The following is a 70622-nucleotide window of genomic DNA, read 5'->3' as shown; positions in this document are numbered from 1 at the left end:
CAAATTTCCTATTTCTATAAGGACATCGGTTTTATTGGATTATGGTCAACCCTAAAGACCTCATTTTAACTGAAGTACCTCTTTAAAAACCCTCTTTCCAAATACAACTCTGAGGTACTGGTGGTTAGAATTTCAACACATTTTGAATAGACACAAAAACAAACTGTATCCTTCCTAGCATCTAGAATAGTGCTTGACATAGTTACAATAGGTGCTCAATAAATGTGTGTTGAATGAGAGAATGGAAAGATGAGTGGATAACCCTATAGCCCCCCTCCGGGATCTATGATATAGGAAGATTCTACAGGTTTTATATTATTTAGTCTTTTCAGAAATGTTTTTCATATTTGCTTATGAATAGGTACTAGCATGATTGTCGATAAAAAAGTTATTTCAGTGAGTTCACAGAAGTACACAGGACTTACTTTTGACCATTTTAGATTCATTCATTCATTCAAAAGTATACAACTAGGAGGGATGGTTAATTGGTCCTGGCTTCTTTCTCTGTCTTCCTTCCCTGGATTTCACCTTGGATTACGTCCTAAGTTTTGGTCCACGTCCAATACCCAGGAATCCCTGACAGATTATCTCTACATCTGCAGATTTACATTGGGTCAAGGCCTTATAAATTCCAGAAGGCCTCCACACTTACCCAGCCCTGACTTTGCATTAGAATCCTCTGGGAAGCTTTGAACATTTTCCCCACTGCCCATACCTCAACCCAGTTGGATTGAATTGGAATCTCTGGAGAAGAGGCCTGGACATCAGTATCTTGTCGGCCTCCCTACACAGTTCCATTGTACAACAAGCCCAGAAAACCTAGGAAATCCATGTTCCCCCGGAGAATAACCAGATCATATAAACTCCAGGGCTCTGCACATACCCCAGTCTCCTAAAGATGTTGTCTTCCTGCTTTGAGCATCCTTACTAAAGCACATTCTCCTACATGAAGACACACTTGTCCATCCATTCAACCAAGACTCAAGGAGTACCAATGTGGGAGCTGCTAAAAGAAAAATATAAACATGAGAAATATAAACATGGTATTTCTCATTTAAAAAGGAGAAAAGAAAGCTTATAATCTTATAGGGAAACCAGAAGTATATTTGTTGAGTATGATGCTATTTGTTCATTCATGCACTCATCAACTATTTGTTGAGTGTCTATTAGCCACCAAGCTTGAGGATGCAGAGGTGAGCAAGAGACCCAGTGTCTATCTGATGGGGTTGACAGTCTGGCAAGAAAGAAAGGTTAGACCATAGTAAGGTATGGTGATACTACGGGAGAAAAGAACAGGGTAATCTAGGGACACGGACCAAGGGATGTAACCTGATTTAGGGATGAGGGAGTACTTGCTTCAGAAAGAGATATTTAAGCTGAGCACTTGAAGATGAGAAGTCAACTAGACCAGTGAAGGCCTCATAAGAGCTGAAATCCTGTTTGCATTATTGCTCATAGTAAGGACTCAGTAAATTTTTGCTGAATGAATAAGTGAATGGATGGCCAAAAATAAAAAAATAAAATAAAATAAAAACAAACAAACCCAGGGGAAAGTTTAATGTACCTGAAGCAAGGAGTGTCAAAGGGAAAATCTCAAGGTTTACAACCAGAGGCATAGGCAGGGGCCAGATCAGGGAGTCTCATAGACTATAAAACGGAGGTGGGACTTTATCTTGGGGTCAAAGGGAAGCCACTAAAAGTTTGGCAGAACAGCAACTGGCCAGATTTGCATTTTGGGAATATCACTCCAGCTGCCAGGTGGGATTGGACGGGAGGAGGTCCAGGAGACTGTGTGATGGGGTCAGCGTGCTGGGTGGTGGTCTGCTCTCAGGAGTGGGGAGGTGAGCATTACCCAGGCAGGACAGACTGAGCTTAGTGGTTGCTTGGCAGGATTTGGGGCGAGGGAGGAAGCGAAGCTTCCTTGGGAAGCTCATAGGATGGAGACGCCGAGGCGGAGCTGCGGGACGACTGTCCAGAGAGGGGATGGTTGAAGCTCTGGGAGTGGTGAGATCACTGGGAGGACTGTGTGAAGGGGGAGGAAGAGAGACAGGGTTATTTTGCATTTTGCTACTGCCTTGGCCAGGTAGCTACTGCTCTGGTAGAGGCCTCACCACCCCTGCATCCCACGTGGGATGCTATCCAATAGTAACCTGACTTTCTGGGCTTTGGTTACCATGACTAATAGCTCCTCTATACTCAACAGCTAAACATGCATGGGGCACCCTGCACTTGGGAGCTGTGTGGCTTTGGGGAAATGGTTTAGCTTCTCTGTTTCTCTGTTGCCTAACAAAATGAGGTTGAAAGTACTTACTTCATAGTGTTGCTGTGAAGGTTGAGTGAGTTCCTGTAGGTAGGCTCTGGGAACAGCTCATGGAACATCGTAAGCACTATCTCACATCTGTTTTTTTATCACATTTTTAAAAAAAGATTTTATTTATTTAATTATGAGAGACACACAGAGAGAGGCAGAGACATAGGCAGAGGGAGAAGCAGGCCCCATGCAGGAAGCCCGATGAGGGAATTGATCCCAGGATTCCGGGATCAGGCCCTGGGCCAAAGGCAGAAATTCAACCGCTGAGCCACCCAGGCGTCCCTTTATTACTTTTACTATTGTGATTTTATCCTTTTATCCGTCTGCACAGGAGGAATCAGTAGCATCATTTTCAGGAGGAGGAAACAAAGGCTCAGGGAGGTAAAATAACCTGTCCAGGGTCCACCCTCTAAGCTCTAAGGAGCCTTGGCCATGAGAAGTGGAAATCCACGCGGGCTCCCCTAAGGGGGATATACACGGGCTGTCTCACGGAACCCAAGCTGGTGATGCAACAGGTGACTCTCAGGCAGGACGTCCCAGTTACAAACAAGAGAAACCAACTCTGGTTTTGCTAAAACTGAAGGGAATCTGCAGAAGGATGATAGGGCACACAGAGCTTGCAGCCGACCGCGGATGGGCAGGGCCCGAGGCTGTCTGGAGGGACAGAACCTGGAGGCCCAGCAGGCACTGCTTGGCAGCCACCACCTTGGTCACCGGGGTGAGTCAGTCATTTGCTTCACACAGCTCGGGACACATGTGGCAGTCCCTGGGGTAGGTGGGCGGTAGTGAGAAGGATCTGGCTCCCCGTCACATAGGTGAGCAGTTGTCCAGAATGACGGGTGCCAGTCACCCAAAGCAACTCACAGAGGTCACTCCCCAAAAGGACAGAAGGGCGTGCCTCGTGCTGGGCAGCCCAAACCACACAAACCTGCACTTTCCCTGCTCTTGACCATGAACTCACCAGGGATGGAAATGCCCTTGAGGCTGCCTCCAAGTCCCAGTCTCAACTCTCTTTATATCTCTGCTTCATTCATCTTTCTCTCATTCCCTGAAAACTGACTTTCTCTGCATCTTGGGTAGAAAATGACTATCCACAGCCTCAGGATTTCTTATTTTATTTTATCTTATTTTATCTATCTATCTATCTATTATTTATTTATTTATTTATTTATTGATTGATTGATTGATTGATTTATAGAGAGCACCTGTGAGCAGGGGAGGGGTCGAGGGAGAGGTAGAGAGAATCTCAAGCAGACTCTGCTGAGCATGGAGTCCAATGCAGGGCTTGATCCTACGACCCTGAGATCATGACCCAAGCCAAAATGAAGAGCCAGAGGCTTGATGGACTGAACCACCCAGCTGCCCCACAGCCTCAGGATTTCGTGATCGGCCCAGCCCCAGTGGGATCGAATCTCTTAGTACAGTTTCAACTTTCTAGGCAGGGAACTGATTGGTCCAGCTCAGGTCCTGGTGTTACATCCGGTCTATTCAGTTGACGCCAGGAGGTCAGAGACAACTCAAACTCACTACCAATGGGGACTAGGGTAGGGTAGCACTTTGCAGGACCAGCATGGGGTCTTCTTCTTTTAAGATTTTATTTATTTGAGACACAGAGAGAGCATAAGCAGGCGGCAGGCAGAGGGAGAGGGAGAAGCAGGCTCCCTGCTGAGCATGGAGCCCAATGTGGGGCTCGATCCCAAGACCCAGGATCATGACCGGAGCCAAAGGCAGATGCATAACCGATGAGCCACCCAGGTGTCCCCAGCACAGGGGCTTCTCGTAGACTGTGAGCCACAGTCTGTGGGGTTTGTAAGCCCCTGGTTGTACTAAACTGCCTTTCAGTAACTGTTCAATACTCAAGTTTCCAGACCAACCACTAGCTGGGTTTAGCTGGAACTAGGTGGGGTCACCCCAGTATCTACACTCTCCAGAGGCTGTCAGAAAGCTCAGCAGGACAGAGATGACAAGACACTTGTCACTGTGAGGCCAGAGGCAGAAGTGAGCCTCACCAGTTGATATTAGAGGGAGGGGGTGGGGAGGTAGTTTGTGCAGAACTGGGGACTACGTGTTGGGCAGGAAGCTGTACAAAGGAACGGAGCCCCTTTCCCTGCCTCGGGGAGCGGTGCTCCCGCACACTGCCCATTCGCTGGGACTCCGGTGCTTGGGGTCTGAGACCAAATCCAGGAGAGGAGGACAGACAGAGTCAGAGGCAAGCCTAGAACTGGGATTTTAGGGCTCAGGAGAGGATCGAGGGGCCATCACTCCATCTCCCCCATTTCACAGCTCCAGGGGTTTAGAGAGAGGAGGCCTTAGCCAATGCCCCAGTTGGTGACAGAGCAGGGACCCGCACTTCAGTCTCTGGATTCTGTGCCTGGGGCACTCCGCACTCCAAACACCATCCCGCATGTTTTATTTTTAGGACTATGCTTTATTCTGAGTTTTGCCAGGAAACCAGAAGGAGGAAGTGAGCTTCCCTCTGAATGGCTGTGGGTTTGGTGTCACCTCGGATCTCACAGTTAATCCCAAATGTGAGCTAATGGCTGTGATATTCCTTTTTCCCCTCCAATGAACTGAGAGAGTGGTCAGGCCACTTGCAACTCCTCTGCATTCTCTGGGAGCTTCCCGTGAAGCTTGTTCTGGAGTCCGGACCACTGAGGGCCAGCGTCGCTCTGGGCCTGAGATCAGAGGAAAGTCATGTGTCTGGGGAATCTGGAACGTGGGCCCAAGGAGTGAATTAATCCCGGAGAGGCTGGCCCATCCTGCCAGCCAGGGAGGACCGTGCTGGGGGACCTGCCAAGATTCTCTTGAAACCAAATGCGTCGCGGGGCTGATCCACCCCAAGGTTCTCCTGAGGATGATTTGTAAGTTTTTCTTTTCTTTTTGCATTTTTGAACTGGAATGTGAGCATTTATTCTTGAAGAGGTAATCGTTAGATTCGGAAGGCTCAACGTGCAAATCGGTAGGCGTGAAAAGGCCTCCCCGCACCCCGTGCTCCCCAGGCACCCAGCGCCGTCACGTGACAGCAGCCAGTGGTAACTGGTAATTCTTTTGCCAAGTGTTGTCGTGGGAGAAAGAACGTACCTGATGAACAAAGTTGCTGTGGGGGCGGAGAATTTTGTCAGATAACCTTAGCTGGCGTGACTTTCTCCTGAATCCTAGGTGTGCCCCGGGGAAGCTTCCAGAGCAGTCCAGAGGTGGGGGGCAGGAGGTCAGCTGTGAGGGCAGGGGTCAGATTCTGAATCTGTCTCTTGCTCCTTCTGGGATCCCAGGCAAGTGTCTCGCTGACTGATGCTGTCTGCAAACTGTGGAGGATGAAAGAACCTCCTCTGTTGGCTGCTTGGCAGGATTAGACGAGGCCACGCAGGTTCCTGGCCCATTCTCCGGCGCGAGCATTGCACAAATAATATCATCTTAATGTATCTGCTCTCAGTGACCTCTCCACCAGAACACAAAGGCCAGGGCAAACGCAAGGGCAAGGCCACGTCCATCAGAAGCACCACTGCATGCTGTCCACCGTCGGGGCTAATGTGTGTGGCACTCGCCATGCGCCAGGCATTGCACCAACCTTCCCACAGATGAATTCACTGTAGCCACCCTCGGAGGTAGTTGCCACCCCCCCATAGCGTGGATGAGGGCCGGAGGCACAGAGAGGTTGTCCCCTAGCTGGAGAACAGCAGCACGAGCATTTGATTTCTGGAAGTCTGCCTTTAGTACCTAGAGCACTCAGGGCGACCAACTACTCCTGGTTTTCCCAGGATAGTCCTGGGAAAATCCAAATGGGCAAACCAGAAGGCCCCAAGCTACGGTGAGGTGAGTGAGGCCCTTGCATCAGGCACAAAATGTAAGGGGACGCCAGCAAAACTCAGCAATCAGAAGAAAGGCTATGTGAGTGCAGTCGTGTTTGAAATGATCCAAATTAATACGAAACAAATCCCTGATGAGCAAAATGACCAAATTTATTTTTATTTATTTTTTTTTTTTATTTCTTAAAATGACCAAATTTAAATAAAGAAAAGATGAGGGCCAGTGAGAGTCCCTGCTGCTGATGTGAGAACACGTTTGGGTGGGAGAGGCTAGGCTGGACTCATGAGGGAAATGCAGGAGCAGCCTCGGGCAGGGCAGTGGAGACGGGGAGGCCAGCCTCGGTGCCCTTCTCTTTCCAGCTGGGACTCAGGCACTTGTGTCTCAGGTCCTCCTTGGCTTCGGGCGGGTGGCAGTGGGTCCCTGGGAGCCGTGGGAGCAGTGGACGCAAAGCAGAGGACTCAGTAGGTCATGCTTGTGGGAGGAGAGGCAGGAAGTGTTGTCCCCTCCAGGAGGTGACCGCGAGCAGGTGCACAGGGCAGTGTTTTCTCTCAGGGTCAGAAGACTGAGGACCAGCTCTGTCGGGAAAGGCTTCCAGAAGCCCATCGGCAGTCAAGGCTGCAGACCCAGGGCTTCCCTGGCGGCCAGGATCTGGGAAGGAGCAGCTGTTGCATAGTAGAGGAAGGAGAACTGAGCTGTAGCTGGGATGGGGGTGGGGGCGGGGGTAGGGGCCAGGGGGTAGGTGCTCTGGCAGTGACCTGACTCGACTTCCCCTCCGACCTCTCATCTCCATCTCGCCCTGCATTTGCAACCATCGCAGATGGTCGGGGGGTCGGGGGGCAGGTCTGTAACGAGGCCGCAGAGGCCAGGCCCGGCGCGGCTCTGCTCCACTTCTGGATTTCTCGAACATCCTTTCTGCAGGAAATGGGTGCATCCCCTCTTTCCGGGAAAGATGGCTCATTTGTGGCTGTTAGGCAGCAATTAAGAGATTTCGGAGTGATTTTGCTATTGATTAGAAGCCTATTTCTGTATCCACTGCATCTCTGTGGAGCTGGGATAACAGTAGGCCTCTCCCACGTGTTTTTGTAGTGGCTTTGCCACTTGGCAGAGGTCTGGGGAGCTCATTCTCAGCAAGCCAAACTCTAAATTTTCTCCTCGAACCTGTGTCCCTCCCATTCCCCCAACCCCAATAAATGGCGCTGCCATCCACCTAGCTGTTCACACTCAATTCCCGGCCGTCACCCTGGAACTCTCTATACCTTCCATCCCGTCCGTCAGCGAATCGGGTGGACTTGGCCTTGACCCATGGCAGGCTAGGATGACCAGCTGCGCAGGCTTGCCAGAGGTTCCCCACTTCAGCACCGACGGCCCCATGTCCCAGGAAGCCCCTGAAGCCCCAGGCAAACCAGGAGGGTGGGTCACCCTAACCTGCTGTGGCCACACACCAGTCCAATTGCCATGACCGCTTACCCTCCTCGCTGCTGGCCTCCTGTCTTCACTCTGGACCCACAGCTGGTCCCCACACAGCAGCAGAGTGGGCTCGTTGACAGTGGGGTCAGGGGCCCCCAGCTTCCTCTGGTTGAGAGCCTCTGGAAGCCACACCTCTGAGGGCAGCTCCGGGAGGCTCTGGCCTTGCTCCAGCTTCCTCTGTCACCACGCGGGAACACCCCCCCAACATGCCACGTCCCGCCTCCCCAGACCTACTCTCTCTACCCTCTTCCCAGAACGCTGTCCCAGGTCTCCACATGGGCCTGCTTCTCTTCATTCACGTCTCAGCACCCATGTCACCATGTCAGAAAGGGCTTGCCCTGATCTAAACTAGCCTCCCCCAAACCGTCCCTCTTCTTCCCATAACTCTGGCTTATTCTTCTCCCGTATGTGTCACTGCTGAGACCACTGTGTGCATTTTGTTTCTCTCTTGCCTTTCATTTCCCGTCTGCTCCTCCAGAGTGTAAGCTCCCTGACAGCTCCTTGGCCTCCTTTTCCTCACCCTCCACTAAACCCCCAACACCTACAGTCATGCCTGGCATGCAGCTGGTGCTTAATAAATGAGTGGAAGCGAGGCCCCGCTTCACAGGATTCAAAACTGCAGAAGAAATGGTAAGAGCCAGTCTGCGTCTTCCTGGAGGGTGTGAGTCGTCAAGGAAAATGGGATTGTCCAAGGGCACAGCTAAGGTCACTTTAAGGGCATTTCCCATATGTACGCGATGGAGGCAAGAGTGAGCAATGGGCACAGGGCTCTGGGCTTGGCGCTTGGCGCGGCTCGCGGAGTTTGCAGTCACCAATGCCTGGGTGATGAAATCTGCCACGAGAGTAGCAAAGGGCCAGTGAGAGCTTTGGAGCAGCACCTCTGAGTCGTTCAGGGTGGCAGGCGGCCCTGGTTCCCTGCAAGCACTGATGCTGGGGTGAGGGGTAAAGGGACCAAGGTAGGACTGGGAGAAAGGAAAGAAGAATTGAGGGAAGAATTGCAAGGGCTTTCTGGCAGTTTAGATCTTCATGGCAAAGGGAAGGAAAAGATCCAACCACTTTCCTAATTTTATTGATTTGCAACAGAGTCAACTAGAATCCATGAGTGGAATCATGGCATTGCAGAAATCAATCGAATTAGGAAATTCAATAGAAAGATCAATAGAGTTAGGCCATTGGTTGGATATTTGGGGCAAACTAGAGGGCAGAGGTCTCTGCGAGAGAGGCTGGTTAGGGTGGTGGGTCACTCCAATAAAATGGTTTTGCAGATGCTGGATGTGAGGTGCCAGAGGACATCCAGGTGATGCTTCCTTAGGACCTGAGGGTCACAGGTCACAGGAACTTGCCACAAAGGGAAGTTCTTAAACCTCTTTGGGTCAAGGATCCTGTGGATATGGAAAAGCTCTGTGTCTACTCCCCGGAAAAACGCCCGGGTCCACGTACACTGAAAAAACTTGCATGTCAAGTTCAGCCTGGTGGTCAAATAGGTGTTTTTTTGCTTGTTTGTCTTTGTATTTTATGTGCCCTTGAGGTTGGCTTTTGTGTAAGGAAAGGTCAGTTCTGAAAAGATTCCAGCTTTTACAATATTTTAAATTTGTTCAAGCTTCATTTTTAAAAAAAATTCTTCTCTCTTCATCTTCTTAAATTTAATTTTAAAATATCTTAATTCAGTTTAAAAAGAAATCTACCCAAGTTTAAACAACCAATTTTAAAAGTACTTTATGCACACTTTAGACTTCATTTTTACTTTAAATATACTGGTTTTGGTTTCTTCAAGTTATTGCAGTTGCCAAAGGTAACAAACCTTCCAAGGTACCCAAATAACTTTTATAAATCTAACAATTTAAACCATAAGATGATGGCTTTTAGGTTAAGTGTTCCAATGTGGTTTACAAACTTATTAATATTTCCATTTAAATTCACAAATCTAAAGCCATTATGCAATTACTTATTTTAAATTAAAATCACTGGACTGACCAAAAAAATTTAAAAAATAAAAAAAAAAATTAAAAAAATAAAATCACTGGGCTGATCTATTAAAAAATACTAATATGCTAAATTGCCCTTAACATTTCAAGAAACTAAAGTAACAGATATAGAGAGATTATTTCTAAATTTATCACAAAAATGTTGCTATTCTAAGTTTGATTTACTTTGTAGCTCTTCTTAATTCTGACTCTCCCTCTGGGTTAATTTTTTGGCCTCATCAAGGGAGAAGATCCTGCCACTTGCAGTACGAGCCTTTCCTGGTCGTGAATGTCCGGGCCCCAAACTCTGAAAGGGATGGTCGTAATCTAATCACAGTAGTCTGCATGTCCGGGGTCGCGATGAGATTATAATTTTTAATTAGATTTGATTGCATCAGGCTTTTGTTTCCTTTTATTCTTAAGAGATTTAAATGTCCTTTATGTAATTTTATGTAGTTCACACCCGGTGCCCCTCCCCCATAGCTCAGGGTACACAAGTCTGATGGGATCTCTCAAGGTTTTGCCTGAGTCCTGGGTCACATAAATCTTGGGCCACTCCCATGATGACATCAAGGCCTTCAGACCCCAAATTATGACCCCTCAGATGTGTTTGCTGAATTTCGAGAAGGTAGAGAGCTTGTCTTAAGGGAGTAGGGGGAGTCATGGAAGCTAGTGTCCACTTGTCAGAGGTGGCCCATTGAGTCCAGGGTGGGGAGACAAACACAACAAGACACCAGCACAGAAGCCAATGGTAGAAAGAGTCTTAAGAAAGGAGCATTTAGGGACGCCTGGGTGGCTCAGTGGTTGAGCATCTGCCTTTGACTCAGGGCATGATCCTGGGGTCCTGGGATCGAGTTCCACATCGGGCTCCCTGCAAGGAGGCTGCTTCTCCCTCTGTGTCTCTGCTTCTCTCTCTGGGTGTCTCTCATGAGTAAATAAAATCTTAAAAAAAAAAAAAAAAAAAAAAGGAAGGGAGCATTTATGAAGAATGTCAAAGCTGCGGAAAAATCGAGATGGATGAGGGCTTAAGCAAGACCAGAACTCACTTGGATTCCAAGAGCTTGGTTTCTGAACCAACGGTTTAGCCAAAGCTTCTCTGATGCTGGGCACAAAACTAGCATTATTTCAAGGAATGTTGTCTTTTCCTAAAATGTGTTAGGATTTCCAGGTCCCCCACCCTGCGTTAGATTCCAAGAGGCAGCTGTCTCTTCACGCAGCCTCCTTTTTGCCTACCAGGTATTTGAAACTTCTGTCAAACTCCCTTACTTTCTTTTTCTGGGAACTGGAAGAAGGAATCGATCATGTGACTTTCCTTCAGGTCACTTTCCTGCGACATTTGAAGAGAGGTATTACTCTTGACACTGTGAACCTCCAGGCAGGAGAGGAGAGCAGGGCCACACAGCAGACAGAACACAGATTTAGGGCCTAAATGGTGAAAATGCAGCCTCCACCAGTTTTGAAGAAAACAGAAAGACATGCTAGCTCAGGATGTCTCAAGCTTGGCACTAATGACATGTTTGGCTGGATCTTCCTTTGTTGGGGGGCCGGGTTGTGCCGTGTGGGGTGCCTCGCAGCCTCCCCGGACTCTACCCCCACTAGATGCTGGTTGCATCCCCACTTCCCCCGTGGTGGCCAAAAGTGAGACCAAACATGTCTCCAGACTTTGCCAAATGTCCCCTGGCTGAGAACACCTGCTCTAGCTATTTCCATCCGAGAGTACTTTAATCCAGGGAACGGGGTGCTTCTAGAACCACACTGGAAGGCTTCAGTTTGGTGTCAACATCGGGCAGCCGTGTCTGCGAATCCTTGGTTCTGCCCCCCAAGCCAGTGGGAGCTCTTGAACCAGTTGTTTTGCTTCTCTCTGGCTCTGGTTTCCCCACCTTGGAAATGGTGAACAATACCTATTTGAGCTGGTTCCTTAACCCTGCTCCCCAACAGGGGGATGTGAGTAGTACCCACCTTGTAGGGTCATTGTGGGGAGGAGGTCGCAAATGGGATTGGAGAGCTTGCAGCTGATGCCACAGGGGCTCAGCCGAGCTATTTTTGTCATCAAGACTCCTCGACAGCACATGTGGACAGGAGTGCGTGGGGACACTGCGGCGTAATGAGAAAGGAAGCAGTTGGTGGTGGTAGTAGTGGTATAGCCAATGGCCCAGAGCAAGGGCTATCCTCTTCGGAAAAGAATTTTAAAGACGAGGTGTCCAGCTGTGGGCCACATCTGGTCCTCCTCTTAATTGCAGCCAGATGACAGGGCCAGTGTGAACCAGATGTGCTTCCAGTTAGAGACCAAGATACATGGCACACCTGGTGGCTCAGCGGTTGAGCGTCTTCCTTTGACTCAGGGCGGGGCCCTGGGGTCCTGGGATGGAGTCCCCCATCAGACAAGCCTGCTTGTCCCTCTGCTATGTCTCTGTGTCTCTCATGAATTAAATAAAATCTTTTTTTTTTTTTTTTTTTTTTTTTTTAAAGAATAGAAAGCCACACGTGAGTGCTTCATCACTGCCTTGGTGTGATGCGCTCCCTCGCTCTGGAACGTGGTCCCCCGGGCATCATTCTCTGCTTGCGTCCCTTCTCTGCCTGTTTCTGTCCCTCGGCATCACAATCCCTTTGTCCTTCTTCTCCGTCTTTTTCCCTTCCGTGTCTTTCCTTGAACTGCTGAAGTCCACTTATCAAATAAAAGATTTCATGGTGTGTCCTTTAAAAGACACGGGCGTGGGGTGTGGCGCAAGAAGACATTGGATTGTAAAACAAAAACTCCAGCAAAGAAAATCTGGAAAAATAAGGAACATTTAAAAAGTTCCCTTTAATCTTATCATCCTCATGCTATTATTCTTACAAACCTGGACACATCTTATCTTTTGTGCTTTGCCAGGTTTTTCCTGGTGTTTTTTTTCCTTCCCACCCTATTTCTTAAAACTACTCTCTTTTTATTGGTTTATTTTTCAAGTAATCTCTATGCCCAATGTGAGGCTCAAGCTCATGACCCTGAGACTGCCCAATCTATTTCTGTCTTGAATTTCTTTGTGATGGCATATCACACACGTTTTTATCTTGTTTTCATAAATGGTTTTTAAATTTTTGTATTTATTTTTTTTTACGTTGAAAGACAGTGGGCATATAGTATTATATTAGTTTCAGGTGTACGACATAGTGATTCTGTGAGTATAATATACATTATGAAACGCTCACCGTGGAAACTGTCCCTACTCTCTGTCACCATACAAAGTTATTACGATATTATTGACTATGTGCCTTATCCCAAATTTTTCATCCTTGCGACTAAGTGATTGTATAATTTCAAGTTAATGCCTCTTAATCCCATTTGCCTATTTTACCCACCTCTCCACCCTCTCCTACCTTCTGACAATGAAAAGTTTGTCCTCTGTATTTATGACTTGGTTTCTGTTGTCTGTTTCTTTTGTTTTTTAAATTCCACACAGAAGTGAAATTATATGGTATTTGTTTTTCTCTGACATATTTCGCTTAACATAATGCCCTCTGGGTCCATCCATGTTGCTGTAAATCACAGGATTTCTTTTTTTATGATTGAGTAATATTCCACTGTGCATATATATACACCAGTTTTTTTTCCTTCATCTTTCGATGGATATAGAAGTCGCTCCCGTATCTTGGCGAGTATAAATAATGACTCAATGAATACATAGGGGTGTATATATCTTAAGAAAATACCCAGAAGTGGAATTTCTGGGTTGTATGGTGTTTCTATTTTTAATTTTTTTTTTTTTTTTGAGGAAACTTCCTACTGTTTTTCACTGTGGCTGCATCAATTTACATTCCCACCGGGAGTAGGAATAAGCACTGCCCTTTCTCCACATCCTCAGCAATGCTTGTCACTTCTTGTCTTTTTGAAACTAGCCATTATGACACAAGTGAGGTGAGATCTCATTGCGGTTATGATTTGCATTTCCCAGATAAGCAGTGATGAACATCTTTTCATGTGCCTTGACCACCTGCGTATCTTCTTTGGAAAAATATTTGTTCAGGTCCTCTGCCCACTTTTTAATTAGATTACTTGCTTTTTTTTGGTGTTGAGTTTTATGAGTTCTTTATATATTTTAGATATTAACCCATTGTTAGATATATCGTTTCCAAATCTCTTCTATTTAGTAGGTTGACTTTTTGTTTTGTGGATGGTTTCCTCCACTGTGCTTTTTAGTTTGACATGTACCCATTGTTTATTTTTGCTTTTGTTTTCCCTTCTCCCTTTCCTGAGGAGATAGATCCAGAAAAAAATGTTGCTAAAGCTGATATCTAAGAGATTACTGCCTGTTTTCTTTGGGAGTTTTGTGGTTTCAGGTCTCACAGTTAGCTCTTTATTCCATTGTGAGTTTATTTTTGTGTGTGGTGTAAGAAAGTGGTCCAGTTTCATTCCTCTCCATGTGGGCACCAGTTTCCCCAACACCATTTGTTGGAGACGTTGTCCTTCCCTCCATTGTATATTCTTGCCTTTTTTCTTGTAAATTAATTGGCCACGTAAGTGTGAGTTTATTTCTGAGCTCTCTATTCTGTCACATTGATTAACGTATCTATTTTTGTGCCAGTATCCTACTGTTTTGATTACTACAGCTTTGTAGGATAGTTTGGAATCTGGGATGATGGTAACTCCAGCTTTGTTCTTCTTTCTCAAGATTGCTTTGGCTCACAAATGCTATTTTTTTTTTTTAAGTGGGTGCAAATAGTTTTATTTACCCAGTGGAAGTATCATAATTCATTTATCATGCTCCCATTTTGGACATGTGGTGTGCTTCCTTCTTTATTCTTTACACTACGATGAATATTTTAACACATATGTTTAGGATCTTTTCCTAATGTGAGTTTCTGTGAGTATAATTACTAGGTCAAAGGGTAATAATCATGTTGTTTCTTAACACATGTTTCCAACTTTCCCCAAAGGCTATATCAACTTGAATTACCAGTCAAACAGGAGAACATCTATGCCATTGCTCACCACAACAGGACATTAATGTTTCAAACAAATCATACTAGTAGGGAGAAGTGTCCTTTAGTCTTAATATATATTTCAAAATATTATTAGCACTTTTCAAGATGGGATTAGTAGATATATATCTTCTGTGGTAGAGTTCCTGCTTACTCCATATATTTATGGGAGTCTTAGTATTTGATTTACTAACATGAATGAAGTTGAACAATAAAAAGGGATCAATTCAATGTTCATTATTGAGCGCGGATATTTTTTCTTACTGTAATTTTTTATCTGTTCTGTCAAATCTATAGCTCTTTTTGTCTGTCTCATTCGTCATGTATCTATGGTCTGAGTTTTATGGTACATCTGGAATTAATTTTGGTAGATGATATGGGTGTCTGAGTTAATTTTTTTTTTAATTTTTAATTTTTATTTACTTATGGTCACAGAGAGAGAGAGAGAGAGAGAGAGAGGCAGAGACACAGGCAGAGGGAGAAGCAAGCTCCATGCACCGGGAGCCCGATGTGGGACTCGATCCCGGGTCTCCAGGATCGCGCCCTGGGCCAAAGGCAGGCGCCAAACCGCTGCGCCACCCAGGGATCCCTAATTTTTTTTTCAATTTGCTAATAGTTACTCTAGAAAATGTATTAATATTCTTTGACTTTAAAGTTGATTTGAAAAAAAATAAAGTTGATTTGAGATGCCTGCTTTAGCAGATTTTAGCAGGGGTCTGTTTCTGGGCCATTTTATTCAATTAATCCATCATCTTTATTATTATTATTATTATTATTATTATTATTATTATTATTATTATTTTAGAGTTCAATTTGCTAACATATAGCATAACACCCAGTGCTCATCCTGCCAAGTGCCCCCCTCAGTGCCCATCACCCAGTCACCCCAACCCCCTGCCCACCTCCCCTTCCAACACCCCTTGTTCATTTCCCAGAGTTAGGCATCTCTCATGATCTGTCATCCTCACTGATATTTTCACTCATTTTCTCTCCTTTCCCCTTTATTCCCTTTTACTATTTCTTATAGTGAAATGAATGAGACCCAAATGAATGAGACCATATAATGTTTGTCCTTCTCCAATTGACTTATTTCACTCAGCATAATATCCTCCAGTTCCATCCTCATCGAAGCAAATGGTGGGTATTTGTCATTTCTAATGGCTGAGGAATATCCCATTGTATACACAGACCACAGCTTCTTTATCCATCATCTTTCGATGGACACCGAGGCTCCTTCCACAGTTTGCCTATTGTGGACATTGCTGCTAGAAACGTTGGGGTGCAGGTGTCCCAGCATTTCACTGCATCTGTATCTTTGGGGTTAATCCCCATCAGTGCAATTGCTAGGTCATAGGGCAGGTCTATTTTTAACTCTTTGAGGAACCTCCACACAGTTTTCCAGAGTGGCTGCACCTTAATCCATCATCTTGCTCCTAGGCTGTTACTAGACCATTTTGATAACTGGACTTTTACCATGTTTTGATGCCTTATAAGGCATTTTTTTCATCTCACTTTCTTCTGAACGTTTTTCCATAGTCTTTCCTTTTCTGTTCTTATAGATGAGTTTTAGGATTATCTTATGGATGTTCATACCTTCTTCCCCAGCAAGGATGTCAGAAAGGGCTGGCCCAAGTGTCCTTTTTTTTTTTATTATTTTATTTAAATACAATTAATTGACATATCATGTATTATTGATTTCAGAGGTAGAGGTCAGTGATTCATCAGTCTTATGCAACACCCAGTGCTCATTACATCACGTACCCTCCTTAATACCCATCACCCAGTTATTCCATCCCCTCAACTCCCTCCCCTCCAGCGACCTTCAGTTTGTTTCTTACAATTAAGAGTCTCTTATGGTTTGTCTCCCTCTCTGATTTCATATTGTTTTATTTTTACCTCTCTTCTCCTATGATCCTCTGCTTTGTTTCTTAAATTCTACATATGATATGATCTCACTCATGTGTCTTGGATTTCTGATGCCCCCAGAGCACACGTATGTGAACCAGACTAGCCTACTCAGACAGGTCATCAGAGCAAGGGGCCTGTGGTGAGTATAAGCAGAACCAAGGAATCAGCCCCAAAGCCGGGTCATTAAGCGGAACAAGAGGGAGTGAAAGCAACCCTAGGAAGGAAATAGAATGAATGGGATTAGGGAGGGTGCTGGCATGGATGGGATTGTTCCACCCTAAACTGGGTAGAGGAGATTAGGGAGGCTGCAGGCTGTATCTCGGGTGTAGGAGACTATATCTTGGCTTATCCTGGTTCAGGTCTGGTGTCTTCTTCCTCCTCAGGCAGCAGCAGTTTCCAGCTCTTCCTGACTCCAGCTCTCCCAGGTATGAAGGCAGGATGTGAGGGACCTAGAGTCTTTGCCATGCCATAGTGTCCTTGTTTTCCTTAAATCCTGGGTAAACAGACCTGTTCTCTGGGAAGGTGGTTGAGTGTGGGGTGTCACATGCTTCTGCTTGGCAGAGAGTGACAAACTAAGTCTGAGTGATCCATCAAAAAAGCTTCCATTTTCCAATTGCAACACGTTCTGAGTTGGGGGTGGGGGTGAGGTCCCATGCTCAGAGAAATGGTGGTGTACTCAGATATTACTGAGACCCTCATTGGGGAGACCCACTGTGGGAAAGCTTGGCTCTACAGATCCATGCTTAGGCCTGTGAGGGGTTGTATGGAGTAGTAGTTAATCTGAGTCCTGGTTGGACCAGAAATTAACTTTGCCTTTGGGCCAAATGTGGAAGTCTCTTTGAGTTAACATCTGTAACTGGAGAGTTCTTCATCTGTAACATGGAGAGTCAATGACCGGTTGACTCAGGTTTATGAGAATTAAGCAATGACTATTATGTTTGCCACAAGTTTAGAGATGAAAAGCAGTAGGTTTTGGTACAGTGGGTTTCCTGTGCTCTACCACTTACTAGCTGTGAGATTTTAGGAAATCTGCAAGATGTGGATAATGGTGGGGTCGAGCTTACAAAATGACAGTGAGGATTAAATGAGAAAACCCAAACCCATAAAGGTAATGGAGGAGACTGGGAAGAAAGGCAGGCAGGGGCAAGGCCTTCCCCTCCCCCATCCCGTCCTAAGAGGACAACTACCCTTAAAAGAAAAAAGACGCCAACCTGTTCTACACCTCCCTGGAAGGAGGGACCCTTATCCCACAAAAACAACTACCTGATAAATAGATGAGCGTGTGGACGAAACCCTGATTGGCTGACAGGCGCGTGGAGGGTTAATCAATTAAAACAGCCAGCCAAGTCTCATAAAAACCCTTAGACTTATTTAGAAATTCCAAGGGAAGCCTCTGGGGTCCCTTCCCTCTTCCGGGAGCTTTGTACTATGGTCCTACAAACTTTGCTTTGCTGCCCACCACTCTCCATCTGGTCTACAGCTTCATTCTTCTAATTGGTATAATCTAGAACTGCAATTGGGAAGACCAAGAACCTGGACACTCAAGGGAAAATTCTAAAAGTGTTAGCCCTGGACCCGCCTGTCACTCCACCCTTTCCAGAGTCCTGGGGGGTAATTCCTTTACTCTGCAGGGGCTTCTGCTGCACTTCCTTCAGGCAAAATCTGGGAGGGAGAGTTGAGACTTTGAGAGGACCCTTGGTGTTGCTTTCATGCTAAATTACGTAGCCTTGCTTTTCTCTCTTGCTTCTGGGGGATTTAGGGTCAGAGGGGAAGGAAGTATCCCCGAGGGTGAATGGACCCACCTCATCCTTAGGGAATTAGCCAATAGGACCTTATGAATGCAAGAGGGACACTCTCCTACCTCCCTACCCCACCCGACCCCCAGTTCTAGAGTCCCTATAAACAACTATCTTTGCAAGATGCAGGAAAGGGTGGGGAGGCAGGAGGGTGAAGGTGTCCACCAATTTCTCTTGGAGGAACTAACAGAATCCAGAAAAGGTGTTTGCAATTTGTGGAGTCCATAACCTCATGAAAATTTAACAACAAAAAGATGTTCACAATGTAATAGAGGGAGAAAGAGGGAAATTAAAAACTTAAACGTGCAGAATGACAATCTTATCAACCTCTCTGTAAGCCACTCATCTCCAAGCCAGCGGTACCCAAGTAGCCTTTGTCTGCAAGGGCCCTTAGTCCAGGGCCTCAAGTTATTCATCAGCTCAGATCCTCCCAGTTTGCGGAGGACGCCCTAGGAACAGGAATCGTCGCCGACCCTGGCATAAGATGGACTCACCTTCGAGTACATAAATCTTAGCAAAAGCCAGTTTGGTTCTAAGTAGAGAATTTATGCTAATGTACCATCTGGTTGGGGGGACGGAGGTAAGCCAAGTGCCAAGTGTTGTTCAGGATTGAAACGTCCCCTAGATCTGCTCTCTGTCCATTATTCCCAACTGGGCAAGCACACCTCGACAGCAGGGATTGCCAGGAACATTTCCGTGTTGCAACAACGCTACTAATCTATGTGGCCTCTACGAGGCCTCAAGCAATTCTCATTTCAGCTAGAAAGCCAACCCCTGTACTGGCTTCAGAAGACCTTGACCCACCTTGGCTTTGTTCCAAATCACAGCATTACCCTTGACAAGTCACTGAGGTTTTGAACTGCAGGTTTGCAGCATGTTTAATAGGGAAAAATCTCAAAGATCTTAAAGATTCCAGTTCTAATGTTTTGGGTTTTTTAAATCAAGGCCCCCACCCCTCTATCTTGTTTAGGTTTTGTTTTGCATGTGAATCTGAATGCTTTAGGGCAGGTCTTGTTCTATCCATTTTGCCTCAAGCCCCACTACCCCTTATCCCTGTCTGGCCATTCTTGCACTGACCTGCTTTTAATGAAGTACTTGAGCATCATTTGTTATTTCAACAATTTTTAAAGATTTTACTTATTTATTCATGAGAGACACAGGGAGGCAGAGACATAGGCAAAGGGAGAAGCAGGCTCCATGCAGTGAGCCCAGTGTGGGACTTGGTCCCAGGAGCCCAGCCCGGGATCAAGACCTGAGCCAAAGACAGATGCTCAACCACTGAGCCACCCAGGTGTCCCATTTCAACAAATATTAAATGAATATATATTGTGTATCAGGCTCTTACTAGGCCCATCGAACAAAATAAACCCTCCCTTGTGGAATTTACAATCTACAGACAATGGAAAAAAGGAAAAAATACATAACAATGTCATGTGATGATAAGTGTTGAAAAGGAAAACAATACAAAGCAAGGGGCTAAACAGACCTCTGGGTTCTGAGTGAAGCAAAGAAGCAAGTTGTACAACGCCTGTGCCATCCAGGAAGGGAAACCAGTAAGGCTAATGGCTCTACGAGAGGAGGGTCTGGAAAGACTTTAGAGATTGAGTAGCAAGTGGGATCGGGGACACATGGGAGGCTTGAATAAAGGAGGTGATTTAGTTGATATCAAAGATTCCTTTAGCTGCCATGTTGAAGACTAGATTGTAGAGGATGGGGTGGATGTGCAAAGACCAGTTTAAGACACTAGAAATAACGGGGTGACAGCTTGCTAGCAGATGGTTACCATGGCAGCGATGGCGTTGTGCTATGTTTTGAAGGTAGATCCATTTAGAAGGACTTTTTTTAAAAAGCAGAGTTAGGGTGAGAAAGGAAGAAGTCAAAAGGGCACCAATGCAGGCTTTAAAGCTTTGGATCTGAGCAGCAGGGTGAGTCTTCCCTGAACTGGGGAAACCCAGGGAGTCCAGTTTGGAGCATGTCAAGTTTGAAAGGCTGGTGGGACGCACCGATGAGGGACTGTTGAGTAGTAGGCATTGGAGATTCATGTCTGAAGGTCAGATTTAGGCTGGAGATGATAAATCTAGGGGTTGTCAGTACAGATGACTTTGAAAGACGAGGGCAGGACCCAATGGTGGTCCTGAGCAGCATTTTTAAAAAAGAGAAAATAGAAAATTTCAGAGCGTGTTGCACATAGTCAGGTTGGTCATCATTCCACGAAACATTTTGTGATGCCTGTGTCAAGATGCAAAATATATTTTACTGTGAGTCGTGGTCAGAAAAGTTTTTCCGTCATTGATCTAAGGGGTGAGTGGAGGAGAGCTGAGGACTGAGCCCTCAGGTGGCACCCTTAGGTGTGCAGAGGTCAGGAAAGGGATCCATCAAGAAAGCCCATGAGTGGGTGGCCCGTGATGTAAGAGGAAAGCATTTTGGGTCAGGGAGAAGGATCATGCACCTCTCACACTGTCACATGGCTGAGAAAGATCACTGAGAACTGACTTGGGTTAGCCACAGGGAGGGCAGTGGTGAGCTTGGTAAAGAGCTCTTATTTTTTAAAAACTATTTATTGAGAGAGAGCACGAGCAATCGGAGGGACAGAGGGAGAGGAAGAGAAAGAATCTTAAGCAGACTGCTTGAGCCCACGGCCCTGAGATCATGACCTGAGCCCAAATCAAGAGTTGGATGTTGGGGCACCTGGGTGGCTCAGTGGTTGAGCATCTGCAGGGGTCCTGGGTTGGAGTCCCACATCCAGCTCCCTGTAGGGAGCCTGCTTCTCCCTCTGCCTGTGTCTCTGCCTTTCTCTGTGTCTCTCATGAAGAAATAAGTAAAATTAAGTCGGATGCTTGAGCCACCCGGACACTCCTGATAAGAGGAGCAAAAGCCTGGGTTGAATGGGTTCAAGAGAATGGGATGCAGGACGAAGGTGGAGATGGATTATGAGTGACTCTGAGGAGTATTGCTATAAAGAGGAATATAGTAGCTAAGAGGGGGATGTGAGGTCAAGGATGAGGGGAGGTTTCTACCGACAGCAGAAAACCCAGCATTTGCATGCCAATGGCAAACCTTCCCACCCAGGAGGGGGGGTGGTGGAGAACTCAAAGACCCAGGAGAGGGATGGTGAGGGACACTTCTGGGAAGTTGTCCTGGAGCAGGTGAGAGGGAAGAGGATCTAGGAAAGGGAGTCTGTGAAAGGAGCCAGGACAGCTGAGCCAGGCGTTAAGAGGAAATGCCAAGGATGTGGGCACAAAGTCAGGAGTTTCGGTTAATTTGGTGGAGGGATGGGATGGTCTCTTCTGAAGGCTTCTGTCTGCTGGGCAAGATTAGAAACAGTTCAGCTGATGGCTGAGAAGGGGGAGCTAATGGTCCCTGCTTACTACTCAGGGTTAATCCTTAAGTCTTCCCAAGGCTGGTGTCCCGCCCGTCCTCCTCCTCCCTGGGACCTGCTGCAGAACCCTTGGGTGACCGTGAGTGGGGCCTAGTGTACCCCACTCTCCCATCAAAATCTCCCAAGGGCCCTGCATCTGCCACCAGGCTCGTCCACGCAGTGAGGTCACCAAGAAGGGCAGTCGGGGTTCTGAACAGAGTGCAGTCAAGGGCTGTGGAGTGGCCTGGGAGGAGTTGAAGTCCACGGCCACTGGTTCACCCTTCCGTAGGAACTGGGGAGTTCTGGTTGGACGCAGCCCCAGGGGAGAACCAAAACCAGAACAATGTGTAGAAAAATCAGAAATGGAAGGAAATGCACCCAAGCTGCCATGGTGGCTATTCGCTGGTGGTAACGTGCCCCTTTTTGGGGAAATTTCCATTTTCCTAGGAACCATAAATTCCTTTTTATAATTGATCTCTAGTAAATCAGTAAATTCCTCCCTCCCTGCCCCCGGGTTATCCCAGGACTGGAAGGAGATGGGGAAGAGGACGGAGCTGGGGGAGGAGGTGCGGCTCTAGCAGTCCTGCTGTTATCGGTTTTATCTGTTTGCGCTGAAAAATCACTGGGCTAGATGATTTCTAAGGTTTAGGTTTGTTCCAACTTACACATTCTGTGCTCCTATTGTTCCTGTAAGTCGTCCAGGTGATAGCAGCGCTGCGATTTTATCTGAACGATGTTTTCCACCGAGTTATGGACACAGGTCCATCCCTTCAATTCCTGGGAGAGGGGGAGAGTGTCCTGACAGGTTCCTCGTAGAGGGGGGCGGGGGTCAGTGGGTAGCACGGTGCCTGGATCAGAAGGGGTCACCTTGGCAGCTTCTGGAAAGAAGTGAAATTTGGCCAGACGTACCACCCAAGGAAGGGACTATGGGGCTTGTGCAGTGACCCCAAATTGGGAAAGACCCACTTCCTGAAATCAGATGAGACCAGGGTGTGATGGCTCCATGGCCGGGGTGGGGTGAGGGGCTGCCCACTGCATTCTTCCCTGAGTTACACCCAGGGGATCCCTCCCACCCCGCCCCACATCAGAAAGAATGGCATTAAGTGATGGGTGGCCGTGGAGAATGGCAAGCCTCCTTTCTTCTGTCTGGGATGATAAAGCCTCTGGCAACGGAAGGAAAATACCTTGATTTTCTTGAGTTCCTGTAAGGACAAAGAGCTTGTATTGTTCTGGGTAACCAGCAGTAGTTCCCAGCATAGAACCGTCTGGATACCTGCTTGGTGTAAACATAGACACGTCGTATGGGAGCCGCTCCCCTGCCTCTGGATTCTGTCCTGGGAGAGAGTCCAAGAGGCAACCACTTGCCATGAGCCGTGGGGGTGGGGGGCGGGGCGGTGCATTGGGTGATTCAGAGTAAAAGCAAGTGGGTTTTTTGGGGGGCCTCCTTCCTTAGATGAGCCAAGTTCAGATAAGGGGGGGGGGTACCTGGCACAAAGATGGGCCGTGATGGTGATGGTGTCGGGCCATCCGCTGTCATTCATTCATTCATTCCTCAAAGTGCTCCGAGCCAGGCACCCTTGCGGGTTGGGGAGTGGGGCAGTGAGCAAGGCACAGGACTCCGGGGTGCAGGTAGGGTTTTGGTTTTTGGTTTTAGTGTGGGGTTTTTTTTTTTTTTTTTTGAGCCAATATCTAAAGATTCTGAAATTTTACTGAAAGGTCTTGGTTTCTGGCTTCTCACCTGTGAGTGAAGTGGCAAGCGTCGCCCTCATTGCCACCGGTAACAGCCAGCTGGACCTGAGCGGTGGCTGCCCCGTTCAGGGGGAAGTGCTTCAGTTCACTCCTCCGAGCCCCTCTGTGGCACCTGGCCTTGTCACCAAACACCTGTGGCCGCAGCCCTAGGCCGTTGGCCAGAGTTCTGGTTCCGGGAGGGGTCGTTGCACCTTCTCCATGGTAACCACACCCTGAGAGCCCCACTTTCGCTCCCGTCTGCTTTGATTTCGTTACTATTCAACAAACATTGACTGAGCAGCTCCTGAGAACCAGACACCGGGCTGGGCACCAGGCACTCGAAGATTAATAAGGCAGTGTTTGCCCTTCTCCGGGGAGGGCTTCCTGGAGGAGGTGATGCAGGGAGAGGGGAGCCATGAGGCGGGAGGTGTAGACACAGCCCACAGAGGTTCTGCTGGAACAGAGCTGGGGTTTTACCTTACAGGTCAGTGGTTCACAAAATTAAGAGCACTCCCGACTCACCTGTGAGGTTGCTGGGCCACATCTCTAGACTTTTTGATCCAGGAGACCGCAGGGGTGGGGGGTGGGGAGAGAGGAGTTGTATTGCCAGCAGGTCTGCTGGGTGTAGGAAGGTGCTGCTGGTGGCACTGGTCTGGGAACCATAAAAGTCCTTGGCCATTTGAGCTGTGTCCGGTCCTGCTAGACCACTCCCCGTGGCCTAGATCCAAGTTATGCCAGCACATGGGGCACACTTTTCTCTTTAGAGGCCACTGGCCCAGAGGTGGTGCTTCCAGAAAGCCAGGAATGGAGGGGCCACTCTCCTATGGTTTGGGAGCAGCGTGGAGGCCAACTTCGAGCTGGGTGGGGGCAGAAAAAATGAAAGGAGTCTACAGGTGGAGAACAAATGTTTGATAGAAAACCTCCAAGCTAGACTCTCAGCAGGCAGGAGAGAATGCAGCCACCGGGACACTGGGGGATCCTGCGGGACATGGAGGTGTGGACACGAGAGGAAAGGCCTGGAGTGTTGTACTTCGGTGCCTCTTGCCTGAGTCTGGATCTGAGTCTGAGCCTGGAGCCGGACCTGGACTTGGACTTGGACAGAAGCATAACCTTTGGAGTTAGGCGGACTCAGGTGAATCCCATCTGACAGGGGAAGTAATGAGCCTCCGTGGTCTGGATTTCTTATCTCTAGAATGTAAACAATAATCCAGTGACGAGTCACGGTGAGGATGAAGTGAGGTCATGCATGAGCAGCTAGATTTCGTGCTGAGGCGAGAGCAGAGAGGCTTCTCACACGGATCTAAAAATAAGAACCACCACTGAAGACCTACTGTGGCCGGATCATTCTATCCGGCTCGGTGTGTGCACCTGGTAAATTATTCTCTGCCAGTCACCAGGGTGGCATGAGGAAGGCCAGGGCCAGGCCTTCACATACAGCCAGGCCCGTGGTAGGTCCTCCGTGAGGCTTCTTGACTGATGTCTGTGCCAGGTCCCTACGTCTAGAGTAGACGTGACACCGCTGGCCAGGGCGAAGGGACAGGGGAGCCCTCGGATGCCAGGGGGAAATAAACAGGAATGATCTGTTGCTCTAGAAGTGGGAGGAGAAATCCATCAGGATAAGCAGGGGAGAAACAGGATGGCAGGGGATTTTAAGGGAGCATTTAAAAAAATTATTTTTCATTTGTTTTTATTAAAGTTCAATTTGCCAACCTAGAGTCCAGTGCTCATCCCATCAAGTGCCCTCCTGGTGCCTGTCACCCCCTTACCACAACCCTCCACCCGCCTCCCCTTCTGCAACCCTTTGCTGGTTTCCCAGAGTTAGGAGTCTCTCATGGTTTGTCTCCCTCTAATTTTTCCCACTCAGTTCCCTTCCTTTTTTTTTTTTTTAAGATTTATTTTTATTTATGATAGACATAGAGAGACAGAGAGAGAGGCAGAGACACAGGCAGAGGGAGAAGCAGGCTCCGTGCAGGGAGCCCGACACGGGACTCGATCCCGGGACTCCAGGAACATGCTCTGGGCCAAAGGCAGGTGCGAAACCACTGAGCTACCCAGGGATCCCCAGTTCCCTTTCTTTTTAAGGGAACATTTTAACTTAAAAAAACAAAGACAAAAAAACTTGAGGTTAAAGAGTTCAAGGTTCTGAGGCCTGATTCATTAAACTGATAATTATGTATCATATCTACCATGGGTTCAGTGTATGGAGTGTGGCGGGAAAGGTCTGAGAGCCAGAGAGGCGAGGGTTTGAGATCCTGGCTCCGCCTCTGGTTGTAACAGACCCATAAGGGGAGAAAGAAATGGGCTATGATACTTTCTATTCATCGACTCAATAAATAATTTATAGTTAGAACGTCCTACAAACTTACTTAGGATCTCTTAGTTTTCGCTTGGGCACAGCATTCACGTCTCTTCCCAGTACTGACGATCATTTCTGTGGGTAATCTCCTGTGCCAGACATCTCACGCACGGCACGTTACCTGCAGCACTTAGATTCACCAGTTTCGCGTGTGTTTGTTAGATCAGTGACCATGACCCTCTGTGGCCGACTTGTCACTAGGCCCGGCACAGTATCGGACCATCGCAAGCGCTTAATAAACGGAGCCTTTACTAGGACTTGCAAGCCTTAATTTCACATAACATCATCTTTGAATATTCAACACCCACATTTGCAGGCGAGTGGAGCAGAGATTGTCTTCTGCTTTGACAGATGGAGGGAAATTGCCCCAAATCTGAGGACTCCTGGATGGGGGACTCACAAGCCAGCATCAACTTCTTTAGAAAGCATTTACCTTAGCGCGGCTCCGTGCTCAGCGGGCGGCAGCCTGCACTTGCTGTAAAGATCTCCGGTTGCAAAAGGAAACTATGGTCTAAGGAAACACGGAAGGGAAGCTCTGAGCACCGAGCTTGTTTCCACCTGGTGGACACCATAGGGTTCTAACTGGCGATTTTCCCCCACTTCTAGTTGGTGCCTAGAGAGCGGAGAGCCCGCGGCCCCTGGGCTCCAGCCAGTGTAGATCTCCAGCACATTTCTTTGCTTCTTCTTTCACTTATTTTGTAATCAGCCCTTTGTCTATTCGAAAGCTGCCTTAAAGTCCTTTCTGCAGCAGCATACAAATGGGGTGGCAAAGAGTCCCCCGTTCCCGATGTCAGAGGTGACCGCAATAATTTTGGGGCATCTGTTTCCAGGGTTTTTTCCTCTGCACGTTTATATGCAGATTTAAGGAAGTTGCAAACAGCCTATCAGGATGCCAGCCTGTGTTCTGGTCCTTTTAGCAGTTTTCCACTTAAACCCCTTTGAAGTCTAGTGCTTTCTCCCAACGAGGACGTGCCACGTGATTTGACATTTCCTGAAGTCTGGCAGCTTCCTGGGGGATAGATCCCCTGTCCGACGGGGAGTGGGGGGGACTGAACAATCCAACATGATCAGCACTGAAGCAGCTCCTAAAGAATTCGAAAGTTCAGAGTGGTTTTGTGCAGGTGATTATTTGGGGAGCCACTTTTTCGGGCTTTTACGGTACAATCTGCCTCCGCAGCGGTGGCTGCGGCCAGGAGATCACCAAGCTGCCAGGCCACTGGCCCCAGGGGTAGGGGGCCCAGCTGCTGCCTCCTCCAGGCCCAGCCTGAACAGCAGAGTCTGGCGGCCAGTACCTGTCTTTCCTCCTGCTTCCGTCACCCGCTGCTTCTTGCTGCTAGAGGGTTTGGCATGGACAGGGCGGGGCCATGGCTTTGCCCGTCAGTCTGGGTATCTTGTCCCCCTGCTGACTCAGGGCAGGGCACTGAGCCAAGGAAGAGGAATGAGACCCAGGTTCCTGGGGGGCCCCTGTCTCAGGCACAGCCATCTCCCTGGGAAGAGTGCCATCCTCCTCCCCTCCGCAGCCCTCTGTCCCTTGCACCCTGTAAAGCGTGCCAGCCCCACGGAGTGCATGAGATTGACAGGAAGAAGCACCCGGGGACCCAGAGCACAAGCCCTGTAGGCTGGTCAAGAGGGCCCGGGACCAGGGTCTGCACACCTGAGAATACGTTCTGGTGTCAGGATGAAACTTGGCAGTGCACAGACCCGCTTTGTTTGGCCTATTTTTTTTTTTTTTAGGGGTAAATTTCATAAAACTGGTTATCTGGCTTCTCCCAGAAAAGTCCAGAGACCTGGCAACCTCACTCCATGTCTTCCCATACAACACTTGGAGCTGCTCTCTGATGGCATTTCCTGTCCAGGCTGACACAGGACGCACCTGTCTTCTCCACGTGTGATTCCTACCTGCAGCCTGCCCTTGAGGGAGTGACTCCTGCCCCACTCTGGGCAGCACCTTATCTGTTTCCTCATCGAAGCCGGACTGAGCTCTAAAAGCAAGAGCACTGTTTAGAGATGTTTCCCTCCCCCGGCCCTGGTGTGTCCTGCTCCTCCAAAGGCTGCAGCGCTGGGTGGAGGTGGATAAGCGGTCGGAGAGGTGGAGGCAGGGACACCAGGAGAGGCTCTCTCAGGCTGCTGGATTTCCGGGAAGGGGATCTTTCCTGAAGGAAATAGCATGAGAGGACACTGTATGGGCAAGAAGTTTAAGTCGTTGGTTAGCTGGTGAAGTGTGGGGTGGATAATAGGGTCGCCCAATGCGGAAGCACTTAGAAGGAAGAGAAAGGAGGATGATCTTGGCAGAGGCCAGGCCTCCCCTTCACCTCACTTCCCCTTCACCTCAATTCCTTCTAGATCATCATTTGCATGAGAGTAAGTAAACAAAGAGCTAGAGTTTGTGGTTCTTTAAAAGTTTACCCTGCCTTCCGGTGGCTTTTCAGGTAAAGTGGTTGGACAAGTAACTGATGAAAATGTTTAAATGCAATTCCAATCCCCATCAATGCACACAGACATTGGGTAGAAGTTTGGGGGGATGTGGGTAGACTATCGTGCTTTCTACATATTCAACAGGATGTGTGTTAGGCAAGCGCAGTATGTCGGTACCGTCCACAACCCTACATCTGTGTCACTCTTTACACTTACAATGCCCTTTCCTGTCCTAATTTTTACTAAATTTTCATCACGAGTTAGGGAAGGTAGGTTTAAATGTTGCCCCCATTTAATGGGTATGAAAGCTCCAACTCAGGCATCTCCTAATGGATGGATTAAAGAAAACTTTTTTTTTACCTAATTTTTGAAATAATGTGGATAGTCCTACACATGACAAGAAATTATTAGATTTTACCCTTAGGTCATCCCAGTTAAGGTCAGGTATATACCTTCCAGTCTGTTTCTTTCCATGACTACTCTGTTTTTTCTGTGGTACCTCATTGGCTTGTGTCTGGCTTAACAGAGGATTCTGTTCCCTGTACGTATAAAGTAGTAAATATTTTTTTTTTTGCTTACATCACAGCATCATAATATATCAATGGGAAAAAGTTTGTTATACATTCATTTAAGTGGTTTCCAATTGTTTGCTACCATAAGCATGAGCTTTCGTAGGAGCATTTTAAAAACAAAATACTTCTGGGGGAGGGTCATGAGACAATCTAGGTGTAAAACGGAATAGACACCATTTTTAAGCACCACTGTCACTGGGCAGCAGCATCTCCTGAGATACTACACACGCCGCCTTCTTTTTCCCCATAGCTCCTTCCACACTGGGTTCTAGAACTTTCAGTTTTGGGGGGGATAGTTGCATATGGTGGGAATATGAGATGCCCTAATGGGCTGTGGGAGATCTTTCTCTGCCAGTGGGTGCTGAGGAATCACTCACCTCTTTTGGCATCTCCAACCAGGCATGTGGGACCCAGACTCAACCGAGAGCAGAAGAGAGATTCGAGCCTCCAGGACGGCGTTCAGACATGAGTTCAGAGCAGTGAGTTTCCACCTTAACTTGATCAATTTTTTCTTTTGATTGTAATTAATCAAAAATTCATTCTTAAAAATGTGGTCAAAAGTTATACTTTAATAACTAAATCCCCTGGGTTTAAAATTTTAAGCCACGGGAGATATTTAGGGAGCAATCTGCACCCCAAATCCCAGTCCCTCAACCCAGGAAGAAGCCGTCTCTTTGGAGATGTGCTGTTGAGAAAAGAAGCGCCATGACAATCTTCACAGAGTTTTACCATTTTTTATAAAATGGCCAACAGAACTAGGGTGATAAGGACTGCGGGCAGGGGAAATGCTCAGTGAAAGTTTTGACACGTGAATGATAAGGAGTGTCCATGTGTAAAATTTAGAAAAATGTTCTGGGCAGGGGGATGGCAAGAGCAAAGGCCCTGGGGTGGGAACAAATGAGAGAAGCAAAGAGAATGCCGGAGTGAAAGAGAAGCCACCTCTTTCTCTGCACTGGATTCCTGGCCACCCTGCAGGCCGTGGGGCCCTGTGTGATGATCCAATCAGCACCCAATCAGCACCCGTTACCCCGGGCCCTCTGTGAGGTACTGACTTGTTAGGCTCATTCCCTTACAGTAGGTCCTAGTAAAGGGGGGATTTTAGTGTCGGTGGCCTCAGCGCTTTGGAATCTAGCTCGGTACTTACTATGTAGTAAGATGTTTTCTGATTATCCAAAGTAAATAGTGTTAAGGCTGGGCAGTAAAAGATGCGCACAAATAGACCCATTAGACCCTTCAGGCTTACTTACTCTTGCTTTTACGGTTTTAATGACCACTAATTACATGGATAAATTAATGAGGTGAGCTATTTTCTTAATCCACAACAGGTCAGAAATAGCAATATAATGATGGCTTCTGATGATGATAGAGCAGGAGGTTACTGCTACATATACTTAGAGTGGCCACTTGGAGAGACTCTCTACTGACCCAACTGCTAACACTGCAGCAAGGAAAGAAGCAGAGAAGTCATCAGAAACCTCCGCAAACACATATAGACACACACGCACACACACACTCACGCATACACACACACAGGAAAAATCGAAAACTTTGCTGTCTGGGCCTATTTAGGGTAGAGAACCAGCTCAGGTGCTTAAGAAATTCTGAGATTGCCACGAGGTTTTGTAAAATGGCAAGTCACCGGGAGGGTTGTGGGAGTCCGCTTGCTGCTGGCAGCAAACGCCTGCGTGTGTGCTGTTTTAAAAGTTGATCACAAAACTGGTTAAACACCGGAGACGGAGCAGCAGGCCACCCGCGTAAGCGGTAGCCGTGCTGACGACTATGGCAAACATTTAGGTGACACAGCCGGTAAGTGGCTCCAACCGACTGGCTTCAAAGGATTTCAAACTCCCGTGACAGAGCCCTGCGCCCCTTCGCGTCCCTGTACCCCGCCCCAGTGCCACCAGGTTTTCTGTAAGCTGTTTAATGGTGAGATATGCGGAGGAAAGAGAAAAAAACCCAAAAATTAAAAAGCCATAGGATTAGCCCAGCTCAAGGATTTATCGCAAAGCAAATGACCCGTGACCCCAAATGGAGAACATTGTCAATGCCTCTGAAATCCCTGCAGGGTCCCTCAATCTCACCCCCTCTTTCCCAACACAGTGACCCCCCCCCTCCCCCCTGCCCCTTGTGACTTGATGCTAAGTCCTTGCTTTTCTTCAGAGTTTTACCAGCTAAGCGTGCATTCCTGAGCACTGAGATTCAGTTTGGGCCCGTTCGGGAGTTTCATGCAAGTGGAGTCCCAGCAGTAGGAAGCCCTAGGTCTGGGGGCTCCTCTCCCTCAGCGGTTACCTGTGAGCACCGAGCCACTCCCTCCCACCTGGCCTTAAGTTGTGCATTTCCCTCCCACACTATCCGGCCACTTTTGCCTCCCAAAGTGGAGGTTTCATAACAGCATTTCGTTGTATGAGTGTGTTTGTACTTAACAGTCCATCCTATTAATGGTCACTTCGGTGTGGTGCAGGCGTCTCCCTCCACTCTGCTTGGCCTTTTCACTGTCATAAAAATGTCTTTTCCCTTATGGTTAATGCATCTTGTACGCTATTTAAGAAATCTTTCTCCCGCTCCGAGTTCATGAATATTTGTTTATACTGCTTTCTACAAGTCTTATTATTTTGGCTTTTACATTGAGATAAATTCTTTGGTGTGTAGGGTGTCAGGTAGAGGGTCAAGTTCCATTTCTTGCTGCTTGGATATCCATTTAGTGCAGGTTACCTTCACCTGCTGTTCTGCAGGGATTGGGCTACAAGTCAGGTGTCCCTATCTATTTTTTTTCTGCTCATACATGTTCTTTGGGCAACACAAATATCCCTATAAGGAAAAGTAGATAAGAAATTAGTGAAAATTCTAGCTGGTTATGTGAGCGGGTTAATATTAACTCTGAGGGTACCTGGATGGCTCAGTTGGTTACGTGTCTGCCCTCAGCTCAGGTCATGATCCTGGGGTGCTGGGATCGAGCACCATCGGGCTCGCATCGGGCTCCCTGTTCCGTGGGGAGCCTGCTTCTTCCTCTGCCTGCAGCTCCCTCTGCTTGTGCTCTCTGACATCTTAAGAAAAAAAAAAAGACTTTAACTGTCAACTACTAGTCCTGCAACATTGGGATTAAGTTATTTCACTTCCCTGGGGCCCCATTTTCTGGCCTTTATCCCTAGCTCCTTGTATTCTAAGGATTAATGATTTAATATATCTAAAAGTGTTTAGGACAATACTCAGGTAAGCACTCAAAGAGCAGTCACAATCTTTAATCTGCAATTTAAAAACTCCTTTACTGTCAAACCCTAATCTGACCTGAGAAAGTTACGCCACGTAGTATAATATTCCTACAACTTCACAGCAAAAAAATAAATAAATAAAAAATATGAGTAGGTTTGATTGCAGACTGCTTGCCCAGGCCCCAGAAAGTGTCTTGCATCTTACTTTTTAAAACTGGAAAGTTCTAAATTCTGAAACATCTGGCCCCGGAGGCTCAGTATGGACTGTGGGCCTATATTATTAGCAAGATAGTTTTGTAGCCTTGGGCAAGACTCTGGGTGGGCCTGGATCTTGCCTTAATGATACCACTTAATCCAATCAGTTTTACAGGACAACAGCGCTTGAAGTTTGTGTGTAAACACAGGCTGTTGAAAGTATGTGTAAGTCCTCAAGGGACTTGAGTGCGCTGTATCAGATAGGATAGGAAGGGAACCTGTAGCAATCTGTGCTCCCCTAAACAGAAGGACACGCATACACACAGCACCTAGATTTCTTCCAGACTTTGTGGAAAAAGGAGCAGAAAAACCATCCAGCACTCGAATCAAATAGATCTCGCCCCTGATCTATTACCGGGATGTACACACCTTAAAAGAAAGCCTCCTGATTGAACCAGCATTTTGCCTTTTCAACTGGAACATAAAAGGGAAAGCTTCCCCTTCCCCATGTTTTTTTTTTTTTTTTTTTTTTTTTTTTTTTTAGATTTTGATCTATTAGCTCCTTGTTGGGAGTGATAGAAAGGCAACGTGAAAGTGGTTTGCTCTGTGCCCCACATCAAAGCCCACAGTGACTGGTGGGGGGAGGCTTGTCGGGATGAAGGCCCAAGTAAGGCCGCCCCTGTGAGCCCCTAAGATGGGATCTGCAGGCTGCTTGCCCAGGGCTGGAGGAGGAGCTGAGCTCAGTGAGCTCAGGGCGTGGATCTCCATCACCCGGAGACTCCGCTTTGGAAGTCACATGGAGGAAAGGTGCTGGTTGATCCCTGTCCCCAAGGGCTGCCTTTGAAGTCTGGCACCCACTAGCAAAACCACCGTCCCTCTAAATAAGAACAGCCCGGGCTGATTTGATTTCTGCGCCTACGTTCCAAGCAATATGTCCTGACCCTTGGACTGATGTGCCTCAGCATCTGAGGCTGTGGAGTAGTGACCTCAGACACCAGGTTCCAGATGAGACTCCTCAAAGCTTTGCCCAACACCGGAGGTTCCGGGCCGAAAACTATAATGGTTAATATGTACCGAGTGCTCATCAGGAACGGTGCTCCGTGCTGTAAATATTTTAGCTCACTCTACGCCGAGGGGGACATTATTCCTATTTTTACACAGGAGCAAAATGAAGGCCCAGAGAGTGAGGGGTAGAACAGGAACCTGAGCCGCGGCACTTTGACCCAGAGATACTGTGGGTAACCAACCACTGACTTCTCAGCCCCAGGGACTGCCCTGCTCTGTGGGTTCTAGGAAGCAGGACTCCTGACTCCCTCCCTCCGATGGAGGAGACAGCTCCGGGGTTGGGGATGAAACCCCTGAAACGGGCCACTCTTTGTGCGCACACCTGAGCAATGAGTAAGCTAAGCCTCGCTCACCTGTGCTGTAAAAGCAGGCAGGGCCGCGGCCTAGCGAAGGGGCCTGGGTGTTGGAATAAGGTCCAGGTTTGCTCCCCGCTTTTGCAAATCCAAGGGATCCTATGCCATGCCCCCTAACCCTTCCAGAAACCTCGCCTAGAAAGGAAGCTACTGTCTCTCACTCCTGAAGAAGTTTGTGTGAGTGTTGCAGGATGTCCACCTGCACCCAACTGGGCAGCTGGTGGGATACCTGTGGATGGGCTCTCCCCTGGTGGTGGTGGTGGTGGGGCAGGTGCTCTCCCGGCTGGGGGGGGGGGGGGGCAAAGGTGTGAGGGCCCAGGGAGTATGCAGGGCAGATGGTACAATGAGGGACATGGGTGTGGGGGCAGCTGGTGGGATACTTGTGGATGGGCTCTTCCCCGGTGGTGGTGGTGGGGGGCAGGTGCTCTCCCGGCTGGGGGGGGGGGGGGCAAAGGTGTGAGGGCCCCAGGGAGTACGCAGAGCAGAAGAGGGTGCAGAGGGTGCGATGAGGGACACGGGGGGGGGCGGGCAGCAGCCGGCAGGGGTGCTCCAGAGGTGGGAGCCGAGCCTGGCTGACCCGGCCGGCCCAGGGCTCCAGCCCCAGGTGTCTCAACCGCAGAGCGGCGGCGGCAGGGCAGAAAGCACCGCAAACACTGATAAGGCCGAACAATCCGGGCTTTGTTTCGGAAGGATTTGCCTCCGAGTTTCCAGTTGGCTTTTATCTGCGTCTCGACGCGTGTGACCGTCCGCCCCGGAGCTGCGGGAGGCGCCTGCAGGGTCGGGCGGGCGAGGGCAGGGGCCGGGGCCGGGGCCGGGGCCGGTGCGGGCGCGGGGCGCCTGGCGGGGGCGCTGCGCGGGGCGGGCGGGTCGCGCAGGTAGGCAGCGCAGGTAGGCAGCGGGCGGGCGGCCGGCGGCGGGCGGGCGGGCCTGGAATGCCGGGGGCGTGCTGCCGCCGCCTTTGCGCAACCCCTTCGCTATATATAGGGCGGCCGCGGGGCTCGGCCGGCGCCTGCTTCGGGCCTCGCCTGCCGGGCCGCGCCGGTGAGTACGCGGGCGCCCCCCCAGACACCTGCGGGCGCCCCGGGGACCCCCCCCAGACACCTGCGGGCGCCCCGGGGACCCCCCCCCAGACACCTGCGGCCGCCCCGGGACCCCCCCAGACACCTGCGGCCACCCGGGGACCCCCCCCCCCCCCCCGCCCGGCTGCGGGCGCACGGAGAACCCTGCCTGCCCTAAGTGGCCACATTTCTTTCTTTTTTCTTCTTTTCTTCTTCTCCGTGCTCCTGCAGTGGCAAGTCCCATGACACCGCTGATGCGACTGCTCAGGTTGCTCACCAGCCGCGGTGGGCAGCTCTAAAATGCTCCTGGGGGTGGGGGAGGTTCGGAATTCGAGTTCTGGGGAGGGGAAAGTTGGGGAATGGAAGGGGGCGCCCAGGGATCAGGATGATGATGGGGCTCTTTCTCTTTCCCTCTTTCTCTCTTTCTCTCTCTTTTGGTCATTCACTAGCTGTGTACCTAAAGCAGGTTGCTGTCCCCCCCCCCCCCCCAGCCTCAGTTTCCCCATCTCTGTGAGCAGGGGAGAAGAAGGAACCCTCTCACAGCCTTCCCTGCGCCGGGAATTCCAGGTTGGTGGGGCTGCCCCAAGCCGTGCCCTTCCCACCAGCCTGCCACCACCGTGCTTGTTTGCAGGGTTGCTTCTTCCAAGTGACTGCAGGGCACCCCGGCCAGTTTGCTGGGCCCGGCAATCCCGTGCAGGGCAGGTCTTTTCAGCTCGTCTTGGGGGAGAGCGGAGCCCACGGTTTTTTAGGGTTTTTCAGAGCCAGAGGGTACTGCCACCGGGTGAGCACTGTGGGGCAGTGGGTTGCAAGGTAGTGTGCAGAGGTGAGGTCAGGTTGGGGGGCGCCCAGCATCTCCCGGCCGGAAAGAGGGTGGCGCATGGAATGGGAGTGAGTTCAGGCTCCAGATTCCTGGAGGCGGTCGCCTGCCATGGGTAGCTGGCGCGGATGTAGAGGCTTAGACTCATTCATTTTCCTTAGGCAGGTGGCAGCCTTCTGGAACATGTCGATTTCTTGGGGGCAGCTGGGGGACTTCATCACTTAGACTCCTCTCTCCGTCCCTGTTTTCCAATCACAAGGCATCTCCGTAGTAGCCCTGCTTGCTTCCTCGACCTGTTCCTCTTTCTTCCCCCACCCTCCCTCCTCCTCCACTCTCCGAGCTGGAGTTCTTGAAGTTGTTCTGGCTTGGGTATTCTCGAAAAAAGTTGTGCCTCGGAGGAGCAATCATTGTTTGAGGTCGTTATGGGTGTTTGAACCTCTTTGCCGGTCCCAGCCAACCAGCTGATAATGATCTCCATTTCTGTAACTTTGGGAACTGGTGGCGGGAAGAGCATGCTTGTACAAGGTTTGGATGTTTAACAAATTTCCCCCTGCAACATCCACCCCAAATCACTCAACCATCTCACTGAAACAAGTCCCCAGTGGTGGGAGGACGGACGTCTGGATTATAGCGGCTAAGCACAAAGCTGACGTAAAAATAGTCAGGATTCAGTTTAATGAAGAAAACAGCTCATTGGGATCAGTGATTTGGAATAAACTTAATACCGTTTTCAGCCCCCTTCCTCCCTGCCCTCCCTCGGTCTCTCCCCCTCCCTCCGCCATAGGGACAGAATGACAGTATCATCGGGAAGTAGGACACCCCACTGCACTGTGCACCGAGGGCTGCAGACAGGTTGCAAGTGTTTAAAGCGTTTTTGATAATGAGCTCTTTTGACCCCCACCCCCAACAGTGCAAAATAATAGACATAGGAAAAAAGGATTTCGCTTAAAACTTCCTAAGTGTAAATTGAAAGTGCACCGTGAGGGTGTGGTTGGGAATACAGCCCAGGTTTAAAGAGATAGAGTTAATGCCTTTTTAAAATCCCCTTCGTGCTTATAGTCAGAAGTCTAAACTAAAGCCATTCATCAAAGCAAAACCCAGGCCGATGGCTTCTGTCTCCTGTCCCAGCAGCCCCCACCCTCCCTTTCACCACTACTGTGTCTTTGGGATTATTTTGCCTTGTGATGGCTGACGGAAGCCGAAAAGTACCCATTGCCCCCTTGGAGAATTGTCGAAGTCTCGGTCATCCTTGCAAAGTAGGAAAATATTTCGGGAGCGTATGGAACATTGGACTCAGACCACCTGAGCCTGAGCGGTTCCTGTGGTGTCTGTATCACTGGAAGCGATTTATTTCTTTGTGCCTCGGTTTCCTTCTCGGTAGAATCAGGGTGAAAGGATAAAGACCTAAAAGTGAATTCATAGGAATAAAGTGGGTGTGAGATTGAATGAGTTAATTCGTGCCTGGGCCTTGCAGGACCCGAGACAAAAACACCCCGTGATCATTTGGGTGGCTACCGTGTGCCAGCCCCTGTCCTGCATCCCAGGGCTACAGAGGTCACCCCCCGCCCCCTGTACCGTGCCGTGGGGGCCACTGCCTGGCAGGAGAATGTGTGCCTGTCTCAGTTTCTCTGCAGGGCACTGCCCATGCCTCCTCCTCTTCTCACTTCTTCAGATGGCAGCTGCTGTTCTGAGTACAGGCGGCCCCCCAGGACAGGTCCTGGTTGGAGAAGCTCAAACAATGCAGAGTGTGGGGGCTGGGTGACTGCCAGGTGCCCTACATTTTCCTGCTACCCAGGTCTGAGAAGAGCCGAGAAGTTTCCTCTCCTTGGCCTGCAAGAGTTCCTCCTGGCAGAGGATACACATGCGGTTGCAGGAAGTCAGGCCAAAAGGTTATTCTCACAGCCAGCTCAGTTGTCCGGACGAGTGGTAGGGGGCAGGGGAGCAGATGTGTGGTCACAGTCACCGACCTCATGCCTAGGCATTAAAAAAGAAACCCATCTTTGTGGATATTAGACCCAAACAGCCAGAATGGATGATTTTTATCCTTCTCTGCTTTTTCTGGGTAGCAAGAGTGTGCTAGAGTGTGCCCTGGGGAAGGGGCGGGGTAGCTGGGTCAGAGGACACCCTTGGGCGAAAGCCTTTGGAGGGACTTGAAGGCTGCAGAGAGCCCTGCTGATGCCCAGAGCCCCTTCCTAGAGAAGCAGGTTCCAGACCGGCCAGTGCCTGCCAGCCCACTGGCAGAGCGGCCTTGGCTTCAGGTTGGGGCCTCTGTCTGGCTCGTTCAGTGTCACCTTTGCTGCTTAGCTGAGTCTTTAAAAGGCTTGGCCTCTGCTGAATCCAGGTCTCTGGTGTGCCAGAAGCCTTTGTGGGAGCAGCAGCCTGTCACTACAGCATTCTTGGCTGGCATTTCTAGCTGTTGGAGTGAGTACGGCGGAGGGACCCCTGCAGGGGACCTGCCCGCTCTCCCACAAGTCCCTGGAGCCTGGACTGCGGCCCCCTGGTGCCATGCTGCTTTGAGGGGGCCCAGAGGATTCCTCTTCCCTCCCTCTCAGCACCTGGCCGGGGGGCCGTGGATGGGGCCCCAGCATTGGAATCAGCATTCCTGGGTTCAGATCCTGAATCCATCTGCAGGTAGCTCCGGGACTTTAATTTCTCTGTGCCTCTCTTTGTAAACTGGAAAGAATTTGGTTATTGTAGCATTGAATGGGGTCACGGATCACATAAGACACCTCCCCACCTCCGGGCCCCAGCACAAAGCAATGTTAGCGCCTTCCTCTCTTGTGCTTTGGGTTCGTTTTTTGGACAGATATTTACGGAAGGTCCACTGTGCTGAGCACGGAGGTGACGAGCTAATAGGCTAGGGCTCAGTGGCTTGTGGGCTATGCAATTGCTGGTGATGCAGTTCATTCTGGAAAGTTCTCTGTATTGACACTGCCAGGCACTCTGCTCGGGGCGTCCTCTATGCCCATTGATCAGTCAGCCCTACACCAGCTCAGCGAGGGAGATGGTGTTCTCGTTTTGAGATGCTGAAACTGAGGCTCAGAGAAGTTCAGGGTCGCACACAGTGGTGGGACTCGGGAGCCGGTCCTCACCCACCGTGTGGTTCTCTCTCGGGGCTGTGTGCCAGGCGCTGTCCCATCAGCAGACCTGGCAACCCCAGAGGCGCAGAGGGGGAGCCCCTGAGCAGCCGCCTCACGGCCGATGGTGGGGAGTTCCCGCCGGGTCCTCTCTCGACTCCAGATCCGTAGGGTCAGCCTGCACAAGAGCTGGGGCTCTGCTGCTTGGGAAGGCCAGATGAGTGGGGCCTGTGTACCCACACCGCTGAGGACAGTGATGGGGTGCCAGGTGTCGTACATTTCCTCACCTCCCAGGTCCTGGAAGGAGCAGCCAGCAGCATGGGGGTGGAGAGGGCCAGGAGGGGAGTGGCCGGCAGGTGCCGGGTGCCCTGGGCTTGGTCAGATGGCTCTCCTGGCTGCCTGCGCCTCCAGGGGGCAGGGTTTAGGAGCATGGGCCTGCACCTCCTTTTCTTACTTGCCACAGTCTAGCACGGTGAACCCCCACCAGATGATGCTGGAGTCCGTGGATGAACCAGAAAAGGAAGTATTGCGTGAAGGGAAATAATCGCTTCATCAGGGAAGTGTTGGTAAAGAGGGAATGGGCTTGGGCAGATGGTTGGACTCAGAAGAGGGAAGAGCGGAGTTCCAGGAAGGAGGCATGGAGACGTTCAGTAGAAATTTGATTTTGCTTTTTTGGTGGCACTGACCAGTGGGAGAATGAGGGCCTGGGGCGGGGGGGGGGGGGGGGGGGTGGCGGGGATGAAGCCAGCACAGGCCCCACGCAGAGCAAATTAGCATTCAAGACGCTTTGGTGTGTGGCTCCCCTGCCGTGATGCCCCGTGCCTCCCTGCCCAAGTCCAGCGGGTGTCCGCTTGTTCCACTGCTTGCGATGTTCTGAACTCCTTGGACATTGGGCCCGTGGACGTGTCTGTTTCTGCATTTGCTAGACTGTTCACTCCAGAAGAGTATTCTAGTCAGTCAAATCCAGAAAACATGACCTCATGACCTATTTATTTTTAAAAGATTTTGAGACAGAGAGAGATAGAGAAAGAGCATGAGCCGGGGAGAGAAAGAGGGAGAAGCAGGTTCCTGGCTGAGCGGGGAGCCCGATTTGGGACTTGATCCCAGGACCTTGAGATCATGACCTGAGCTGAAGGCAGACTTTTTTTTTTTAAGATTTTATTTATTTATGAGAGAGAGAGAGAGAGAGAGGGAAAAGCAGGCTCCAGGCCAGGGAGCCTGATGTAGGACTCAATCCTGGGACCCTAGGATCATGCCCTGGGCCGAAGGCAGGTGCTTAACCGCTGAGCCACCCAGGGATCCCCTGAAGGCAAAGTTTGACCGACTGAGCCCCCCAGGTGCCCCTGAAAGCCTAAATAATCATCCTTCTTGCACCTACCTGCTAAGAGTCCCCCCAGTGGGCCTGCTGTGATATTTAGGGTACGGTTTCTGGATGCAATTGCTCCTTCCAACAGATCTTGTCCACCCCAGCTTGTTTCTGGTGACCAGGGACACCCACTCACTAGTAAAATTCAGGCTTGCTTTGTTTCCTGGTCAGGGACCCGGTTCATCCGTTCAGCAAGGCCCCTGTATGTGGACTCCTCCATCCACCAATGCAAGGGGCCCGGCGATGCGTGGTCTGCTCAGCACCCGGAGAAAAAGCGCCACGTATGGCTCTTGCCCTCAAACGTAGATTCCAGTTAAGAGGGCTGTAGAGATGTGCAAAAGAGAACAATTATTGAGTGGATTAAGATTATAAAAGAAGTGTCAGGTCACAATTTTCAAATTTCCCCTTTAAACAACCCGCAGGAGCAGAATAAGCCCAGGATGTGGGCGCCTGTTGCAGGTCTGTGAGTAGGTCAGAGCAGGCCCTTGCAAGCTCAAGGCAATTTTTTGTGTCCTGTCCTTTAAATTTTGAATTCGTGGAACTCTCGCTCGCACTCGTACCGTATTGTGTCCTTACTCGTTTTAGTGTGGTAGCTGAGGACCATAGAAGGGCTGCGACGTGTCAAACACTATTCTGAGGGCTTCTACTACATAACACGCTTAATCATAATGACGTTGTCAGTAATGTCATCCCAATTTGACAGACGGGGAAACAGAGAAGCAAGGGAACTAGCCCAAAGTCACACAGCAGCTGGCATTGCTGAGACTTGACACCAGCCAGTCGGGATCTAAAGGCTGGTCCCCTCACCTGTAGAGCAGCAGTTCTCAGCCTCCAGCGGACCTTTGCCCAGGTGCGGAGACCTTTTTGGTTGTCAAGACGAAGGGTGGGAGTAGAGACCGGGAGGGAGGCTGCGTATCCTGTGGTGTACAGGACACCTCGCACAGCAGAGCCTCATGTGGCCCCAAATGTCACCAGCACCGAGGCTGAGAACATGCTCTGTGCACATCTCATGCCTCCGGTGCCAACCATGACCCAGTCATGCTGCTTGGCCTCCCACTCCCCAGTTAGAGGAGTGAAATCAGCTCCGGGAAAATAACTCTGTGTCGTGGCTGAGGAGATTGTGAATCCGGGTCCCAACCTCACTTGACAGGTTGAGCTGTGCTGAGAGCGCCGGTCACTCCCCTGCTGGGTGACTTGGGACAAGTGGTTCTGTCTCTTTGTGCTCCGGCTTCTTCCCGTTTGCAAGTGGGGATGAGCCCGACCCCTTTCCTGCACAGAGATCGCAGGAGACAATGTGTGTCGAGGCCCCGGGGTGCTGCCCCGTACCTGGCTGGTGCTCCCCAAGTGGCAGTTGTTATTGGAAAGCAATGGCTCTGTGTGTGGCGGGGAGTCCTGGGAGTCACACGGGCACGCCAGCCCGCCTGGAGCACAGCAATGATCAGAGAGGCCTGTGGACCCCAGGTCGGGGCGGAGGGAGGCCTTGGGGAGGGAGATGAGGGAGGGCCTTCGGGAGCGCAGTGCTCCCCAGGCAAGAGCAGAGGGTGGAGGCCAGTGTGGCCTGAGGAGGGTGATCATTTAGGGAGCAGTGGGCAGTGAAGAAATGGGGAGTCCACGCAACCACACCGGGTGAGAGACTGGAGCCCAAACCAGTTAAACAGGCTGCCGCGCTGGCTGAGGCAGGAGGTGCTGGGGCCCAGCCTGGGGAGGTGGCTCCCGCAGCCAGTGCTCCCGGCTGGAGTCCGCAGGTCCTGGTGCTGGCCGGGTGGGGGGCTGTGCCCTCGGAGATGGGAGACGACCTCGCAGTCCTGCGACTGTGACAGCAGGGAGGGCAAACAGCAAAGCTCCAAGGAGGGGAGCGGGGTTGGGGTGACGGGAAGTGAGCTACATCTGAGTCGGGGTGAGGTGCAAGCGCAGGCTGCTGAAGCGGCGGGTGGCAGGTGGCCAAGGCAGGAGGTGAGGTTGGGCCAGGGGATGCTTTTGTACCGGGCTGGCAGGTGCTTCCAGACCGAGTCCACGGATCCCCGGCTTCCTCCCTGGGCTCTGTATGCAGAAGCGGGACGCTGACTTCTGTCACCGGACCGTGGCCACATCTTCCCATTTGCCTGGCACTGGGTCTTTCATCAGATACACTGCACTTCTGGCGACGGTGTGGCTGACTCATCCCTCCCAGGAGCAGTCCAGTCCTGCGGCTGCCAGGCAAGCACAGACTCCGAGTCCGACTCCTCGGGTCGCGCTGTGGCCTCGGGCCAGGTGCCCCGGTGTTCTCATCTGTAAAATGGGAAGGGCACTAACCCTCCCAGGGTTGCTAAGAGGAGGAACCCACACCAGTTGATGGCACCGGCTACTGTTCCAAGCACTTTGCACAGACATCGACTCATTTCAGCTGCCTGATAACCCAGTGGGTCATAGACTGTTATAAACACCAGTCTACCTCGGGGGAAACTGAGGCACAGAGCAGTCGAGTGGCTTGCTGAGGCCACAGTGCATCTGGAGCAGAGCTGGAGTGTGGTTCTGAACCCCTGTGCTATGTAAAGGACCCAGCCTGCCTGACGTTAAGAGCTCCAAGGTTCTTTCTTTCCCCAGAACCCTGTGGCTAAGGATCCCTGCGTTGGGAGAGTCAGAGGTAGACCCTGCAGCTACGCTCCCCAAACCACGTGGGCTGGGCCCGTCTTTTCTTATCGCACCAGCATAGTGGCCTTGAGCTGAGCTTAGAGCTCTCAGGCCAGCCTTGATCTCCTCCCTAACCACCCAGCTCCACCCCACCTCCCCTGCCTGGGCCTCGGCCTTGGAGCTGCCTCCCAGCACACCCCAGGAAGGGGCCCCCTGGGCCCAGCAGGCCTTGAGCAGCAGGTTTGCCCCACCTTTGTCAGCTCTAAGAAGGCCTTTCATTGAGCCTAAGGGAGGAGTCCAATCTGGGAAAGGCACAGCCTCTCCAGAAGCCAGGCATTAGCAGCGGCCCTGCTCCTAGAAGCCAACCACGCCGCATGCAGCCAACACCCAGCCCTAGGGGGGGCTGCCAGGAAAGGCTCTGGATTCAAACTGACCCGGCTTCAGAGCTCTGCACCTTGGGGCCTTGGGCAAGTTACGTAGCCTCCTTGTGCCTCAGTTTCTTCATCTGTATAATGGGAGCATGATTCCCTTGAATGGGTGGCTGCGAGGCTGAGCGCAGCCCGGCTTAGTCAGTTCTGGCTGTCGCTGGCCAGGAGGTCCCAGCACCCTACCCAGGAGGCACGTGAGGGCTGTTGTGTGGCAGGCCCTGTGTCGGGTGCTTGCTAAGTTGAAATGAAAGGCCTGGTGTGTGCTTTCATGGAAGCCAGTGACTGCAGGACATTCTGCAGCAGAATGTGTCATGTCCTGCAGGTCGTGGGGAAGGTTGGGATTCCTTAAGCTAAAGAAATTGATGAAACCCCTTCAGGATGGGGACACACAGAATCAGCTTAAGTCCTGGCTTTACCCGTACGAAGAACAGTGACAACACGCGTGTCCCTGGACCACCTTGCTTCGTGGGTCTGGGGTTGGGCGACATTCTTAAAAGAACTTGGAAATTTCATACAGAAGAAAAATAAGTCACCCCCAGGCCGGTCACCCTCTCTGAATCCCGTAGAACGTTTCCAGATCCTATAAGAACATGCTGTGAGTAGAACAAAAAAGTAATTCCATTCACAGTTTAGCTAAAGCATTTTCCTGGGTCTTTCTTTTTCCTCCTGATTCTTTATAACCTTTTTAATGTTATTACACCGCATGCATTATCCTGGTTAGGACAACGATTTCCTTATTTTCACTTTCCATCTCTTTGACAGTGTGGCAGACGTCTTTTCGATCTGCATCCCATTCTTTCAGTCAACCCCCATTTATTGGGCATTGCCAGTGGGCCAGGCGGAGCTGCAGACCCTTAGGATGTAGTGGTGAACAGGACCAAGCCTTTTTCTTTTTTTTATTTGTTTGTTTGTAGAGCTTACATTTTGGTAGGCAGGAAGTAGATCTATTTAAGAAAAATAGGCCAGTCAGATAGACCCAGATTCTGGGAAGGTCTCTTCAAAGAAGCGATCAGAACAGGGTGGAGATGTACTTTGGGTTTTCTGGGAGAAAATATTCCTAGAGTCTTAATTCCTAGAAATGAAATGACAAGGTCAGAGATGGATCGTAAAACACTTTAGATACGTAGCCAGTGCTTCTCCAGCCGTGCTCATCTCACTGCATCTTCTCCAGCACAGCGTATTATACTTAAGAAATAATTTTTTTCGGCTGATTTGATGGCCAAAGCTCCCCGTTCTGATTTGCAGGGCTTGGCTTGTTACTGAGGCCCCATTCTTGTTTTGTAGTATTTCAGCCACTGGTTCTTCCTCTTCTGTGAATTGTTTGTGCTAGTCCTTTGTACTGCACTGTCTAACGTGTGTCATAGGACAAGGAACCACAAGGAGTGGAATTCCAAGTGTGTCAGGAGCCACACTTCCTCTCCGTGTAAGCAAGAAAGGCTTTGCTGAGAAAATGGGTTATGAGGAAGCCTCTCTCAAAGGTTAGAAGGAATGCGATTCTGACAAAAGGTCGTTAATCCAGGCAGCATGGCAGAGAAATAGTTGCCTGCTTCATGCCAGGCACTTTCTAGGTATCACCGTTGATCTCGTGGCCCTGCAAAGTATGCAGAACTAGCCACATTTTATAGATCGGGAGACATTTATGCCTTAAGCTCAGAGCTATAAAAGGACGTGCCTCAACACACGCCCACTGATAAGTGGCACCACTGGGATTCGAACCAGCTCCTATGTGTCACGCTGCTCACGAAGACACGGTGGCAGGTGGAACGTAGGTGAACATCTGCACCTACGGTCAGTCCCCTGGATGAGGCTGGGCGCAGATCTGGGGTCTAGACATAAAGAGCAGGTGGGGCACCCTTCGGCAGACCGGAGGACTTTGGCTCCCCGTGAGCTGATGGAGATGGATGGGTTCGCGTCCCCTTTCTGATGAAAGGAGGAGGCTGAGAAGGGAGTCAGAGAAACTAAAGGGAGTTCAGCTGACTGGAGGCTAGAATGGGAAAATACTGTAAGACGTGGCTTGATGTAGTGACTGCCGTGGCCAGCAGTTGAGGGAGACCCAGACGTGGAAGTCTGGGGCTTCGGAGCCCACGCTCGCAAGGTACAGAAGCACAACACCCTTCGTCTCTCCCGAATCTCTGCAACCACTGGGTGCTCTTCTTCCTGTCAGAGCACCCAGTGTGCCTCCTTTGAGGGGATCCTTCTTTAAGCTCTTTTCCCTCCACAGACCATGGCTCCTTGGCCTGAGCTGGAAAATGCCCAGCCCAACCCCGATAAGTACACGGAGGGGTCCAGTGGTCTGCAGTCCACCACCCCCGTGAATGGCAAGGAGACCGCCAAGAGTAAGTGCTGCCCATCCTGCCCCAGCCTGGCTCCTGGGGGGCACCCCGAGAGACCCGGGCTTGACCCTTATCCCATCATGGCCTTGTTTGGGTAGGTGACACCGGGACCCCAGTGACCAAGATCGAACTTCTGCCATCCTATTCCACTGTGGCACTGATAGAGGAGCCCACGGGGGTGGAAGACCCCTGGGACCTGCCCGAGCTTCGGGACACAGGGATCAAGTGGTCAGGTAAGAGTGGCAGGACGGATTGGGCTCGCTGTGTCCTCGATACTGTCTCCTTTGTGCTGTCCTCCTCTTTTGTTGCTCTGATGCCCTGCACGCCGGTCCCTGGCTGGGGGGACCTCCCGGCAGGGTCCTGGAATCCTGGAGTCCAAGCCCAGTGTGAGAACTGGGGGCTCTTTTGTTCTCATTCATCCAGTGCATGTGCCAGCATTAGGGTAATAGCCAGACCAGGCACGACACCCGTACGTGTGTGCCAACCGGGTCCCAGGAGCAGTGCTCCGGATGCAGCATGAGCAGATAAGGCTGCTGCTCCCAGAGCTCCTGGATGGGAGGGGGGCAGGGGGGTGTCTCCTCACCTAAGTGTGGGCATCGGGGAAGGCTTCCAGAGGATAGACTATACAGCCAGAAGGGCTGGCCTGCAAGCAAATGCTGCATTTCTTTTCTGGGCGCAGGGCGTAGAGTCTGTCTGCTGAGAGGGAGGAGGTGAGAACCACTGTCAAAGTGAGCAGAGAAAATAGCATCCAGGGACACAGCATTCCAGGATAAGCGAGCGCCCGGGCCCTCCCCAAACGGAGGCTCTGATGGCTACCTCGCGGCCACATTCTAGAAAGTATTCTGTGCTGTTCAGAAAGTGCTCGGCAGAGCCATTATCTCTGACCCCACACTTAGCAGGTGCCAAGTGCCCTTAACTGCCTCACTCAGCAACACTGGTTCCGCTGAGCCTGGAGTCTGGTTTGCCTGTCAGTAGCCCAGACCCCCCCCGAACCCCCCCTCCCCAGAGCCAATCCTTCAGAGACACTTGGCCACAGGCTTCAACTAAATGGACTATAGCGGGAATCGCTTTGAAAACTGCAGTCATGGATGCATCCCGGGCCTTGCCATACATAAGAGCTTACGGCCACCTGGGTGAGGGGGCTGCGGGAGTGGGGAGCTCTGGGCTCATTTCTGGGTTTCAGGCACTAACAGCCTTCTGTACCTTTCCCCCTACTCCAGAGAGAGACACCAAAGGGAAGATTCTCTGTGTCTTCCAAGGCATTGCGAAATTTATTTTGCTTCTGGGTTTTCTCTACTTCTTCGTGTGCTCCTTGGATGTCCTCAGCAGTGCCTTCCAGCTGGTTGGAGGTACGGAGGAGAGGGACAAAGATCTGGGGTGGGGGTATTTTTCGTGGTATTTGGTTCAGATGGTCACAACTCAGCCGGCCCCCTCCAGGTCTAGCCTCTTGGCCTGTTTTAGGACAGGAAGTCACCTCATGTCTTGGGGAGCCATGCCCCCATTTTATAGAAGAGAAAACTGAGGTCTGTAAAGGGGCCATGGCCGGCAGCCAGGGCTAGAGCCAGTTCCAGGCAGCCGGCCTCCTGTGTCTGTCCCCAGACTCTGGACAAGAAGCTGTTTGACAGCTGGACTTAGGGATCCCTACTGTCTTGAGCCCTCCCACCTAAAGAGAGGAATGGACAGGAGTGCTCCTAGGCTCCAGCAACTGGAAATCGGGACTGGGCCTTTGCTGGAGAAGGACAAGGGTCCCAGCGCTGGTGGATCTGTATCCTTAGCGGTTGTCTAACCATCTCCCAGGACTGAGCGTGGCTATGCAGTGTGGTGGGGGGGAGGGGGGTTCCCAGAGGTGAGACCAGCACCTGCTAGGTCACCTGTGTTCCTCTGACAGGTGACATCAATAGCCAGCGCTTTGAAAGCCTCCTGGGGTCCTACACATTCCTTCCCAGAGCCCTTCCCCACTACGGGGAGCATCTGAGGCTAAAAGTGGTCATGCTGTCCAGCCTGGAGCTGGCGTAGGGGATCCAAACTCAGATCCCAGTGACATGAAAGACCATGGATTTCTCTACCTGCCCCCTCCCCCCCAGTATAGAAATTTCTTGAACTCTGTGACCTGGGATTATTGGGGGGTGGGCGGCATTTGTAGGGGTGGGTGAGGGGCAGACTGACTTTCTAGGTGCCACTCCTGGTCCCCCCAGCAGGCGCTTTCACTCTGAGCCCCTGACTAGTGGCCTCTACCATCTGGGCCTCAGTCTTCAGTGAATGGGTTGGGGAATGGATTGACGGTCTCGGGCGTGTGGGGCCAGGCTGAGGCTGGACAATGGGCATTGGGTGAGGTGGAAAGAGAGAAGAATGGGAATATCCATTCCTGGGGGTAAATCTGAATGGGCAATATATCCAGAGACAGGAAATAGGGTCTCAGGGGACTCGCTGACCCCGTCTGGGCCAAGTAGAGTTGAGGCCAGGCTGGTGGTCAAGGAGGCTGGAGGAAGGACTCGGGGCCAGAAGGAGTGGAGGAAGTATGGGAGGCTGCAGAGTGAAGGGCCGAGAGGGACAAACGGTGGTGGGGGACCATAGGGACCTAGGTCACAGAGGTGGAGACATGATACCAGGACAGCAGAGGGGGGTGGCCATAGGTACCAGCTGGGCTGGAGGCTGGCCTCACTGTCCCCTCGCCAGCTGGCCACGGCTAGACATTATGATGTGTCCCATGCCCACCCAACTTTCTTTCTTTCTTTTTTTTCCAGGAAAGGTGGCCGGACAGTTCTTTAGCAACAACTCGATCATGTCCAACCCGGTGGCGGGGCTGGTGATTGGAGTGCTGGTGACGGTCCTGGTGCAGAGCTCCAGCACCTCGTCGAGCATCATCGTCAGCATGGTGGCCTCCTCACGTGAGTCCAGGCCCCTGTGGGCCCCGACACATTCCGGGCATTTCCCTGGCCAGCTGGGGAGCCTGGGACTGACTCCGACTGTGTCCAGGCTCGCCACCAGCATCTTCCTATCTGTGTGCCCCTGGTTCTGCTTTTACCCCGGGCAGGCTCCTGTGTCCATCCCTGTGGTGGAGTCTGAATCTAGACCTCGAGGCTTGAGGGCTCAGCTGTGAATTCTCTGGAACGGTGTTGTCCTGTCCAGCAGCCACTGGCCACATAGGGCTACTTAATTTTATTTAACCTTAATTTATTTTAATTTAAAATATAAAAATCGGTTGCTGGGTTGCCCTAAGTGTATCTTAGGGGACCGGTAGTCACATGTGGCCAGTGGCTGCCGTAGTGGGCCGTGTAGACGAGAAACATTCCCGTCACTGCTCGGTGATAAGAATAAAGACGTGTAATCACATCACACATGGGCTTTGGGACAACGGAGCTCGGGAAGCTGATGTTCCAAACTTGAACCTGCTGATAGTTTGCTCTGGCTAAGTTGGGGCAGATGTTCTGAGGGGGCGGCAATTTGAACAGGTTCATTTTCTGCCCAAACCAGTTTTTTTTTTTTTTTTTTTTTAAGCAAAATTAGCCAGAACTTTTCTGGGCTAACTTAGAAAAAGGTATTTTTCAAAATAATTTTACTTTCGGGGCACTTGGGTGGCTCAGTCGATATTAAAGTATCTGACCCTTGATTTCGGCTCAGGTCGTGATCGGGGTTGTGGCTTTGAGCCCCATGTCCTGAGTTCAGCTTGTCTCTCTCCCTCTGCTGTCCCCCACCTCCCACCCCAACCCACTCAGGCAGTTTCCAAAATAAGTAAAATCTTTAAAAACCAAAAACAACTTTCATGTGTTAGAACATTGTGTTAGGAAAGTAAATTTGCCATAATAAACAGACAAGTCCTTAAACATTGGTTCCTGTTCTCCCATAAGCCGGCCTTGCACCCGCCACAGGGAGGACAGAAATCTAGAGACGCGCTCGTAACCTGGGGTCCACAGAAGGGCTTCGTCATGGAGTCTGCGGATTCCCTGAAATTATGTGCTGGAAGTTATTTTTGGTACACGTGCCTATCTCTGTGAGGAGCTGTCCTCGCTGGCATCAGATTCCTAGCCGGGTGCCCACCCCAAAATGGTTAGGAAACTCTGCTTTGGCAATTAGCAGCTTGGCTGAGGTCGGCCCCCCTTGGGCCCCCGTTGGGAGCGTGGCCAGGCCCCCTTCCTGAACTTGCTAAGTCACTCGCTTTCTCTTTGCCACCCCCAGTGCTGACTGTGCGAGCCGCCATCCCCATCATCATGGGTGCCAACATCGGGACGTCAATCACCAACACCATCGTGGCGCTCATGCAGGCGGGAGACCGCAATGAGTTCAGAAGGTAGGAGGCTCAGACTGGCCTTCGCCGGCACGAGGCTCATGGGTGCAGGCCCGGTGGCCCTAACTACCTTGGACTACCAGTGGCAACATGCTGGTGGTTCCTGGAGCTCTCAGCAGTAGCCATGGGGGGCGGGGGGGAGCGAGTACAGCTCGGGGTCGGGGTGGCATACCTGCCAGTCGATGCCACCCAGCTCCCCAGTCTGCGTAGCCAGGATACTTGGCCGTCACCACTGTTGCCCAAAGGACTAAACCCAATTCACCGACAGGGAAGTGCTTAGCCAGGTACCTGGCACACAATCAGAGCTCCCTAAGTGCAAGCCCTAGCTAGCAGCCTGCCTCCTGCGTGGCTGTTGTAGTTAAAACGAGGCCAGTTAGGATAGGATTTACTATCCCGCTTAGTCAGAAATAATTATAACCTCCTCAAGCTTCCTCTTTGGGTGAGCTCAACCCCTGCCACCTTCGCTTTGTTCTTCACTCGCAGGCCAATAAAAGGCAACATGTGGTTTACGTGGATGCTGGAGATCTGAAAACGGGGCAGGTTGAAACAGGCCAAGGGAACCTTTTCCTTCCAAAGGGTTAAAGTGAGAATGAGGCACATTCTCGACCTGTCTTCTAACTGGTGGGCTTTTGCCGGAAGTTCATAAAAACAGCGGAAGTTCATAAAAACAGAGGCAATTTGTCTGCGTCGCGCAGTCACCCACGGGTCGGGCAGAGAGCTGGCCGGGCGGTCCACAGATGTCATCCCTCTTCTGTTGGTTACCCGGCGGGTGGCCCAGGTCCTCAGGGCTGCTCATTCCTGCTCAGACACCGCTAACCTTCTTGGGTCCCTGATGAAATGTCCCGAGGGTCGCAGGAGCGATACACATCGTCCAGGGGGGTGGCTAATGATTTGATCTTCTCAAGAAGCTGAATAGACTTTTCTGTGCCCCGTTTCATCAGTATAGAAGCATAGAGAGGTTCAATAGCTTCACTAAGGGGCACGGTTGGGACTCAGCCTAGGTTTTCTTCCAGATTGAGGGCTCTTTTCACTGCTACATCTGAAATATAAACTCGCCAACTAGAAGCGTGAGCTGTGAAAGCGCCTGCACACAGGCGTGTAATCGAACTAGGCCACCCCTCGTTTGGATTATTTAAATAGATTGCTTTCAGTAACATCTTTGGAGACGTGCATTATTCTTTCCTGGAGGTTTGGAAATACTTCCTTCGGTTTCTCGAAAAGTAATGATTATATTCCGACACCTATAAGGCTCTTAAAACATTTTGCCGAACTACTAAGAAATATTTACATCACTTGCCATCAGCTTATGAAGATGTCTTAAATCACCTGCTCTAGGAAGAATAAGTCACTTTTAAATTTATAAGCTGATGCGATAGGTAAAGATTTGTACTTACAAGTAAATCGTAAATAAATCTTTTACTCCTAGTGAAGTTAAAGCATTTCCCCCCGCAGGTTTATTAGCTTCTGTCCATGTCCCCTTTGGTTTTGGGTATTTTTTTGACATGAAGATATGTCTTTTTTAAAGATTTTTATATTTGAAAGAGCTGGAGCCAGGGTGGTGGTGCTAGAGGCAGAGGCAGAGGGAGAAGCAGGTTCCCCGCTAAGCAGGGAGCCCGACACGGGACTTGATCCCAGGATCCCGGGATCATGACCTGAGCCAAAGGCAGATGCTTCACCGACCGAGCCACCCAGGAACCCTGGAGATCTTTCTTAAAGGAAAACTTTTTCATTGAGGAAAAAAGTCTCAAGTTTCTTAGTCTGGAGATAGAATGGAATTCAGGGGAACCTGCAGCCCTTCTCAGAAACTGCGGTGCATATCGGCCTTGTTTTCTGTGCAGGCTGTTCAAAGGTTTCATTAGAGTCTCAAGATCTTGAAGTTAAAAGAGTTGAGGGCTTTGGATACCACCAAGGAAGGTGGTCTTCCAAGTGCGTGATTTGGAAGTGGTCCTGAGGCAGCACCTCCAAACAGTGGTCCCTGAGCCCATTACTGCAGCCACAACCTGCCTGCTTCCCTCTGTCCCAGCAGAGAACTGAATGCTGTCTGGCTGGGTGGGAAAGGCTCTGCTGGGCGGTGGGAGACAGGGTTCTGGCCCCAGCACCCAGGCAGGGGTCTTCTTTTTCCCCTATGCTTGTTGGCCCTCAGTTTCCTCGTCAGCCAGCCAGATGGGGATATTGGTACCAGCCACTTGGGCATTGCTGTGAGCATGTAGATGTGGATGTAGAGAGGTGACTTGCTGGCAGACGGTGCCATCAACGACCTGCCCGGACCGGGGCCCACTCGCTTGCCGACTCATCTCAATGTTGGCTCCGGCTGGGGTTCTTATAGGGCTTTCGCTGGAGCTACTGTCCATGACTTCTTCAACTGGCTGTCTGTGTTGGTGCTCTTGCCCCTGGAGGTGGCCACCCATTACCTGGAGATCCTCACCAACCTGGTGGTGGAGACCTTCAACTTCAAGAACGGAGAAGATGCCCCCGCCCTTCTGAAAGTTATCACCGATCCCTTCACAAAGCTCATAGTCCAGGTAGCCTGGCTCCCTTCAAAGAGGGAAGGAAGGAACTAACTGCCCCCCTGCCCCCTCCCACTCCTCCCAACTGGAGAGAGATGGTGGACAAGGATGAGGGTCTATAAACACTACTTGCTCTCTGGTTGCCTCTGAGAAAGGCCAGAGGAGCCAAGACTTCAAGGGCACCTGCCCTTGAAGAGTAACCAGCCTTCTTCGTTTCCTTGACTTTGCATGTCATCTTTATTGGGGTGGGAGCGGAGTGGGGGGTGGCAAGTGCTTCTCAAGACTCAGGACTCTGGATGCTTGGGGCCACTTTATTCCCCCTACTGACCTCGGCACCCATGGGCTCACTGATAAAGGATTATCCTGCTCATACTCCCCTGCTCCCCAGGCTGATTGAACTATTATTGAAATAAATCTTAAAAGGTTTTGTGGCTGTTGTCTTGAAAAGTGGGTCAGTTTAGACCTTGCCCTTTATCGCCCTTACCATCTGGGCTTTGCTGTCACCTGATGACCATCTACTGTGTGCTTCCCAGCTACCAGCCCGCTGTTTCTACAGCCATTCCCTTATTTCTCAAGCACCTGCTAACGTCTGGGTGCGGTGCTCCATCCTGGGAGCATAGACGGAGCAAGTCAGAACTCACTGGGCTTATGTTGTTGGAGCCCCTTCCATAGAGCCTCCTATGTGTCTGTCTCGTATCAGTGCTGAGACCTGCTGACCCTCTCCTGTCTGTCTTCCTCAGCTGGATAAGAAAGTCATCAATGGAATTGCAATGAATGATGAAGCAGCCAAAAACAAGAGTCTGATCAAGATTTGGTGCAAGACTTTTACCAACGTGGTAAGTTTCTAAGGATGTGGCTGGGTGGGCAGACTCTTGGATCTGTGGGTTCAGCAAAACCTTGAATTCAATGTGGGCAGATAAGAGGTCAGAGGAAGTAAAAATTGGCCCTGGGAATCCTTAGGGAAGCAAGTCTTTGAATGCTTGATGGACAGATAATGCAGTAGGACAGACTCCCTCTTGCCCCACCCACACCTTGGAAAACATGTTATTCCTGGCTTGATATTTTCATGTCTCTTGGCTTATCTTTGGCTCCCTGTGTTCCCATGAATGGAGGGACCTGTCGCAACAGTGCATCATATTTTAGAGACACATGCATTGACGTGTGTCTCCTTCCTGCTGGCCACACTGCCTGCAGTCCCCACCAACAGGGAGATGGTGGACTCTCTATACCATGTGTCGATGTTTGTCCTCCAGACTCAAATGAATGTCACCGTTCCTTCGCCTGAGAACTGCACCTCCCCTAGTCTCTGTTGGTCGGACGGTAACTACACCTGGACCCTCAAGAACGTGACCTATACGGAGAACATTGCCAAGTGTGAGTGGAGCTCAGCAGAGCACCAGCCACTGGGATGGGCTGTCGGGGTGGGGGTGAGGGGGTGCTGATGTTGTGCTTTATCACAAAGATGTGCTGGCCCGAAAAGACCGCAGAAAGCCCTTGTTAGGAGGGCAATGGGGCCCCCCGAGGCCAGTGTGAAAAGCAGTAAGTGAAGAAAAGAAGGGCACGGGGATTCACTGAGCACCAACATCATACCAAGTAATGAACTGTGCACTTTCACAGCAGCAGGAACTAAGGTTTCGAGCCAGGTCTGGGGTCCCACCAGGAGGGGTGGAACCAGGATTTGAATCCCAGCCCCTCTGGCAGGTCCATACTGCACTAGAGCTCATCTGCAGATTCCAGAGGGCTCCCTCTGTCTGCTTTGGTGTATCCCTTGGGCTCTAGGGAGATGCCAACCAGACCTGTTGGAGATGTAGGGCCCACACGGAACAGAACAAATACATTCAGCCCGAAGTCATGAGTCCCTGCTGTACGGGAGGCCCCCTTCCAAGCCCTGGAGCCACAGCACTGAACAAGGCAGTGAGCCTACATGATGCTCCGATTCTTTAAGAAGCTGGACTGTTGCCCTGGGAATCATGGGTCCAGACATCCTTAACTCTTCTAACTGTGTGTGTGTCTCCGCTTCCCTTCATCCTCTCCACGCCGCCCACATTAATTCTGAGCAGTAGAGATTCCAAGTGTGGCTTACCTCACAGCATCAATGAGTTTATCACCTCCCGTGTTCTAGATGCTATACACCCATCAGTCAAACCCTAGAATCCTAGGGCCACACAGGACTTCTAAAAAAAATAAGGGGGCTTACAACTGGCAATAGCTCTTACTGACTTCCCCATCCTACCCCACTTCCGCTCTTCAAGCTCTTGGATGTATCAGTCGCTCTCAGGAGTAAAACACACCATGAGACATAGAGGTAGAAGAAAGGCCCCGACCAGCTCTGCAACTGGAAGGATTTTACTTCATGTTCTAGCCTCCTGAGGTCCCATTGGCCAGAACATGGCCTCAGGGTTACAGTCAGCTGCAAAGGAGGCCGGGAAGTGTGGTCTTTGTTCTGGGGTACCATATGTTGAGCCAACAACCCAGATTCTGTTACTGTAAAGCAGAAGGATGATGCTGGGGAATGAAGAACAATCTGTGGCCTCAGAGCCCCACTGGCCTCCTAACAAGGCTTTCCCTGGTCCTTTCAGGCCAGCACATCTTTGCGAATTCCACCCTTCCGGACCTTGCGGTTGGCATCATCCTGCTGTTGGCCTCCCTGCTGGTCCTCTGTGGCTGCCTTATCACAATCGTCAAGCTCCTAGGCTCCGTGCTCCGGGGACAAGTAGCTGTGGTCATCAAGAAGACAATCAACACAGGTAGGCACACCCTCACCCCAATTCTGGGCTTTCTAGGGCATGGCATCACTGGGGCCACCCTGCCGGGGGGGAGGTTCCTTTCAGATTTTCATCTAGCAATGGCCTCCGTGTGGAGTTTCTCTCTTGGATCTGATAAGCTGAAGATGCCCTTTGCCCTTGAGATCTTCCTTTGTGTCTTGGGTGGAGCCTGGGCACCAGTGTCTATCACATCTGAAAGGTCCTGAGAAAGAGCCAGCTCATATCCAGAGATCTATGAGATAGGCCTTCCTTCCTTCCTGGCAGGTTTCCCCATGCCCAGGTCTTTCGGGTCTGTCAGAATCCCTTAGAGAAAGGGTAACAGACGCCCTCTCTGCTCCCCACTTCCCTTCCACTCTTGGGAAGAAAACATGGTTCTAGATAACCCATCACCATCTTGAGGCAGCCAACACAACCCCAGTGGCCGGGAGAAGCCCCTGATGCTTATGGCATCCTGGCCAAGCCAAGGATGTTGCCTCCCCATGAAACCTCTGTGAAACAGGGCCAGGAATATCTACCTCTGAGGGCTGTCCCCAAGGTTGTCATGTGGCTGGGCTGGGTGACTGTGGGCACCTGCTGGGTGTGCAGGGCCTGATCCCGTGTGGGTGTTGCCGAGAACTCAGCGTGTAGGACTTCCAAGCTGCTGCCCTTTGCTTCCGTGCCCCTTCAGAAAGGTGGAGGATCTACGGCATTGGGAGAGCACCGTGAGTGCTCCGTGGGAGGAAGGTGCTTATTTGGGTGGTGTCCTAGTTCTGATTCTATAACAAATTATCAGAGGCTGGCAACACTTGTCACAGTCCTGGGGGCTGGGAAGTCTGGCATTGGGGTGCCAGCACGGTCAGGCTCTGAGGTCCCACTTGCTGATGTACAGATGGCCGCCTCCTTGCTGTGTCCTCACATGGAATGAGTAGGTCTCTCTCCTGTAAGGGCACTAGGCCAGTCAGGAGGACTCCACCCTCATGAACCAATTACCTCGCAAAGGCTCTGCTTCCTAATACAATCACATGGGGTTAGCATTTCAACATGGGAATTGGGAGGAGATGTTCAGTCCGCGACATGTGTTCAGCATCTCTACTTCCGAATTCAGTGAATGCGTGTATTGGTCCGTGGTTCCACCATCTGAACATGCAAGGTGAAAGGATTCTAAAAATCCAATTTGTGATTTATGACTATTGTGTGGGGTGGGGAGGCTTCTATACAACCTGACCCTCTAGCCCAGCCCATACCGCACCCCCCCCACCCCGGTCCTCTGGAGGGGCCAGCTAGGCCTCCAACCCAGGCCTAGGCCTTCCTTAGAAGGCCTGTGACAGATCTCCTTTCCTTTCTGTCTCCTAGATTTTCCCTTTCCCTTTGCCTGGGTGACTGGCTACCTGGCCATCCTTGTGGGGGCAGGCATGACCTTCGTTGTGCAGAGCAGCTCCGTGTTCACATCCGCTATGACCCCACTGATCGGTGAGTTTCTCTCTGGCTACCCTGTCTAGTTGTGTCACCACCTCCCATCACCCCTTGGGGCTGGTACTATAGTTTTTGTATTTTTCTGCCAGGTATTGGTGTGATCACCATCGAGAGAGCGTATCCACTCACACTGGGCTCCAACATCGGCACCACCACCACCGCCATCCTGGCCGCCTTGGCCAGCCCAGGCAATACTCTGAAGAGCTCCCTGCAGGTTAGGAAAGGCTGCGTGTTCCAAGGGTTTGGAACAAGAGCCAAGTTTTTCTCTATCTTCAAAACTGTGAGGCCACCATCACTGGTGGTTGTTTAAACAGAGGTGGGGGGTGGCCACTACACCACTTCCCATCTCCTCACCCCCCACTTGGGGAACTCTGTTTGGATTTTGGGAGGTCACTTGTGCTCTGGGCTTAGAATTTAGAAGAATTTAGATTCAGGGCAGGTCCCCTGCCCTACCCGGATCAACCAGGTTACTTGGGCAAGAAGATCTTTGGCATTTGAACTCCGTCCTGGGTTTACACACTGAGTGACCTTAGGTAACCTAACCTTTGAGAATCTATTCTCTCTGCAACCCAGGAGCCTTATCTCATTAGGATTATTCCAAGGATCTGATGAGACTCAGCCTAAAGCCATGCTCTCTGATAGATATACGAGTGTAGAATAGAAATTTGAGCCACCCACGTCATTTGAAATCTTTCCTAGCCATGTTTTCAAAAAGTAAAACACGATCAATCTTAATAATGTATTTGATCTAACTCACTATCATTTGAACGTGTAATTGATTTAAAAATTGGCGAGATGTCTCACCTTTTTTTTTTGGACGAAGTCTTTGAAATCTGGTGTGCATCGTGCGCTTGCAGCACGCTTGAGGCCAGCCACACCTCCAGCACTCAGTTGCCACATGTGGCCAGTGGCTGGCGACCAGACAGGCTGGTCCAAAGCCCGTAGTGTGATGCCTGGCACCTGGTGGGCCCAAGGAAGTGGCAAAGTGTGTGGCCTCTGGAGCCAAGGCTGCTGGGGTTGGAATCCCACCTCCGCCATCTCCTGCATGTGCAGGGAAGGAGCCTCACCTCTTCCTCAGTTGGCTCGACCACCAAAGTCAAACGAGGATAATGATGGTCTGGCAGCTCTGAGGGTACTTTTTGGAGGATTGAGGTACTCGTTGCATGTGCTTCCAACAGCTGCCTCAGCCTAGTGGGCACTAAGATCAGCTGCTGCTGCCATTATCTGTACCAAGTGCAGCCCTCTCCCTGGCCTCCCTCGGATGGGGCCATGGGGACCCCCAGCTACCTAGCAAGCCTCTTCTTGGGCCCCACCAGCTGGGTCAAGCCCTAGGTTTCTGGGGTTTTGAGATTGATCATTGTGAATTTCAAACTCCTAGAGGATTCTGGGGGGCCTGGGCTGTGGTTCATCTGATCACCTCCATCGGCGTCCACCCACCCGCACACACCTGCACTCGTCTGCACACACCTGCACCCACGCACACACAGCAAGTCCCTGGGAAGGCTCAGCGGGCCCTTGGCGCTGCCCCAGAGGCCTTGTGACGCCCCTGCCGTCACCCCGGCCTCACCAGGCACCAGACCCGCTCACCCCCACCCCCCTTGCATTTCAGATCGCGCTGTGCCATTTCTTCTTCAACATCTCGGGCATCCTGCTGTGGTACCCCATCCCGTTCACCCGCCTGCCCATCCGCCTGGCCAAGGGCCTGGGCATGCTCTCGGCCGAATACCGCTGGTTCGCCGTCTTCTACCTCGTCTTTGTTTTCTTCCTGACCCCAATGGCCGTGTTTGGCCTGTCGCTGGCCGGCTGGCCGGTGCTGGTGGGCGTGGGTGCGCCCGTGGTCGCCGTGGTCCTGCTGCTGGGGCTGCTGGGCGTCCTGCAGTCCCGCTGCCCTCGCATCCTGCCCCGGAAGCTGCGGGACTGGGGCTTCCTGCCCCTGTGGCTGCGCTCCCTCAAGCCCTGGGACGACCTCATCTCCCTGCTGGCCGGCTGCTGCCAGAACCGCTGCTGCCTGTGCTGCCGCCTGTGCTGCCGCACCTGCTGCCTGCTGTGCGGCTGTCCCCCGTGCTGCCGCTGCAGTGGGTGCTGCCGCAGCCAAGATGACGACGAGGGGGCAGCGCCCGGCAAGGGCCCCGAGGCCTTTGACAACGTGGCCCTGAGCGTGGAGGCCCCGGACGGGTCCCCTCAGCCTCCAGTGGATGACCCGGACTCCAAGGTCATGTCAGGCAGCACAGCCTTGTAGGGCGCCCCCCACCTCGCGGCGGGAGGGAACAGGGCCCCGAATCCCACCTCTGCCTGGTAGAGATCCTTCCCTCCTGAGAAAGGGTCAACCGCTCACCCATCGCCCTGGGCCTGCACCATGGCGTCAGCTCAGCCTGGGCTCCAGCTTTCCTGTGGCAGGAGTGGGCACAGGGACCCTGAGAGAGCATGAGACACCGTGGCTACAGGTGATCCCGCCGCCCACCCCTGCCACAGTGGGGTTGCTCCACAGGACCCATTTGCTGGACCCCAATCATCTTCCAGAGAGATGCCCCAAGGGGATGGATTTATGGAAGGTTCTCTAAGATGCCCACATTAAGTGAATGTGTTAGGGGTCTAGAGCTCAAGCAACTTTTCCCAAAGACTTGCTTCCTCCAAGAGCACAGTCCTTGCCCCCAGACCAGACCCATTCCGGAGAAAGAGTGTGATTGTTTGGAGACTTGGTGAGGACCACTGGGGTGGGCCTTGCCCTCTTCCCAGATCTCCCCAAACCTGTGTTCGGTGTCCCCACCCCGGCAGGTGTGGCTCATGAAAGCGTCCCTGCTGTGCCCAAGTTTTCAGGGCGGGAGCCACATCTGAGCTACCAAGAGAGGTTCAGAGGGCACTTCGGCTCACCTGCAGGGTCTGTTTTATCAGAGAAGCGAGTGGTCCTGTTCCCGAGCAGGGCCCATGAAGGGTGAGAGCTGGGCATGGGGAGCAGTGGGAGGGGGAGATGGTTTATCTGCTGAAGGGGCCGAGGGCTCTTCTTCATTTGGCTACTTTAGAAGCCAGTGGACCGCTGTGTCTAGAGCCCAGAGCTGCTCTCTTGGTCAGATAAAATCATCCTTTTTGGGTCTTTTAGAATAAGATAAGCAGCCCCTGTGGGTCCCCTTCACTACTGCCACTTTGAACCCCAGGAAAGATGTGAGCATGGAGTAATTGTACCTTGTCTCCGCCTTCTCACTCTGCAAGATCAATGTCCGGGTTGGCTTTTTTGATGGGCAGCTTCCATTCATCCAGCCAAGCCAGAAACCCTTTCCAAACATTCTCGCACATTCCCATAGGATTTCCTGCCCTTCTCTCCATGCCTGCGGAGACCCAAACTTTCCTCCAAGGGCAGAACCCAGGGCATGACCGAATGGCCCATAGGACGGTGGTCACCAGGTAGCAGGAGGGGTCCGTGTGTGGCCGCGGGTCCAAGGGCTGTGCTCCTTCTTGCCTCAGATACCTTCTCTGTGCCTTCTCCAGCCGCCTGTAGTATTTGCACCTCCTCCCTCCACTGCTCCCGCACCCTGAACAATCCATCTGCCCCGGAGAGGGAGGGGGCTTCAACTAAGTTTGGGGGGGTCGGGAGGGGGTTCAGTGCAGCCGCACTCCAAGGCCCTGCTCTCCCCCATCCTGGCTTATCCTTCATCTTAGCAGGTTGGGGTACCAAACTGAGCCCTCTGCTGACCCTTAACCCCGTGTAGATACCAATTCCCCAACAGAGCCATTTATACTCTATATTTATAGCCGCACATCTGTACAGCATTTTTCATAAGTTATATGGTAAATAGGAGTGTGATTTGTGTTTTATAGTGCTCTCATTTGGAAATGAGGCCGGGTTCTACTATGAAATATAAAGAAAGCATCTTTGTATATTTTGTAATACCGCCCTTCAAATGTGCCTCTAGCCGCACCCATGCCACACACCCTGTAAATATGTAAGTTAAGCCTGGGCAGGGCTGTGGCCCTCTTTGCACACGGATTATTTTTTTAAAAAATTGGATCATTCTAACTGCATTGATTGTATTTTTTTTTTTTTTTTTTTTTACTGGTTGTGGGAAGGGAGAAATAAAAAAAGGGAATTAAACCCCAAAGGAGTGTGTAGCTTTCAATTACAGGGAAATCGGGGCTTCGTGGATCTACCTCTCCATCACCAGGGCCAGCTGCGTAATTTGTGGGGACCCTTGTTCAGGAAGCACAATGAAAGGGACATACATAATAGGCACTAAATACAAAGCTTTTCTTCCTTCAGGGTTTTAAAATGTTGTGGAGTGCTATCCTAAGTAAGATGTGAGTTTATATTATTGGCATAAATTTCATGGTTCATCTTTATATTGTGCGATGCCAATTTTAATGTAAACATAAGAGTTTCTAACTCACACGTGGGATGGCCGAAATTACATGACTCTTTTTGTAGCTCCTACATGTATTTTGTTCCTGCCAGAACAGCAGGGATTTTGCATAAAGCTCAGTTTTTATTTCTCTTCTTGACATCTGCACGTTCTGTCAATAGCCTCCCTTACTGATGAGTAAGGAGGCAGTGAAAAGAAGCACAAGGGGCTGACGCTTCTGTGTCATCATTCCAGCCTGAGTGAGTGGCAAACACGAGTGAAAAGGAGTAAGATAGGGCTCCTCCATCATTTCTTTTGTTGTGTTTGAAGAAAGTTCTGGTTCGAATGGGAAGCATGTCCTCCTGGGGCTGTCAGTACCCCCAGTATACTTGGTTGCAGACATAACACACTTGTACTTGGCCTTGAGTCTTGCTGCCCTTAGGCTCGCTGTGGGTCTACTTGAATTCTGTACTCATGGGGCATTGTCAGTGCTCTGCGTGAGTGGGGTGGCAAGGGGCTATGGGCATGGGTATTGCCCATTCTGCTCACACACATGCTCCATTGTCCCATTGGACTTCACTAACAAGACAAAGTTTAAAAATTGAGATTTTCAGGACCCTGGTGGCAGAGCATTTCAGCCAAGGATGAGCTGCTTCCTGTTGGGTTCTGTGTGATGGCACGCGCAGGAAACTGGCAGGAAACTGGCCGTGCCCACCACTCCAGGCCAGTCACAGGGTTAGGGAAGAGTTGATTCATTTTATTTTTAAGATTATATTTATTCATGAGAGACAGAGACAGAGACACAGGCAGAGGGAGAAGCAGGCTCCTTGTAAGGAGCCTGACACAAGGCCTGATCCCAGAACTCTAGGATCAGGCCCTGAGCCGAAGGTAGATGGTCAACTGCTGAGCCCCCCAGGCCTCCTGGAAGAGTTGATTTAAATTAAGAACTGTGTGCAGAAGGACTATAAATTGGTAGCACCTCTCTAGGGGCAGCTGAAACAGGTGCGGAGGGCTGAGCTGGTGTCATAGGGTGATAATAAGTTCAGGGTTGGGATTGCCTGGAGAGCTGGGCCCCACGACTAGCTGTGTCATGTCATTTACTAGCAAAACTAACCTTCCTCAATGTCAACCAACTCCTGGACTATGGGACAGTAATGCATGCTTCTTAGGAAAGTGAGGTAACATATGTAAGTAATGAGCCCAGGGTAGGTTTACTATAAGGGTTGGGTATATAGACTCTAGGGGACTTCACTTATGCATCTACCTGTTTTTTGGTAAATGAGATTTATCTGATGCATCCCCCCAACACCACCAATTTCCCAAAGTGGTAGTCAATGTTTACATCACGTTATTATGATTAATATGATTTACATTATGATGATGCAAAACATTATCTTTAATTTTTTAATCAGTGCTGTCACAGACTCATAAATATTTTTTTTCTCTAATTGATCCAAAGTGTCTGACAACCTTTTAGTTGGTTTCCTTCTTTTCTTTCATTTTTTAAACCCGTATCCTCTTGGTCCCACGTAGACTTGTGTTCTGTCTGCCTTTTGAGAACAGCTGTCCGTCAACCTGGGCTGTGCCATTCTGCTAGAATAGAAAGCTTGTTTTCTATTCAAGTTCCTATTTTATTGTTTGATCTCCAGTTTGCTTGAATTACCTGAGAGCAGTTACAAAAGAAATGAGATTTTTGGGCCCAGGCACGTGTGGAAGTTTTATATCCTCACCACCTCCAAAGCCTATCCTACACCGCTGAGCAGTTTGGAAGCAAATAAAATGGTGGGCGTCTCTAAGGCGCTAAGTTTTGAGGTTGTTTGTTACACGGCACTAGGTAACCAATACAGAACCAACTGTTGAAAGCACGGATTTTAACATTAGCCTAATGCCTCTCCTGCACCTCGTTCCTTACCACCTGTGCTGCGGTTTCTTTGGCTTCGTTCCTTGAGACAATAAATCTCCCCCTTGCCTGGAGTGGTTGGAGCAGATCTACAGGTCCACTAGGGTGTTTTAATTTTTAGTTTCAGCTTAATGTCATTGGTGTGTCATATTAGTGAAAAAAACCCATCATTCTCAGGTACTGGCTAATGTACAGCCTGTGAGTAGAGGGTGAACGGGGCTGTAAAATTATGCCTTCACGTTCAGCTCAATGTAATGACACAGGATCCAAAGGGGATCTGGGATCAGCTGGTGGTGTCAATGTCGTAGTTTTTCTTCTCTTATGGAATTTGGAGTCAATTGAAAAAGAAGACATAGAAGATGGAACTAATGGAAATGCAACCAGCCACTCTCTTACTAAGGAGGCCGATTGCAAGATGTGGCTTTTCTATCTTCGGGGATGGGAGAAAGCTTCTTAACCTTCTGCTGTTGAATTAAACCAATTTACTTCACCAATCACAGGCAGGAGTGCTGCAGGCCTCCCCCATGGGGTAGAGCCCACCCTGAGAGACTTACCACAGCTGATCAAAATAAATGGGACACTACGCATTCTGAAGCTGAGCATGCTCCATTTCTTCCCCCAGACTCCCCCATCAGATAACTGGGAGGCCCCGATTGTGACTGCAGGATAATTTGGGGGTCCTCACTAACACCACAGATGGCGTTAGAAGGCCACCTTCCACAACCAACAGCACTTGAGACCTCTTGATAGCTATTTTCCACACATCACCTCATTGACGGGCACCAGAGCCTTGAGAGGAGTTATTTGTTTCCATTTAATGAAGCAGATTCAGAAAACTTAGCTGCTGGTCCCAGATGATAGGATTTAAAGACAGAGCCCAATGTCCTGTCCCATGAACCATGCTGCCTTGTGACTCAGTGACTTCCAGATTATAGGGCAGGTTTTAGACATAATCAGAGTCAAAGTGGAAGGAAAAAGCTTAGAGAGAGGAGGTGGAACAGTCCAGGAATGAGGAATAAAGGGTATGGGATCAAGTAGTATCCCATGTGATGAACATGGGCTGAATATTAATCACTTCCTGTATCAGACTTTCAAGGCCAACTCCCTGTCCTCACAGGTGCCCTGGGTTTTGGTCCTCACCACCCAGGGAGGTATGGGTGGGACACATCACAAATCAAAGCGAGTAAGTCACTCCCCAAACAACCAGAGCTGAGGTGAAAAGAGCACCATCTTCTCACCACACGTCACTTCGGAACCAGATGAGAACCTTGAGATTTACTGGTGGAGGGAGAGAGGTCTCATCTTTCTTCCCCCTAAAGTTTTTGCACCAAGTAGTCAATAGGGAAGCTTCACTCAGGGAAATGTTTGCCTTCCTTGCCTTGATCTTTTTTAAAATTTTATTTATTTGACAGAATACGTATGCACAAGCAGGGAAGTGGTAGAGGGAGAGGGAGAAGCAGGCTCTCCACTGAGCAGGAAGCCTGATGTGGGGCTCCATCCCAGGGCCCTGGGATGACATGAGCTAAAGTCAGTTGTTCAACCGGCTGAGCCACCCAGGTGTCCCCCATGCGTTGATCTTACCTCTGTCCCCCACCATTCTATCTGAAAACAGTAAGGGAATCTTGTTCCTTCCTTGATCTTACTATGACCTTCCTTTTTGCTCCTCAAAAAAGGAGGAGGTATTAAGAATCTAGATGTGGTGGAGGGAAGACTTTTTTTTTTTTTTTTTTTTTTTTTTAACAGAGCAGGAAGTTTGAGCAGAAGCAGGCTCAGCTGGTGGTGGACCAGGCTGATGCCACAGAATGTTGGCTGTGACCATTAGCTCCTGCTCTGCACCGCTTCACTTGTTTGTCTGAACTCCAATCCAACACGGGCATGCTTTCTCCTTTACTCAGGTCTAGGGAGATGGCTTCAATGGAAATGTTTCAGAGAGTGAGATGGAAGCGCTCTGCAGCAACTGGGACATGCTAGGGTGCTACCCAACCTGTGTCTGAGGAAAGTAGCTGGGGGCAGCAGAGAAAAAGGCTGTGTTTGAGAAACAACTATACTCTACTCTGATGGATGGTTGAATGTCATCCAAGATGGCTCACTCATACAGCTGCTGGCTGGGCACTCAGTTGGGGCTATCAACCGGGTGCCTTGAGTCTCTTTCATGTGGCCTCTCCACGCAGCTTAGGCTACACAGAGCATGGTGACTGGATTAACAAAGGGAGTGTACCAAGACTGGGAAAGAAGCTGGGAGTCTCTTAAGGCCAACCTTCAGGAGTTATACAGCATCCCTTCCAGCATTTCCATTGGACAAAGCAAGGATGGTCTCAATTCAGGGGGAGAGGAATGGACTCCAGCATTCCAAAGGAAAAGTGGCAACGACTATGTAGCCATTTTTAACCACCACACTGAATTTGTGACTTAAAGTGATCCTAAGCCTTTTTTTTTTTTAACCTAGGCATGACTAGAAAAATTGTGAGTTTTTGTGAGGAAGCAAAGAAAGAACTTCCCATTGAAAAAAGAATTTAAGAGATCAGCAGGGAAAAAAAGTTGCATTCTGATTATATAGAAGTAGCCGTATTTAAGCTTTCAGTTATGATTATAAAAAATACAAAATAACATAGTATTGAAATACATAAAGCCATGTGCTGGAAATTTTTTAAAAAAGATTTGCTTATTCGTTTTAGAGAGAGAGCATGAGCAGGAGGGGCAAAGAGAGAGGGAAAGAGAATCTCACAAGCAGATTCTGCTGAGTGGGGAGCCCAACTCAGGGCTCTATCTCACAACCCTGAGACCTGAGCAGAAACCAAGAATCAGATGCTTATCCAACTGCTCCATGCAGGCATCCTTATACTGGAAAAACAGTTTTAAAAAGATTTTATTTACTTATTGAGAGAGAGAGAGAAGGTGCAAGAAGGGGGAGGGGCAGAGAAAGAGGGAGAAAGAGAATCTTAAGCAGGCTCCCCATTGAGTATGGAGCCCAATATGAGTCTCCATCCCCCATCCCGAGATCATAACCAGAGCCGAGATCATAACCAGACCCAAGATCAAGAGTCAACATTTAACCAACTGAGCCATCCAGGCACCCCTGTCCTGGAAATTTTGATAGAAAGAATTCATAAATGGAAAAAGTTTCATCTAAATTTAAAATTTTTTGTCTTTTTATTATGAAAAATTTCAAATTTTCCTATTATGAAATTAGGAAAGTGTAATGACTTCCTATGTATCTGTATACCTAAGCTTCAACGATTATCAACTCAGAGCCAGTATTTTTTCACTTTATACCTAAGCCTACTTTCTCCTTTCCCATATTGGTTTGAAACCGTTTTCAAAGATCACATAATTTTATTCATAAATATTTCAACATGTATTTGTAAAAGATAGGAATGAATGCCTTAAAAAATACATGATGATAAATGTTAACAGACATATTGTGATGATCATTTCACATTTGAAACTAATAGAATGTTAAATGTCAATTATCTCTCAATAAAATTAAAAAATACTCAAATACCATTATCACATGTAAATAAAATCAACAATAATTCCTTAAAAGTAGTTGGACATTTTAATCCATCTTTATTTGACAGATCTAGCAGGTAAAAATGAGTAAGGTGCCCAATTCGACAGAAGTAGCTACATGTGGTGGATGAGCACTTGAAATGTGACTAGGGAAGCTGGGAAACTGAATTTTTACTTATATTTAATTTAAATTAATTTGAATATGATTTTAAAAAATGATACTTGATTCAGTATTGACAAATTTTCTAAGAATGTTGAGAACAATATAGGCATGTAAATCTACTTTTTCAAATGTAAATGTTATGGAATCTTGATACAGAACAAGTATTCCTGATGACAACTTAGCATCTGGATTGAGAAGTGCTGTCAATGTAAAAGACACATTGAATTGAAGACTTAGTCAAAAATGTAAAATATTTCATTAATATATTTTATATTTGACTTCTTATTGAAATGATAATATTTTGGATATAGGGTATTGCATAAATATGCAGATTAAAATTAATTTCAATTACTTGTTTTTGCTTTTTAACATGGCTACTAGAAGATTTTCATCAATCACATGTGTTATCTACAGAATACTTCTATTGGATAGCATTGACATAGAAAGTCTGAATGATGTTATCAGGAAAGTCATGTGAATACATAAATACTGTATTCCCTTTTCCTATAAACATAAAACTTCTCTAGGACTTTTAGGCCACTTTGAAACTTATTATATATTATTCAATAAAGAAAATTTCAGTAAATTCTCCAAAACATGAATTATTCAGAGTACTCTCTAGCCAATATTAATAACACAACTGCAATCAACAAAAGGACTCAACCCTATGAACATACAGGGATTCTCTCCTAAAAAACTCTTTTGTCAAAAATGAAACCAAAATGCAACTGCAGGATATTTCAAACATAGCAGTATGGAGCATAGTTCACAGCAAGGCCGTAGGGCCTGCCAAAGCTGTAATGAGAAGCAAATTCAAAGTAGCAAATGCTTTCACTGTTAAATAAGCAAGAAGGAAAGTAACAGAATTAAGCAGTAAGCTCAAAAAGTTGGAGAGCAAAGTATCCTCATGGAAATCCAGAGAAAGGAAATATAAAGATAAACCAACAAACAAAAAAATTGCATTATAAAATAGGAGTAAACAGTCTTAGATTAAAATAAACAAAACAAAACAAAATGGGCAATGTTTTGCTTATATAATAAAGAAAAAAGAAAAAATGTGAAAACAATGCAAATACCCAATACTGGATATATTAAAAACAGCCTACATTTACTGAATACTTCTGTGTTTTAGGCATTGTGCTAAGCATTCTTTTTTCCTCCCCTACCCCAGCATCCTTGTGAAGTACAAAGTCCTATTATCTCTATTTTTCATTTTCTGCATTTCAGGAGCAATGACTTACTTAGTGAAGCTTATCATAGGAGGGAGTTGGCAAATGGGGATTTGAATTGAACCCAGGGCCTCTAGACCTATGCCCTGCCATTATTTTCTTTTATTTTACTATTTTTTTAGAGAGAGAGAGAGTGTGTGTAGGAGAAGGGTGGGGAGGGACAGAGGGAGAAAGTCTTAAGAAAGCTCCACGCCCCTGGCTGGGCTGGATCCTGTGAGACCTGAGATCATGACCTGAACCGAAATGAGGAGCTGGAGGCTTGAACCATGGCACCACCCAGGTGCCCTGTGGTCCTGTCCATTTAAAATCTCTATATCATACTGAGTAGTAAAGGAAATTACAGAAATTTTTTAAATTGTGTACAACTCGGCAACACACTTGAAAATCCATATGAAAGGTATGATTCTCTAGTAAAATGCAAATTACCAAACTTGAGTCAAGAAATGGATAATAATTTAAACAAACCAATAGCCATGGAAGAAAGGTTGATTGCCTTCAGAAAAGATAACTAGACTGATTACAAGAGAAAAGTCTTTTAAAAAATACTTTGAAGGAATAGATAATTCTCATGATAATGAACTTGTTCTAGCACAAGGGACAGGGAAGGGATGGATTGCATCACAATTCAGTTTATGAGGCTAATTCAGAACAAAGTTTAAAAGAAAAAATACAGATGATGTTGACTTATGTATATTGAAATAAAAATTTCCAGCAAATAAGCACAATAGTATGTGAAATTCCAAGTGATGTTACATTAGAAATATATGGATGGTTTAATATGAAAAATCTACTCATAAAATTCACATCAGTATCTGTCCTCTTGACAGATATTTTTGAAAAAAATTGATAAATTGCAATATCCATTTCTGATTTATTTTAATTATTTTATTTTTTAATCTATTTTTAAGTAGTAAACTTTGATTTAAAATAAATGATCTCTTTTTCTCGGTAAAGAACCTCTGTCTCAACACCCAAAAATCTAACTGGTACAAAATAAGAAGCAACATCGTATTTAAAAGTGGCACAGCAGGGGCGACTCAGTGGCTCAAGCCTATGCATCTGACTCTTTTTTTGGCCCAGGTCAAGGACTCAGGGTTGTGAGATGGAGCCCAGGGTTGGCTCCGGGCTCAGCCAAGTTGAGAGTCGGCCTGAGATTCTCTCTCTCTCTCTGCCCCTCCCGCCATGAGCTCTCTCCTGCACTTTCTCTCTAAAAAAATCTTAAAAAAAAAAAAAAAAGGGACACAGCAAAGGCACTCCCATTAAAATCAGGAACAAGACAAATATTCAGGTAAATAAAGCAGACAATTATTTACCATTATTCCAGAAGTTTTAGCTGCTCCTAAATGATGAAAACAACAACAACAAAAACAAACAAACAAAAAATACCACACACACACAAAAAAACACCAAACTAATGACAATAGAACCAATGCTGTTAGTTAGCTCTCTCTAGGAATAAACCTACGAAGAAATATGAAAAGCTAAAGCATCAAAATTATATATATATTATTTTAGTAGAGACAGTGAGCAACTTTTAAAACACTTTCCTAAACCTTCAATTTAGCATAAACTAAATTTTACAATCAGGAAAAAAGGTAGATTAACACTAACAACGACGAAAGAATCCCTAGGGAGAGAGAGCTGGAGTAGGAACTTGGGGTGGGTTTTCGGTGGCGGGTGGAGAGGTCTTTGGGAAAGGGAATGATTGAAACCAAGGAGCACAGCCACCCATCCCAAGGACTTCTTAGGAAATCCTGCTTCCTGGAATATGTCTCTGCTCATCCAGAGATGACTGTGACTGTCCCTTAGAATACTGCAGTCCAAATTCCGCAGTGAGTCAAGCTGAAACCGGCTGGCAATCGGGCGGCTGTAAAAGCCAGCAGAGGCCCAGCACGAGATGAGATAGTGTTTTCCAGGCCGGTTAAAGTCCTCAGTCCCAGACAGCTTGCCGGTGGGCTTTGGGGCCGACGGGCTGCTCCTGCCCAGCTTCTCCCAAGGGCTTGTGGTCCCAGCCCAGGGCGAGCCTGAGTCCTTTCTGGCCAATTTACTTTTGCCTGCTAGTTTCCTGGCATCACTGTGGAGGGGGCGGTAAAAAAGAGATCATTTGTGTCTGTGCGCACACGCACGTGCGCGTCCGTGTCTGTGTGTAGGCAAAAGTGTCACTATATTCTCCAGGCATTTCCCGTATTTACTTATTTTTAAAAGATTTATTTCTTCATTTTAGAGAGCGCGAGCGAGAGCACAAGTGGAGGAGCGGCAGAGGGGGGAGGAAAGAGGGAGGGAGAGAATCCCAAGCAGGCTCCAAGCCCTGCATGGAGCCAGAGGCGGGGTTCGATCTCATGACCCCGGGATCATGACCTGAGGTGAAACCAAGGGTCAGATGCTTCACCGACAGAGCTGCCCAGGCGAACCCAGATATTTTCTTTAAAACTCACCCTCTGAGGGTTGCTGGAGGGGAGGTGGGTGGGGGGTGGGATAGGTTAAATGGGTGATGGGGAATAAGGAGGGCCTTTGTTGTGAGGAGCACTGGGTGTTGTACGTAAGTGATGAATCAGTAAATTCTACTCCTGAAACTAGTATTATATTATATATTAACTAGCCAGAATTTAAATAAAAACCTGGGGGAAAGAAAAAAACACCAAAAACCTAAAACCAAACCTCACCCCCTCTGTCTAGGGTAACAGGAACTCTGGTTCACTCCGGTCAACTCCTGGGGATCTCTCGGAGTGCTGGCACCTTCCGGCCTCTTTCTCTTGCACTAAACTGCGACTTCTGTCTCCTGCCCTTAGCTCCTGGTCAGCACATGGCTACTTGCTTACGTGGTGCCACTTTACCTGTTCCTTCATGCTTCCAAAGCACCAAGGCTAGGATGTTTAAGGACACAGGCTTTCCTAAAAATTTGAAAACGTCTTTGCATGGACAACACAAGAAAGCAAGCTTTCATCTTGACCCAGCCGGTGGGCCCCATGGGGTCAGCTGGCGTGCCTTCTTGTCCGGCTTTCTCCTTGGCCTACCTCCCTGGTGCTCAGCCAGCTGCTTCTTCTCAGATCTCAGCTCTCATCGTTTCTCCCTCCCGCGAGGCTTGGGGACCTCCCAACCCGCTCTGTCCCACATGTCTATAGGGGAAGCCCCCAATCAATGAGCAGCCTAGCAAGCCAACGCGGACAGGCTTGCCCTTCGCAGTGCAGAATGGTGGAACTTTCTTCAAGACCGTAGTGTCCAGGCCGGGCCTTGGCATAAGCGTGAGGAAGTTCTCCACAGGAAGCAGTCCCCTCCAGCCCTCTATTTTTTCTAGGATGACTTCCATGGGCTGTTTGTTCCAGGAACGTTC

At 49.5% G+C, this 70622-nt stretch overlaps 1 protein-coding gene across 5 annotated transcripts; it reads left to right on the top strand.

Moving 5' to 3' along the window:
- Window positions 1-33998: 33998 nt before the first annotated feature.
- SLC34A2 (solute carrier family 34 member 2) lies at window positions 33999-60252 on the top strand. 5 transcript variants are annotated; one of them, XM_072737963.1, is made up of 14 exons: window positions 33999-34237; window positions 40482-40628; window positions 45038-45152; window positions 45248-45382; window positions 46370-46498; window positions 47894-48037; window positions 49326-49437; window positions 51761-51956; window positions 52682-52777; window positions 53195-53315; window positions 54521-54688; window positions 56039-56155; window positions 56248-56372; window positions 57768-60252. In XM_072737963.1, exons 3-14 carry the CDS (start codon window positions 45041-45043, stop codon window positions 58395-58397), a joined length of 2085 nt encoding a protein of 694 aa, XP_072594064.1. In that variant the 5' UTR covers window positions 33999-34237; window positions 40482-40628; window positions 45038-45040; the 3' UTR covers window positions 58398-60252. The 5 variants fall into 5 exon arrangements, with proteins under 5 accessions (XP_072594064.1, XP_072594061.1, XP_072594062.1 ...); XM_072737961.1 differs by lacking the exon at window positions 33999-34237 and adding an exon at window positions 34461-34501; XM_072737962.1 differs by lacking the exon at window positions 33999-34237 and adding an exon at window positions 34750-34803.
- Window positions 60253-70622: the final 10370 nt, after the last annotated feature.

This window comes from Vulpes vulpes, chromosome 14 (genome assembly GCF_048418805.1).
Source record: "Vulpes vulpes isolate BD-2025 chromosome 14, VulVul3, whole genome shotgun sequence".
Lineage (NCBI taxonomy): Eukaryota > Metazoa > Chordata > Mammalia > Carnivora > Canidae > Vulpes > Vulpes vulpes.
The sequence above is the reverse complement of the archived record's forward strand: the minus strand, read 5'-3'. Positions and strand labels throughout refer to the sequence as shown.

Bases quoted from the DNA above. Each gene is read 5' to 3' on its own strand.
- SLC34A2 (XM_072737963.1), top strand. From the start codon at position 45,041: ATGGCTCCTTGGCCTGAGCTGGAAAATGCCCAGCCCAACCCCGATAAG. The intron at 46,499-47,893 runs GTACGGAGGAGA...TTTTTTTTCCAG, and splicing joins TGCCTTCCAGCTGGTTGGAG to GAAAGGTGGCCGGACAGTTC. The intron at 52,778-53,194 runs GTAAGTTTCTAA...TTTGTCCTCCAG, and splicing joins GCAAGACTTTTACCAACGTG to ACTCAAATGAATGTCACCGT.